Here is a 72,089-nt window from a genome sequence, read left to right as displayed (position 1 = left end):
TCACTGGAAGCGAAAATGCCCTGAATATTTGGTGGATAAGAAGGATGGCAAAGTGAACAAGGGTATATTTCATATACATCTTATTGATGTGTACCTTACTAGTGTTTATAGTAGCTCCTGAGTATTTGATACTTGTTCGGTTGCTAATATTAGTAACTCGAAACAGGAGTTGCAGAATAAACAAAGACTAGTTGAGGGTGTAGTGACAATGTGTGTTAGAAGTGGTTCCAAGAGACATATGATCATCATTGTACACTCCCTATATTTTCGAGATTAGTGTTGAACCTAAATAAATGTTATTTGGCGTTTGCGTTGAGCATGAATATGATTTGATCATGTTTATTGCAATACGGTTATTCATTTAAAATCAGAGAATAATTGTTGTTCTGTTTACATGAATAAAACCTTTGATGGTCATACACCCAACAAAAATAGTTTGTTGTATCTCGATCGTAGTGATATACATATTCATAATATTGATGCCAAAAAGATGCAAAGTTGATAATGATAGTGCAACTTATTTGTGGCACTGCCGTTTGGGTCATATCGGTGTAAAGCGCATGAAGAAACTCCATAAAGATGGATTTTTTGAATCATTTGATTATCAATCATTTGATGCTTGCGAACCGTGCCTTATGGGCAAGATGACTAAAACTCCGTTCTTCGGAACAATGGAACGAGCTAGTGACTTATTGGAAATAATACATACCGATGTGTGCGGTCCAATGAGTATTGATGCTCGTGGCGGGTATCGTTATTTTCTGACCTTCACAAGATGATTTGAGCAGATATGAGTATATCTACTTAATGAAACATAAGTTTAAAACATTTGAAAAGTTCAAAGAATTTCAGAGTGAAGTGGAGAATCATTGTAACAAGAAAATAAAGTTTCTATGATCTGATCGTGGAGGAGAATATTTGAGTTACGAGTTTGGCCTTCATATAAAACAATGTGGAATAGTTTCACAAACTCATGCCACCTGGAACACCACAACTTAATGGTGTGTCCGAACGTCATAACCGTACTTTATTGGATATAGTGCAATCTATGATGTCTCTTATCGATTTACCACTATCATTATGGGGTTGTGCATTAGAGACAGCTGCATTCACTTTAAAAAGGGCACTATCAAAAATCCGTTGAGACGACGCCTTATTAACTGTGGTTTGGCAAGAAACCAAAGTTGTCGTTTCTTAAAATTTGGGACTGCGATGCTTATGTGAAAAAGTTTCAACCTGATAAGCTCGAACCCAAATCGGAGAAGTGCGTCTTCATAGAATACCCAAAGGAAATTGTTGGGTACACCTTCTATCACAGATCCGAAGGCAAAATATTCGTTGCTAAGATGGATCCTTTCTAGAGAAGGAGTTTCTCTCGAAAGAAGTGAGTGGGAGGAAAGTAGAGCTTGATAAGGTAATTGTACCTTCTCCCGAATTGGGAAAGTAGTTCATCACAGAAATGAGTTCCAGTGATTCCTACACCAGTTAGTGAGGAAGCTAATGATGATGATCATGAAACTTCAGATTAAGTTACTACAGAACCTCGTAGGTCTTCCAGAGTAAGATCCGCACCAGAGTGGTACGGTAATCCTATTCTGGAGGTCATGTTACTAGACCATGATGAACCTACGAACTATGAGGAAGCGATGATGAGCCCAGATTCCGAGAAATGGTTTGAGGCCATGAAATCTGAGATGGGATCCATGCATGAGAACAAAGTGTGGACTTTGGTGGACTTGCACGATGATCGCCAAGCCATAGAAAATAAATAGATCTTCAAGAGGAAGACAGACGCTGATAGTAGTGTTACTATCTACAAAGCTCGACTTGTCGCAAAAGGTTTTTTGACAAGTTCAAGGTGTTGAATACGATGAGATTTTCTCACTCGTATCGATGCTTAAGTCTGTCCGAATCATGTTAGCAATTGCCACATTTTATGAAATATGGCAAATGGATGTCAAAACTGCATTCCTTAATGAATTTTTTAAAGAAGAGTTGTATATGATGCAACCAGAAGGTTTTTGTCAATCCTAAAGGTGCTAACAAAATGTGCAAGCTCCAGCGATCCATCAATGGACTGGTGCAAGCATCTCGAAGTTGGAATATATGCTTTGATGAGTTGATCAAAGCATATGGTTTTATACAGACTTTTGGAAAGGCCTGTATTTACAAGAAAGTGAGTGGGAGCACTACAGCCTTTCTGATAAGTATATGTGAATGACATATTATTGATCGGAAATGATGTAGAATTTTTCTAGAAAGCATAAAGGAGTGTTTAAAAGGAGTTTTTTAAAGAAAGACCTCGGTGAAGCTGCTTACACATTGAGCATCAAGATCTATAGAGATAGATTAAGACACTTGATAAGTTTTTTCAATGAGTACATACCTTGATAAGATTTTGAAGTAGTTCAAAATGGAACAGTCAAAGAAGAAGTTCTTGCCTGTGTTGCAAGGTGTGATATTGAGTAAGACTCAAATCCCGACCACGGCAGAAAATAGAAAGAGAATGAAAAGTCATTCCCTATGCCTCAGTCATAGGTTCTATAAAGTATGCTATGCTGTGTACCAGACCTATTGTATACCTTGCTCTGAGTTTGGCAAAGGAATAAAATTTTGATCTACTAGTAGATCATTGGACAGCGGTGAAGAATATCCTTAGTGAGGACTAAGGAGATGTTTCTCGAACATGGAGGTGATAAAAGAGTTCGTCGTAAAAGTTACGTCGATACAAGTTTTGGCACTGATCCAGATGACTCTAAGTCTTAACTGAATACATATTGAAAGTGGGAGCAATTAGCTAGATTAGCTCCGTGCAGAGCATTGTAGACATAGAATATTTGCAAAATACATACGGCTCTGAATGTGACAGACCCGTTGACTAAACTTCTCTCACGAGCAAAACATGATCATACCTTAGTACTCTTTTGGGTGTTAATCACATAGTAATGTGAACTAGATTATTGACTCTAGTAAACCCTTTGGGTGTTGATCACATGATGATGTGAACTATGGGTATTAATCACATACAGATGTGAATATTGGTGTTGAATCACATGCTGATGTGAACTAGATTATTGACTCTAGTGCAAGTGGGAGACTGAAGGAAATATGCCCTAGAGGCAATAATAAAGCTATTATTTATTTCCTTATTTCATGATAAATGTTTATTATTCATGCTAGAATTATATTAACCGGAAACATGATACATGTGTGAATACATAAACAAACTGAGTGTCACTAGTATGCCTCTACTTGACTAGCTCGTTAATCAAAGATGGTTAAGTTTCCTAACCATAGACATGAGTTATTATTTGATTAACGGGATCACATCATTAGGAAAATGATGTGATTGACTTGACCCATTCCGTTAGCTTAGCACTTGATCGTTTAGTATGTTGCTACTGCTTTCTTCATGACTTATACATGTTCCTATGACTATGAGATTATGCAACTCCCGTTTACCAGAGGAACACTTTGTGTGCTACCAAACATCACAACGTAACTGGGTGATTATAAAGGAGCTCTACAGGTGTCTCTGAAGGTACATGTTGGGTTGGCGTATTTCGAGATTAGGATTTGTCACTCCGATTGTCGGAGAGGTATCCCTGGGCCCTCTCGGTAATACACATCACTATAAGCCTTGCAAGCAATGTGACTAATGAGTTAGTTGCGGGATGATGTATTACATAACGAGTAAAGAGACCTGCCGGTAACGAGATTGAACTAGGTATTGAGATACCGACAATCGAATCTCGGGCAAGTAACATACCGATGACAAAGGGAACAACGTATGTTGTTATGCGGTTTGACCGATAAAGATATTTAGAGAATATGTGGGAGCCAATATGAGCATCCAGGTTCCGCTATTGGTTATGGACCGGAAACGTGTTTCGGTCATGTCTACATTGTTCTCGAACCCGTAGGGTCCGCACGCTTAAGGTTTCGATGACAGTTATATTATGAGTTTATGAGTTTTGATGTACCGAAGGAGTTCGGAGTCCTGGATAAGATCGGGGACATAACGAGGAGTCTCAAAATGGTCGAGACGTAAAGATCGATATATTGGATGACTATATTCGGACTTTGGAAAGGTTCCGAGTGTTTCGGGTATTTTTCGGAGTACCAAAGAGTTACGGAAATTCGCCGGGGAGTATATGGGCCTTGTTGGGCCATACGGGAATAGAGGAGAGAGGCCGAAAGGAAGGAGGCGCGCAGCCCCCCTCTGGTCCGAATTGGACAAGGGGTGCAACCCTTTTTTCCTTCCTCCTCTCCCCCTCTTTCCTTCTCTCCTACTCCAACAAGGGAAGGAGGAGTCCTACTCCCGGTGGGAGTAGGACTCCCCCCTTGGCGCGCCTCCTCCTGGCCGGCCGCCCCTCCCCCTTGATCCTTTATATACGGGGGCAGGGGTGTCACATCCCTAATTCTGGTCTGACCTATGCTAGCTTCCATGGGTGCATCATGTTTAAATTCAAATGAAACTTGAATTGTGGAATTTTCAAAAGCCTTAGAAAAACCTCTAAAAATAACCAACATTTAAATCTCATCAAATGAGTCCAAGAAAATGTTCCTGTTATTCTGTGAAAATATTGGCATGAGGAAAAATTCAAACCAATATTTTTGGAGTCATAGAAATAATTTATTTTGGGTTTTTGATTTAAATCAATTATATATTTGGGTTGGAATTATTTCTGCTATATAAGAAATAATGTTCAAATATTTTGTAAGTTTGCATGTGACTTTGGACTAGCTCTCTGAGCTCACATAAAAATTTACAGAAAGTTTTAAAATGGTTTAGTTTCCAAACTAAACCAAAACAAAATAACAGAAATAGAAAAGGAACAAAAGAGAGAGAGAAGAAAGTTACCTAGCGCTTACCTGCAGCACAACCGGCCCAGCACTGTAGCTGACCGGCCCAGCCCACCACCGCCTCCTCCCTGTCGCCTTCCTCCTCGCGCCAGTAGGCAGAGGCGTGTCGCCTGCGCGTGCACCCGCGGCCACCTTCTGCTTCCACCTCCTCCTGCCTCCCTGCTCGCTTCCTCGACCACCTGGAGACGCCCCGCAGCCCCCCTGGCCCCTCTCACTCTCTCCCATGATCCTTCCCTCCTCTGGCTCTCTCCCTCGCACCACCCGAGCGCAGTCGTCGCCGCCGATTAGAACCACCGCGGCCACACGCCCTCCCTCGCCTCGCCGACGTGTCCATGGTCTCCGCCTCGACGCCCTCGTCCTCCCCGTCGACTCACTCGACGCCGGACGCCTCAAAACACCGTCACCGGCCTCTTCTTCATCGTCGGCCGCCGCGGATCCCCTTCGTCGACTCGTCACCATCCGGCCTTCCCCGAGCTCACCGTCCACCCCACGACGATCACCGTGAGCTTCGGCCTATCCTCCCCCTCTCCGTTCGCTCTGCCGCGCACCGTAGCGACCACACCACACTCACCCGGACGCGCCGCCGCCCGCACTCATCGCCGGTGATGCTCCGGTGACCATTTGGTCCCGGGCATGCACCCAACGCGCTCCCCGCATCGCGTAGAGCCTCCGTGGCACCTCGCCTCGCCCGTTTGCGCACCGCAGCCCCATCCCCACTTGCACCCGAGCTTCGGCCGCCGCCGAGCTCGTCGCCGGCACCACTCCGGCCACTCCCCGGCCGCGCCACCACCACAGTTGTATGCGAACGAGTGTCCGCATCCCGTAGCTGTGCTTCGCGCGCCAAACGGCGCCCTGTGGGCAAATCTCGCAGCACGCCGCCGCGTCTGGCCTCGCCGGCGGCTAAACGCCGGCAGGCTTTGACCCATTGACCGGCGGGTTTGACCCCACTGACCTAGTTGACTAGGTGGGGCCCTCTGCTAATTGACCTAGTTTAGGATTAATTAGAATTAGTTAGTCCAATTAGCTACTGACAAGTGGGTCCCACAGGTCAGGTTTGACCTGGCCGACCCAGTTGACCTGCTGACGTCACACCTATGTCATGCTGATGCAGTAACTTATTTTCTGGATTTAATCTTATATAGGAAATTCCAGAAAATGATTCAAACTTCTAAAAATCATAGAAATTCAACCGTAACTCCAAATTAAATAATTTATATATGAAAAATTATCAGAAAAATCCAATCTATCCATCTGTACCATTTTCATGCATGTTAGAACAACTTATGACTACTGTTAGGACAATTCAATTAAATGGCATGTAATAAATCACATATGGAGTTTGAATTTGAATCTTTGATTCAAACCAACTTTATTTAACTTGTTGCTAGTTGCATTAGCTCAAACTACAACATATTGCCATGTCATGATCATGCATCATATTGTGCATTGCATTGATTGTGTTCTTCCTTGTTTGCCGGTGTTTGTCCCCTCTCGATAGACGTGGTTCGACGATGAGTTCGATGACACCGATGAAGAGCTATATTATCTTCAGAAGTGCCAGGCAAGCAAAAACCCCTTGTTCATTCCGATAAAATCCCACTCTCTCGCTCCTGCTCTCTTTTACTGCATTAGGACAACAACGATTCATCTGTTACTTGCTGCGGTAGCTGAACCCCTTTATCCTTTGCATGACCTGTCATTGCCACAGTAAAAGATGAAACCCACTAGCATGAGTAGGAGTTGTTTGAGCCCTGTTGTGCCTACTCATTCATGCTTGTTTGTCATGCCTGCTACTGCTTAGAGTTGAGTCAGGTCTGATTCATCGGGGATGAATCAGAGGTGTGTGAACATGTCCTACTGTTGAGAGCTAAGTGTGTGAACACGATTTGGTAAAGGTAGCGGTGAGAGGCCATGTAGGAGTACATGGTGGGTTGTCTCATTGCAGCCGTCCTCAGGAACTGAGTTCTGTGTTTGTGATCCATGACCAGTTACTACCACGCATTGGAATGCTTAAGTGCCCCTCTCGACTTATTAATCAACTTGATCTCTGTCCAGGAGTTGCAACTAGTTTCTGGTGTTTGTAGGTAGTGTTAGTAGTCTACCAAGTGGCACCCGGTACAGGTGGGCTTGGGACAGACTAGGCACAGTGGCCCGGTGTACCAAGTGGCACCCGGATGGTGGGCTTGGGAACCCTGCACACATCGTTTGGGGCCGTGAGCGACACCCCGGCCGGATCTCCTTGCGGATGGAACCCGAATAGGCGATAAACCTGGACGAGAGACTTGTGTGGTTAGTCAGGTCGTGGCCGACACCCTCGCTGGGCTTCTGCTTGAAGGTTGCCGAGTACATGTCGTGTAAACGGCGGTAAGTGGTGAGAGCGTGTGTGAAGAAGTACACCCCTGCAGGGTTAATATGATCTATTCGAATAGCCGTGTCCGCGGTAAAGGACTTCTGGGTTGCCTGTACAGTTCATAGACAAGTGAAAGTGGATACTCTAAAATACGCAAGATAAGCGTGAGTGCTATGGATGGCGTTCTCGTAGGGAGACGGGAGCGGATCCATGGTGGTGTATTGATATGGTGAATATGTGGACTCGTGTGCGCCACCTCAAAAGAGTTACTTGCAGTCGTAGTTCAGGATAGCCACCGAGACAAAGCTGGCTTGCTGCAGTTAAACCCCACCATCCCCTTGTTGATAATGATGCATATGTAGTTAGATCTGATGTAAGTCTTGCTGGGTACATTAGTACTCACGTTGCTTAATTTATGTTTTTGCAGAGAGACTTCAGTCTCGCTAGTAGTACCCCGTGGACTTCGACGTTTAGCTTGTTACCTTAGCTACGATCTTGAGCCCTCGACAGGATCTGGTAGATAGTAAGGCTTCTCAGCCTTTTTCATTTGTAGATGTCTGTACTCAGACATGTTAAGCTTCCGCTTGTGCTTTGACTTGTATGCTCTGAGTGTTGGGTCATGAGACCCATGTTTGTAATATCTCGCTCCTCGGAGCCTATTGAATAAAATACTTGAGTTGTAGAGTCATGTTGTGATGCCATGTTGTATTTGCACATATCGAGCATATTGTGTGTATGTTGTTGAAATGCTTGGTATGTGTGGGATCTGGCTATCTAGTTGTTTATCCTTAGTAGCCTCTCTTACCGGGAAATGTCTCCTAGTGTTTCCACTGAGCCATGGTAGCTTGCTACTGCTCCGGAACACTTAGGCTGGCCGGCATGTGTCCTTCTTCGTTCCTGTGTCTGTCCCCTCGGGGAAATGTCACGCGATGAATACCGGAGTCCTGTTAGCCCGCTACAGCCCGGTTCACCGGAGTCCTGCTAGCCCAGTGCTACAGCCTGGATTCACTCGCTGATGACCGACACGTTTGTTGCTGGGTCATGGATGCCTGTCCCTGTAAGTTAGTGCCACTTTGGGTTCACGACTAGCCATGTCAGCCCGGATTCTTTGTAATATGGATGCTCGCGCACTATCATATACGTGAGCCAAAAGGCGCAAACGGTCCTGGGCCAGGTAAGGTGGCACCCGTGGGAATACCGTGCGTGAGGCCCAAAGTGATATGATGTGTTACATGCTAGATCGGTGTGACTTAGGATCGGGGTCCTGACAGCTTTGGTATCAGAGCTTGACTTCATGTAGGATTATCAAGCCAAACTGGTCAAAGTTGAGTCTAGAATTTCTTTAGTTATATGTAGGGGAATTGATTGTGGGATGGAACGTAAGGCTCTTTTTACTCCTTTACCTTATGCCCTTCTGATCTGAGTCATCTTATTTTTTCCTACGGGGTTAAGGAACTAGGCTTTCTTTTCTCTCTATCAGGATCACGTGTTACTAATCTGTAGACTTATAGATTGTTGGACTCAAGCCTCGGTTAAGTTCCTACTACTTCGGTATGTTAGCTGTTGATCTCGAAACCTTGATATTGTGCTTCTGAGTGGCTATGCCACTATTTTTGTAGCATGTCTCCAATCTTTTTGAGCATTTACAACCGTTATGCTGTCCGAGTCATCCCAGGTTTCTAAACAATCTGATGCACTTGCAAAATCCTTTCCCTCTGGTTTCTATGTTCTTCTATGCCAGGTTAATCACACAAATTGTTGAGTTGAGGTACTTTATTGCCTTGACATATATGTTGGAGTTTTTATTATGACCCTAGGTGTCTTAGGGGATCATCTAGTAGTCTAGCCATGTTATGTGGTCCCAGTGTGATGATTCTGGTCTTTATTCTCGAAAGCATCCCGTGATGCCACTTAGTAGTAGGTATTCTACTACTGGGTTTCTGAACCCGAGATTTCCCTACTTACTTCATGTTGTTAGTGTTGCTCGTACCTTTAGGATATTAGTAACCTTTGCGATAGTCCTCGAGGTACGTGGTATATCGTTCTTCCAATACCATGAACCAATATGGCAGCAGTCTTTCTGAGCCAAAAGATCAAAATAAGAGTGCTCTTGATGAGTTCTCCATTCTATATTGTGAATCTGCCAGTTCTACCTTTCTGCATGGGTTATCCGGAAGAAATGTTGAGCTTTGCTCGACATACTAATCTATGCATCCACAACTCAGAAAGATATATGTTCCTTTGAGTTGCCCTCTTTAGTTGTCCTCTGACCTTCGTCTATCAATTGATAGTCAAGAGTATACGTGAATTCGCTCATCGATGTCTATTACTCCTGTGGTCCGTCAAGCCATTCTATTCCGGAATGACTAGGAGAGACAAACTCCAGTACCTCATCCACATCCAGGATTGGGTCAAAGTAGTTGTGCTCCGCAGAATAAATACTAATCCATCTTTTGCTCTGCTCCACCTTGCAGTATTACCATCTTTATATCAAGAATATCATGGGAATTGCACACCATCCTATGAACTCTTGATACAGTGATACTCTCTCCATCATTATTCATTTCTCGGTTCCCGTGTTGTCGCAACCGGAATGTCGACAAGTGAATCATGATGTGTGAAATCAATACTCCTAGCAACCTTGTTGCTTGGTAATTAAAGGACAATAATTTCATTCTTAGCGTGTTGGTTCTTGAATCATCATTCTAATACCGATCGTGCTACCTAGTCCTTATTTTCGGTGCACCCTTCGATCAATGAGTTAGGATTGTGCCAATCCCTCGTTCTTTTGATCATATCGTCTTGCCCTGTAAAGCAAGATTGTTCTCGAGTTTAGTGACATATCGGTGGTTCGTGATTTTCCGTATATCTTCTCGGAAGTATTAATAGGTTGTCACCTGACCGCTATGTTGAGTTCGTGATCAAGTTAGTTTATTCCTGTAAACCACACTTTCTCCAAGAATCCGTGTTGGATACCCCTAAGCTAGTTGGTTAAGCTAAACGACAACTTGGAGAGTTGGAAGATAAAAGCTTACCTAACTTAGTTCGTTTCAAAGGGATATCCTGGTGTTGGTGTGTTAGTTGAAGAAAGATGATATCTTTATTGGTTGATCCTCGTGATCAATTGTTGGATCTATTATCTTACCCAAACCTTTGATTTGAGTATGGGCTATCGTCAAATCAAATCAGAACCAACGATATTCGTAATGTTGTCTTACTCGTGGTTGTTCCTCGAGCATACATCATTATATCTTTCGGGTCTGACCAATGCTATCACCTTATTCACATAATTATGGAATTCCATTTATATGGTCATCCCGATGACTTGTTGTTGAGCCCATCGACAACATCCTTATCTTTTCCATGATTCATGTTGAACATCTAAGCTAGTGTTGGAAGCTTTATAAGCATTATCTTCATGTTCCGTTCATGAAGCATAAGCTTGGATGAAAGGAGTGACTTTCTGGAATTCACGTGCACCTGATGTAAGTTGCCGTCGTGGATCCGAGAAAGATTGTTTTTTCTTTTATGGAATCGTCCCAAGTTGGTCATGCACATGTGTGAAGTACTCTGTGGTTTGTAGGTTGGCCGTCTCCATTTTATATGGGTTTCCTAGCACACCAAGCCACTGGCTGATTTGTTCAAGGACAAGAAGTTCCTTCATAAGAGCTAATCCGGACTTATGTAAGGACTCCTATATCCTCGTTGATGGTTCCCAACCAGAACTCGGTAGTGTTTTATTGTAAGACTACCATGTGATCATGTCTGTCGGGGACAGCGTGTTCACATGTGTGTAGCAGAACCAGCTCATGTTTTGGAGCTTGCTATTGTAGCTCATTTCCCGAGAATCTCGCAACGTCATCTCATCGAATTGTGTTGCAAACTCTCATTTTCTTCCTAGACTCGATGAGTCTGGAATATCCTGACACCAACCAGATCTGAATCTCAGGCGGATATGATGGTTGGAACATTTCCCAAGAACTATAATATTGATCCCTCGATAACTGGTAAAGTGGATGTTGTGGCCAGCACACCCAGCCAGAAGACCTATTATTGTAGTATCTTGATTGAAGAAGTTGGCCACCTCCCCATAAGGATTTCGTAGGATTTAATCCAGTAATTGTTTCCTTATGGATTTTTGCGTTCCCGAAGTCCGACCTTTACTTGATGTTCTAGATATCAAACCATATGAATGGGATACACTAGCACATCAAGGAGAGCAGTAGAAGCGGAGCGCTAAATGTTCCTCGGTCGATCATCCAAACTTCGTCCCCTTGGCCTCGCTAAGGTGAAATCTGAGAAGGTGTTGTCTTCCTTTGCGTCTGCATCGTCCATTGCTATTCATCATGGTAGTATGTTGTGTTGCCAGGATCTTTGACACTGATATTGGTAAAACCTTGATGAATATGGAGATGCTCAAGTTCTTGAGAGCACGCACAAGCGCTAGGTGTTATCATCGGCACTAACTGGGCTTGCTCTCAGTTCCTCGGTTATGCTATATCTTCTCAAATAGTGGACTCACTCTCTACTGTTGAGCTTCTTCCTAGTTACTAAAATAATTCCTTGTGTTGTTTTCAACAAGGTAATCCATCATCCCTTCTAATTCGGGTATGCCATTCTACCGAACCCCTCCAAACGATCGCTCGAGAATTGCCTTAGGCTGGTATAAAGAGTTTCAATGATCTCTGAATCAAAGGTAATTCTTTTTGCCACTTAAGGGGATATTTCTACAAGTCACCTTCCCTAAGGTGCCCCGTTATGGTATCATGGCAACTCAACTCCTCGCTACGTTGACAACCGTTCACCACCCTCTTAGGTGTGGAATTGTTGTCTACCTAGTGACCCTCATCATCCGTTCCACTCCATCCCTCTAGATGTATGCTTCGTGTCTCAGCTTGGGAGATGTTGCTATGTCTCGTCCCATGAGTTGATCCTGAGTTGTTCGGTCTTCAAGAAGATCGATCCTTCTAGAGTTTTCTTTTCCTCTTCTTGTCATGATTAGCTGGAGTTCTCAGAGGAAGACGTCGAGACAATGATGGTGATCAAATCAACGTTTTTAGAAGTGCAACCTGGATCGTGAAGATTTCGTTAGTTGCGTTTTCCCCTTCATCTTACCCCACGCCTGAATCTCGGGACGAGATTCTTGTTTAGTAGAGGTGAGTTGTCACATCCCTAATTCTGGTCTGACCTATGCTAGCTCCATGGGTGCATCATGTTTAAATTCAAATGAAACTTGAATTGAGGAATTTTCAAAAGCCTCAGAAAAACCTCTAAAAATAACCAACATTTAAATCTCATCAAATGAATCCAAGAAAATGTTCCTGTTATTCTGTGAAAATATTGGCATGAGGAAAAATTCAAACCAATATTTTTGGAGTCACAGAAATAATTTATTTTGCGTCTTTGATTTAAATCAATTATATATTTGGGTTGGAATTATTTCTGCTATATAAGAAATAATGTTCAAATATTTTGTAAGTTTGCATGTGACCTTGGACTAGCTCTCTCGGCTCACATAAAAATTTACAGAAAGTTTTAAAATGGTTTAGTTTCCAAACTAAACCAAAACAAAATAACAGAAATAGAAAAGGAACAAAAGAGAGAGAGAAGAAAGTTACCTAGCGCTTACCTGCAGCACAACCGGCCCAACACTGTAGCTGACCGGCCCAGCCCACCACCGCCTCCTCCCTGTCGCCTTCCTCCTCGCGCCAGTAGGCAGAGGCATGTCGCCTGCGCGCGCACCCGCGGCTACCTCCTGCTTCCACCTCCTCCTGCATCCCTGCTCGCTTCCTCGACCACCTGGAGACACCCCGCAGCCCCCCCTGGCCCCTCTCACTCTCTCCCGTGCTCCTTCCCTCCTCTGGCTCTCTCCCTCGCACCACCCGAGCGCAGCCGTCGCCGCCGATTAGAACCACCGTGGCCACAGGCTCTCCCTCGCCTCGCCGACGTGTCCATGGTCTCCGCCTCGACGCCCTCGTCCTCCCCGTCGACTCACTCGATGTCGGACGCCTCCAAACACCGTCACCGGCCTCTTCTTCATTGTCGGCCGCCGCGGATCCCCTTCGTCGACTCGTCACCATCCGGCCGTCCCCGAGCTCGCCGTCCACCCCACGACGATCACCGTGAGCTTCTGCCTATCCTCCCCCTCTCCGTTCTCTCTGCCGCGCACCGTAGCGACCACACCGCACTCACCCGGACGCGCCGCCGCCCGCACTCGTCGCCAGTGATGCTCCGGTGACCATTTGGTCCCGGGCATGCGCCCAACGCGCTCCCCGCATCGCATAGAGCATCCGTGGCACCTCGCCAAGCTCGTTTGCGCACCGCAGCCCCATCCCCACTTGCACCCGAGCTTCGGCCGCCGCCGAGCTCGTCGCTGGCACCACTCCGGCCACTCCCCGGCCGCGCCACCACCATAGTTGGATGCGGACAAGCGTCCGCATCCCGTAGCTGTGCTTCGCGCGCCAAACGGCGCCCTCTGGGCAAATCCCGCAGCACGCCGCCGCGTCTGGCCTCGCTGGCAGGCTTTGACCCATTGACCGGCGGGTTTGACCCCACTGACCTAGTTGACTAGGTGGGGCCCTCTGCTAATTGACCTAGTTTAGGATTAATCAGAATTAGTTAGTCTAATTAGCTACTGATAAGTGGGTCCCACCGGTCAGGTTTGACCTGGCCGACCCACTTGACCTGCTGACGTCACACCTATGTCATGCTGACGTAGTAACTTATTTTCTGGATTTATTCTTATATAGGAAATTCCAGAAAATGATTCAAACTTCTAAAAATCATAGAAATTCAACCGTAACTCCAAATTAAATAACTTATATATGAAAAATTATCAGAAAAATCCAATCTATCCATCTATACCATTTTCATGCATGTTAGAACAACTTATGACTACTGTTAGGACAATTCAATTAAATGGCATGTAATAAATCACATATGGAGTTTGAATTTGAATCTTTGATTCAAACCAACTTTATTTAACTTGTTGCTAGTTGCATTAGCTCAAACTACAGCATATTGCCATGTCATGATCATGCATCATATTGTGCATTGCATTGATTGTGTTCTTCCTTGTTTGCCGGTGTTTGTCCCCTCTCGATAGACGTGGGTTCGACGATGAGTTCGATGACACCGATGAAGAGCTATATTATCTTCAGAAGTGCCAGGCAAGCAAAACCCCCTTGTTCATTCCGATAAAATCCCACTCTCTCGCTCCTGCTCTCTTTTACTGCATTAGGACAACAACGATTCATCTGTTACTTGCTGCGGTAGCTGAACCCCTTTATCCTTTGCATGACCTGTCATTGCCACAGTAAATAGATGAAACCCACTAGCATGAGTAGGAGTTGTTTGAGCCCTGTTGTGCCTACTCATTCATGCTTGTTTGTCATGCCTGCTACTGCTTAGAGTTGAGTCAGGTCTGATTCAGCGGGGATGAATCAGAGGTGTGTGAACATGTCCTACTATTGAGAGCTAAGTGTGTGAACCGATTTGGTAAAGGTAGCGGTGAGAGGCCATGTAGGAGTACATGGTGGGTTGTCTCATTGCAGCTATCCTCAGGAACTGAGTTCTGTGTTTGTGATCCATGACCAGTTACTACCACGCATTGGAATGCTTAAGTGCCCCTCTCGACTTATTAATCAACTTGATCTCTGTCCAGGAGTTGCAACTAGTTTCTGGTGTTTGTAGGTAGTGTTAGTAGTCTACCAAGTGGCACCCGGTACAGGTGGGCTTGGGACAGACTAGGCGTAGTGGCCGGTGTACCAAGTGGCACCCGGATGGTGGACTTGGGAACCCTGCACACATCGTTTGGGGCCGTGAGCGACACCCCGGCCGGATCTCCTTGCGGATGGAACCCGAATAGGCGATAAACCTGGACGAGAGACTTGTGTGGTTAGTCAGGTCGTGGCCGACACCCTCGCTGGGCTTCCGCTTGAAGGTTGTCGAGTACATGTCGTGTAAACGGCGGTAAGTGGTGAGAGCATGTGTGAAGAAGTACACCCCTGCAGGGTTAATATGATCTATTCGAATAGCCGTGTCCGCGGTAAAGGACTTCTGGGTTGCACGTACAGTTCATAGATAATTTGAAGTGGATACTCTAAAATACGCAAGATAAGCATGAGTGCTATGGATGGCGTTCTCGTATGGAGACGGGAGCGGATCCATAGTGGTGTATTGATATGGTGAATATGTGGACTCGTGTGCGCCACCTCAAAAGAGTTACTTGCAGTCGTAGTTCAGGATAGCCACCGAGACAAAGCTGGCTTGCTGCAGTTAAACCCCACCATCCCCTTGTTGATAATGATGCATATGTAGTTAGATCTGATGTAAGTCTTGCTGGGTACATTTGTACTCACGTTGCTTAATTTATGTTTTTGCAGAGAGACTTCAGTCTCGCTAGTAGTACCGCGTGGACTTCGACGTTTAGCTTGTTACCTCAGCTACGATCTTGAGCCCTCGACAGGATCTGGTAGATAGTCAGGCTTCTCATCCTTTTTCATTTGTAGATGTCTGTACTCAGACATGTTAAGCTTCCGCTTGTGCTTTGACTTGTATGCTCTGAGTGTTGGGTCATGAGACCCATGTTTGTAATATCTCGCTCCTCGAAGCCTATTGAATAAAATACTTGAGTTGTAGAGTCATGTTGTGATGCCATGTTGTATTTGCACATATCGAGCATATTGTCTGTATGTTGTTGAAATGCTTGGTATGTGTGGGATCTGGCTATCTAGTTGTTTATCCTTAGTAGCCTCTCTTACCGGGAAATGTCTCCTAGTGTTTCCACTGAGCCATGGTAGCTTGCTACTGCTCCAGAACACTTAGGCTGGCCGGCATGTGTCCTTCTTCGTTCCTGTGTCTGTCCCCTCGGGGAAATGTCACGCGATGAATTCCGGAGTCCTGTTAGCCCGCTACAGCCCGGTTCATCGGAGCCCTGCTAGCCCAGTGCTACAGCCTGGATTCACTCGCTGATGACCGACACGCTCGTTGTTGGGTCATGTATGCCTGTCCCTGTAAGTTAGTGCCACTTTGGGTTCACGACTAGCCATGTCAGCCCGGGTTCTTTGTCATATGGATGCTAGCGCACTATCATATACGTGAGCCAAAAGGCGCAAACGGTCCCGGGCCAGGTAAGGTGGCACCCGTGGGAATACCGTGCGTGAGGCCGCAAAGTGATATGATGTGTTACATGCTACATCGATGTGACTTAGGATCGGGGTCCTGACAAGGGGGGCACCTCTAGGCACAACAACAATTGATCTCTTGATTTCTTAGCCGTGTGCGGTGCCCCCCTCCACCATTGTCCTCCTCGATAATATTGTAGCGGTGCTTAGGCGAAGCCCTGCAACGGTAGAACATCAAGATCGTCACCACGCTGTCGTGCTGACGGAACTCTTCCCCGACATTCTGCTGGATGGGAGTACGGGGATCGTCATCGAGCTGAACGTGTGCTAAAACTCGGAGGTGCCGTAGTTTCGGTGCTTGATCGGTCGGGCCATGAAGACGTACGACTACATCAACCGCGTTGTTCTAACGCTTCCGCTTTCGGTCTACAAGGGTATGTAGACAACACTCTCCCCTCTCGTTGCTATGCATCACCATGATCTTGCGTGTGCGTAGGAAACTTTTTTGAAATTACTACGTTCCCCAACAGTTTGCAGCTCTTTCCTTGATTTCATCGAAGATAGGCTTCACAATCGATCTAGAACTGTGATGCGAGTTCCAGAGGTTCGCTACCTCCAAGCAGTCCACCTCCATTACCACATGCGAGAAGCCCCTCAGCTGGGCAAATATCACTCCCTCTCGCGGGGCTAGGGTTTCGGCAATGAACGGGTCAGATACACCCGGGAGTGGCTTGCTCCATGCACCAGATAAAGAGAGATGTGAGCGAGCAACTCCTCCCGCGCCTCCCACCTGAAGCTGTGTGTTGAGGGCGCCGTCTGTGTTGATTTTAATCCATCCAGGTTGTGGTGGGTTCCAGTTCTGAGTGCTCGCGTTGCTTCGCTGTGTTGGAGGATGATCGAGTATGGCGAGGTCATCTCGTGTCCATTTTATTGCCTGGGCTCGATCGTAGCCTTCCTCGTCATGCGTCCAGCGGTTCCACAAGGTCCAAATCGAGTGCATGATTGTAATTATCTTGCACATGTCTGAGTCTGAGAATCTAGTGTCAAGCACCAAATCTCGCGCCCATGTATCATGGTGTAGCCGTGGAAGCTTTAGACCAATGACTTGCTTAGCTGCATTCCAAAAAGGTTGTGCATGTGTGCAATGTATGAGTGCGTGCATGAGGTCTTCATCCATTGCCTTACACAGATCGCATCGAGAGTTGGTGCGGATATGACGATATTGCATGTTGGCGTAATCAGGAAGTATCCCTCTGAGAACTCGCCACATGAATACCTGAACTCTTGGGGTCACGTTGAGTTTCCATAGAGTAGTCCACAACTGTTTTTGTGAAGATGAGGTTCCCAGTACCGTCCCTTCCTCTAGAGCTCGACGTTCATTCTGAGTCACAAGAGCACGATAGGCTGATTTTGCAGTGTACTCTCCGGATCTTCAAAGGCCCACGCCAGGAAGTATTCTCCACCATTGCGTCGAATAGGAATGTTGAGAATGGCCTCCGCATCAGGTGCAAGGAAATTCCAAAGTATTGTTTCAATATCCCAGGTTCCTGTACTGTCATTAATTAGTTCAGAGACCCACTCAAGCGGGTCATTCTCCCTATCCTCCCCATGGGTTTGAGGGTGGAAGTGGTGGGGATCCAAGAATCATTCCATATGGAGATTGAAACTCCATTGCCAACTCGTTTGATCAGTCCCATTTGCAACGCATTTCTCCCCGCAATGATTGCTTTCCAGGTTGCTGACGAGGTGGATGGAGCATTGGCCTGCATAAAATCACAGTCCGGGAAATATTTCCCTTTGAGGACTCGAGAGCAAAGGGAGTTGGGGTGAGTCATGAGTCGCCAGCCGTGCTTCCCGAGGAGCGCCAGATTAAACTTTTCAAACTCTCTCAACCCCATGCCCCCTTGAACTTTTGGTGTTGACAAATTCTCCCATGACAGCCAGTGCAGGACTGCCTATCAATAGAGCTGCTCCACCAATACTTTGCCATTGAGGAATTGAGTTGTTTGCAAAAAAAAATTGTCAATAAGAAACATGACATACTGAAGGTAGGAATGGCTTGAATAACTGACTTCAGTAATACCTCTCGTCCCGCACATGCAAGGAAGCGCTCTGACCAGCCCTGCATGCTGGCGCGGCTTCTTTCTCCAATATGGTCGAAGGAGCCGCTGGTTATGCGTCCTACTGTAGTTGGTAGACCATGAAAGCTTCAGAAAGAATTCCTAGTTCTTGTTTTACTATTTCACGAACTGGCTGATGTGCATTCGGGCTGAAATAGATTGAGCTTTTGGCTTTGTTCACAGCTTGTCCGGAGCACTGAGCATAGATCCTGAGGACCTCATTCAACCTTCACGCACTATCAAGGTTAGCGCCGAGAAAGATGAGACTGCCGTCCGCGAACAGTAGGTGGTCAACCCATGGTGAGCGTACGCTCACGCGAATCCCACGGTCGATATGAGGGCCACCAAAATTGTTCATCAACAAAGTGAAACCTTCTGCGCAAATAGGGAATAGGAAGGGGGACACGGGACACCCCTGATGCAATCCTTTTGTCGGCTGGAAGAAGGGTAGAAGTGTTCCATTAACTTTGACAGGGAAGCAGACTAAGGAGACACATTTCATAACTAGTCTGACAAACTTGTCACAGAAGCCAAGATTGGTCATCATAGCTTCAAGATAGTGCCACTCCACCCTATCAAAAGCTTTGAGCATATCCAACTTGACAGCACAAGAAGAATTCTTGCCTTTCTTTTTCTTCTTCATTGCATGGATGCTTTCGTATGCCACCAGAACGTTGTCAGTAATGAGACATCCCGGGACGAAGGGACTTTGTTCATCGCCTATAACCTCATCCATCATACCTCTCATGCGGTTGGTGTTAGCTTTTGCAACAATTTTGTATAGTACTGGACAGAGAGCTATAGGGCGGAACTATGTAATTCTCTGAGGGTTACGCACCTTGGGGATAAGAGTTATGGCTGTGTCATTTAGTCCCTCGGGTAGTTCACCTCCGTTCAGGAATTCCAGGATGGCCATTGTTATGTCGTCGCCAAGAATGTCCCAATGCCTTTGGAAGAACCCGACAGTGAAGCCGTCTACACCCGGCGCCTTGGATGGGGCCATCTGGAACAAAGTTGTCCGTACCTCGTCGGCAATGTATTCCTTTTCCAAATTTTCATTCATTGCTGCCGATACACGTGGTGTGACAAACTGAAGTAGTTTCGACATGTCGCTGTAACCCTGGGAGGTGTACAGATTCATGTAAAATAAAATTGATCTCCTTGGCCACCTCATCATGATCAGAACACATGTGGGATGTGAATTGAGATAGATTACCAAAGAAAGAGATTAATTACTATACAGAATTGATTGTTCTACCAAACATGGATCGGAAGAAAAACTGGTCGAGGGGTAAGGGATAGCGAACGGAAAAGGATGGACGAAGAGTGGGGCGTAAGAGGGGATACGGAACCTTACGGTTCTTTTCTCTACTCCTAATGAAGCAGTTGGTAGTCTTCTCCGGTCAATTTTCGTCCGTTTTTTTCGTAGGCTTTTTTTCGTCGTTTTTTTCGTCTGGTTTTCTTTCGTATCTCAGGCCGCACGTAAGAAAACAGTCAACCAGGCTCATCAGATCTCGATCTGCTTCATCTCTCAAACGACGCCCCAGCCCCGAGAGGAGCCGCCGCCGCCGCCGGGGAACGAGAGGAGTCGCCGCCTCCAGGTCACTGCTGCCCTCGCACTCGCATCCATACCTTCGCCGCCGCCCTCGCGCTCGCGGATCCCTGAAATGCCGCCAATCCGAGACGAGTCGCCGCCTTCATTGCGGACCTGGGCTAGGGTTCCATACGCCGCCGCCGGTGTCTCGCCCCCTCACCATGTACGCATCTCTCCTTTCCATCCCCATCTGAGACCGAAACCTACTCACGCCTCTCCTTGTTCGCCCACGCCGTTGCAGTCCCAACCACGAACGCCGACGCCGGCTGTAGCCGTCACGCCGCCAGCCATCCATGCCTCGCAGCCGTTGCAGCCGGTGCTTCCCCACTGAACGTGTGCCGAGGAGAAACACCGCCATGGAGGGTTTCAAGCAGAAATTGTGGTGTCTCTTCCCCAAGTCGCCGGCCTCCCCTTCCTTCCATAGGTCGCCGCCAGCCTCGCCTAAGTGTGCCGGCCTCGCCGAGGTCGCTGACCTCCTCGCCCACAGACCTGCTACATCAATCATCATCCGGACCAGGCAACGAACTCGGCTTCTACTCTGAACATGAGCTCACTCATAATCCATCACAAGGTAAGCTTTGGCAGTATGGGTTGATGTATGGATTCTACATTTGTACTACCGTCATGGAGGGTATCCGTTTTGAGATTGATGATTGGTGAATTGAACTACTTTCATGGACTGCTGTATTGTAACTTTGTAATTGAACTACTGTCATGCCCTGCTAAATTGGTGTATGGACTTGTTTAAATGAAATTGTTGATGAAATTAGATAGCATTGGGACCCAACCAGAGAAGCTTGTAAATACATCTTTGAGTGTAAATTTGTAACCAACAATAGAAGCTTGTTTCCTGACCAATTCATGCTGTCATAGACTTAACTTGAATTGTTGATTTGCTGGCTTCTGCTATATAATATCAATTGTCATGTATATATTAATTTGATGCCTGATTATATGTTTATTTTTATTTTTTTTATTAATTTATGATGAAACGCTAAATGGGGCTTAGCACGCTATAGCGTTTCAAACCTTTTGGCCGAGCCGCCACTAAGAGGCTTAGCGCTCTATTTACAACTTTGGGTGTCTGTACCGTTGTTCTACCGCTGACAACTACCTTGTTCAATTCTTGTGCGCTCATGAGGTGACTGGAGGTGGAGGACCCAATCACCGCTGATGGTGGGGGCAGTCAGCACGAGTCTCCAATCACCGCTGGTGCATGGGCCTCCCACAGTGACATTGAAGCTCTAGACGACGATGTGTGTTTGCTCTTTGTTCCCTTGAGTCAATCACCATGACTTTACAGATGATCTTTCTTCTTTTCAACAGGGGAAGATAACCACATGGGAACAAGGAGGAGGTGCCCTGTGGTTGTTGTGGGTCTGGAGGCAGATACTGATAAGCAAGGTGAGTTTTCCAGTTAATACTGCAAGATTTCCATGGAGGTCAAGGAGTTTCCATTGGGACATCAGGACATGCTCCTCCATCTCCTCCACTGGACGACATCCAACATCACCAGGTAGATTACTGTTTTTGCAAATTCCGGTTCTTGATGTTTAAAACTGGATGATCTGCACCCAACCCCTCTATTGTTCTATTTCTGCTTAAATCTGATTTGGTTGTTCAGTTCATGCACTTATGGACTGAAGAAAAAAATGGAAATGAAGAAGAAAAGAATAACAATATTATCATATGCAAGCTTTGCTTTTAACCTTGGTTCCTAACCAATATTTGCTTCATAATTCTGCCGGAGAGATTCACACTGTCATTCATATGATGAATATAGTTCATAACCAGTATTCTCTTTTATCTAATTATATGTACAGAAAGGAGTAATCTGAAGTGAATTCATGCTATGTTAACAGTCTAACAAACATCTTGGAGGTGTGAATGCTTTCTTGGATCTGACAAGTAATCAATAATTGATGGTATACTGGGATTTTTCTCATACTTCTAGCATTTCCTCGTTGACAATAAAGCAAGTACTATCACAACAAAGGTTGTTACCTCCAGGTATTTTTTTTCAAACTATAATCCTTCCAGCTTTAGGGACTGCTCAATTGGATCTGCACAATCCAACAAAATAAATGTGCATAGTGTCTGCGACACTTTCTTCCGATCATCACGAAGGTAGTTGTAGGAGTAAAAAAGTATGTCATACTGTTTTTTCAGTTCAAGCCAAAAGGCTAGGATAGGTAATACTTGTTTTTACAGTACTTGTGCAAAAAGTATGTCATACTGTTTGTTCTAGATGATTTTGATGAATTGTACAACCTTATTTTCAGTTGTATACCCCAAGAAATGGTCTGCTTTCATGGGGCTTATTGAATCCAGGAAAGAACTGTGAGTAGTAGCGAACGAGACATGAAAAGTTTCAGAGAACTACGAAAACTCTGATCAGTTTAGTCGGGATCTTGTGACACTGTTCCAGGACTCTATTGACTAAGGTAATGATATATATGTGTGATTTATCCTGTTAAAACTTTTAGTGTTCACTTAGGGGTGAGTGCAACCAGTAACTGAATTTAGACTACGAACTAGACTTGAATCAAGGTTTTTGGGGTTGAACATAGGGGCACAGCGCGCTCTCCCATCTAACCAGTGAAGCGTAATGAAGGAAAAGCTACAATATACAAATCGTCACCGTCATTCAGTTTGTCCAAAACTGAGAAAAGCTCTTTAAAAAAACTGGGAAAAGCTCACGTGATGGAATGAGATGAGATTTCAACATCATGATTGCGTTTTATAATTTGAATCCTAAGTAGATGGTCCAGTCAGCCCGTGTTTGACAATATGAAGGGACAAACTTGTTGATCCATTATCTGGCCAGGAAAATACAATAATTCAGAGGGCTTAAATATGGATAATAGATCTGACCTAATCTAGGAAGGTGAGTGACTCAATTGCACATGTGCAAAATGGAAGTTTAAACTTCCTTGAATCTCTTGTAGGGTTTGGGGGAGATTGTCAGCGAGCCACTGATGAAAGTCCTTCTGTGATGACAATGATAGAGAAGATTTGAAAGACCTCGGTTGGCGTGGGGCAACTTGTGTACTCCTGGATGGGGGCGCCGTCCGGTGGCAGTGGGGTGTGGCAGTTGCCGCAGCTGGGCACAACCGGGAGTCCACCTATCCAGAACACCCAACTATTTCATCCGGTGAACTGCGAAGAGCTTCTGTGTGCATCTCCGTTATGTTTAACTACGACAGGCTTATGTTATCTTATCGCGAACTCATTTTTCAGTTTGTGCCCAACGTGACTGCATGTAAATATGTAATACAACAATTTTGTTCTTCCTTTTTGTTGTTCGATTGACTCAGTATACCATCTCAAATGTCATTCCCTTTATAGCTAGCACATCATCTCCAAAGAATTTATTTAAGTTGAAATCCAGTAATTATATGTTGATCACATAAGCAGGCTGATGGTATCTTGGTCGAATTTTTTTATTCCTTCTCTATGGAACTAAAACTGTTCTTTCCTGAATATATTGGATCGCAAAGAACTAAATCTATGTACATTGTCTTTGGGCATATTCTGAATTTGCAGACTTAGCACAAACCTGAAAGCATATATGCAGCTCCTAGATGTTGCAGGCTAGAGGAAGGGCAGTCACTCATGCGATACCATGTATCTGGTAGTGGTTTCGTTCCCCAGACGCTATGCATTTATTGTCTGGTTTGTACGTATTTGTTAGCTCTATGTTAACCTTCTTTTAGGCACTTCCCATGATTTTCTTTGTAGGAAATCCAAGAAATATATATAGGTGTATTTTCCCGTAAAGATGCTAAATTTTGTTGGTCTTATTTATGGGATAGCGAAACCATTTTTGTGTGCACTTAATTGTCAGGTTGGACGCGCCAGGTGTGGGAGTTTTGAGCTGATTAACACCAATACTGTTTCTACCACATCTACTATTATTGCTTCTATATTTCCTTATTGCATGTCTTTGTTTCCAGTAGGCCACGCCACCCTTTTCTACTAAGTTGTATACACCCAATATGTTGGTGTTGTGGCCTGTATGTAGACGAAATATTTTAGGTCTGTATGAATAATTTCTCTGTCATTTCATACAGTATCATGTTGACGCTATGAGCATCGATTGGCATATAAGATGAAGGCTTCACTTTGTTTTCGGGTTTGTTTCCTGTGTTTACTGCCATCTTCACATTCCCTTGAGATACTTTAGCTGTCGCTACTATTTTCATTTATGTAAAAAGTAAAATACATTTTCTTTGAAACTTGATTAGTTCAACTTCTAGACTATCTACCTTTTTGGGGACACTGCAGGACATGGTTGATTATCATGTCAGTGAATTCTGGTGAGAATGAACCAAGTGAGCTTTTGTAGCTGGTCTATTCAAAATGGATGAAGGGACAAGTTAGTGTACATATAAGTTTGCACTCTGTCTTCCTGCTCATTCGTGCAATGTGTTCATGGGAGACTTATTTTAGGAAAACATAAAAATAATCTTTCAAGTGCCAGGCTTCAATAAATCTGAAATTTCTATCGCTTGATTTGCAGTGTTTATTTTACGGTTACCACTGGGAAATGCTTCCTTTTAATCATTTTTATCTAGTACACACCATTGTAAGTGTATTATTATAAGAAATCAATTTCATTCTGCAAGAATATTCACTCATGATAGTTTTGAGTTTCGGTAAAGCAGAATGTGTACATTCATTTTAAATTGTCCAATGGATAATAGATTGTTCCGCGTAAAAGAAAATGATTCTTGCAAAAAATTATGCTCGATTAGGATGTAACGATGAGTGATGCTACTCGGGATGATGCTCAATTAGGTAGAGGAGACATCAATGGTGGGGTAGCCGTAGGCATAGCTAATAGGTGGAGTAGGAGAAAATGTACATATGATGGTGATGTGAGCACATACATGTTGGGATCTACGGTAGGGTGCGTTGACTGCAAATTTAAATTATGGATAATAGATCTGACCTAATCTAGGAAGGTGAGTGACTCAATTGCACATGTGCAAAATGGAAGTTTAAACTTCCTTGAATCTCTTGTAGGGTTTGCGGGAGATTGTCAGCGAGCCACTGATGAAAGTCCTTTTGTGATGACAATGATAGAGAAGATTTGAAAGACCTCGGTTGGCGTGGGGCAACTTGTGTACTCCTGGATGGGGGCGCCGTCCGGTGGCAGTGGGGTGTGGCAGTTGCCGCAGCTGGGCACAACCGGGAGTCCACCTATCCAGAACACCCAACTATTTCATCCGGTGAACTGCGAAGAGCTTCTTTGTGCATCTCTGTTATGTTTAACTACGACAGGCTTATGTTATCTTATCGCGAACTCATTTTTCAGTTTGTGCCCAACGTGACTGCATGTAAATATGTAATACAGCAATTTTGTTCTTCCTTTTTGTTGTTCGATTGACTCAGTATACCATCTCAAATGTCATTCCCTTTATAGCTAGCACATCATCTCCAAAGAATTTGTTTAAGTTGAAATCCAGTAATTGTATGTTGATCGCATAAGCAGGCTGATGGTATCTTGGTCGAATTTTTTTATTCCTTCTCTATGGAACTAAAACTGTTCTTTCCTGAATATATTGGATCGCAAAGAACTAAATCTATGTACATTGTCTTTGGGCATATTCTGAATTTGCAGACTTAGCACAAACCTGAAAGCATATATGCAGCTCCTAGATGTTGCAGGCTAGAGGAAGGGCAGTCACTCATGCGATACCATGTATCTGGTAGTGGTTTCGTTCCCCAGACGCTATGCATTTATTGTCTGGTTTGTACGTATTTGTTAGCTCTATGTTAACCTTCTTTTAGGTACTTCCCATGATTTTCTTTGTGGGAAATCCCAGAAATATATATAGGTGTATTTTCCCGTAAAGATGCTAAATTTTGTTGGTCTTATTTATGGGATAGCGAAACCATTTTTGTGTGCACTTAATTGTCAGGTTGGATGCGCCAGGTGTGGGAGTTTTGAGCTGATTAACACCAATACTGCTTCTACCACATCTACTATTATTGCTTCTATATTTCCTTATTGCATGTCTTTGTTTCCAGTAGGCCACGCCACCCTTTTCTACTAAGTTGTATACACCCAATATGTTGGTGTTGTGGCCTGTATGTAGACGAAATATTTTAGGTCTGTACGAATAATTTCTCTGTCATTTCATACAGTATCATGTTGACGCTATGAGCATCGATTGGCATATAAGATGAAGGCTTCACTTTGTTTTCGGGTTTGTTTCCTGTGTTTACTGCCATCTTCACATTCCCTTGAGATACTTTAGCTGTCGCTACTCTTTTCATTTATGTAAAAAGTAAAATACATTTTCTTTGAAACTTGATTAGTTCAACTTCTAGACTATCTACCTTTTTGGGGACACTGCAGGACATGGTTGATTATCATGTCAGTGAATTCTGGCGAGAATGAACCAAGTGAGCTTTTGTAGCTGGTCTATTCAAAATGGATGAAGGGACAAGTTAGTGTACATATAAGTTTGCACTCTGTCTTCCTGCTCATTCGTGCAATGTGTTCATGGGAGACTTATTTTAGGAAAACATAAAAATAATCTTTCAAGTGCCAGGCTTCAATAAATCTGAAATTTCTATCGCTTGATTTGCAGTGTTTATTTTACGGTTACCACTGGGAAATGCTTCCTTTTAATCATTTTTATCTAGTACACACCATTGTAAGTGTATTATTATAAGAAATCAAGTTCATTCTGGAAGAATATTCACTCATGATAGTTTTGAGTTTCGGTAAAGCAGAATGTGTACATTCATTTTAAATTGTCCAATGGATAATAGATTGTTCCGCGTAAAAGAAAATGATTCTTGCAAAAAATTATACTCGATTAGGATGTAACGATGAGTGATGCTACTCGGGATGATGCTCAATTAGGTAGAGGAGACATCAATGGTGGGGTAGCCGTAGGCATAGCTAATAGGTGGAGTAGGAGAAAATGTACATATGATGGTGATGTGAGCACATACATGTTGGGATTTACGGTAGGGTGCGTCGACTGCATATTTAAATTATGGATAATAGATCTGACCTAATCTAGGAAGGTGAATGACTCAATTGCACATGTGCAAAATGGAAGTTTAAACTTCCTTGAATCTCTTGTAGGGTTTGGGGGAGATTGTCAGCAAGCCACTGATGAAAGTCCTTTTGTGATGACAATGATAGAGAAGATTTGAAAGACCTCGGTTGGCGTGGGGCAACTTGTGTACTCCTGGATGGGGGCGCCGTCCGGTGGCAGTGGGGTGTGGCAGTTGCCTCAGCTGGGCACAACCGGGAGTCCACCTATCCAGAACACCAAACTATTTCATCCGGTGAACTGCGAAGAGCTTCTTTGTGCATCTCCGTTATGTTTAACTACGACAGGCTTATGTTATCTTATCGCGAACTCATTTTTCAGTTTGTGCCCAACGTGACTGCATGTAAATATGTAATACAGCAATTTTGTTCTTCCTTTTTGTTGTTCGATTGACTCAGTATACCATCTCAAATGTCATTCCCTTTATAGCTAGCACATCATCTCCGAAGAATTTATTTAAGTTGAAATCCAGTAATTATATGTTGATCGCATAAGCAGGCTGATGGTATCTTGGTCGAATTTTTTTATTCCTTCTCTATGGAACTAAAACTGTTCTTTCCTGAATATATTGGATCGCAAAGAACTAAATCTATGTACATTGTCTTTGGGCATATTCTGAATTTGCAGACTTAGCACAAACCTGAAAGCATATATGCAGCTCCTAGATGTTGCAGGCTAGAGGAAGGGCAGTCACTCATGCGATACCATGTATCTGGTAGTGGTTTCGTTCCCCAGACGCTATGCATTTATTGTCTGGTTTGTACGTATTTGTTAGCTCTATGTTAACCTTCTTTTAGGTACTTCCCATGATTTTCTTTGTAGGAAATCCCAGAAATATATATAGGTGTATTTTCCCGTAAAGATGCTAAATTTTGTTGGTCTTATTTATGGGATAGCGAAACCATTTTTGTGTGCACTTAATTGTCAGGTTGGACGCGCCAGGTGTGGGAGTTTTGAGCCGATTAACACCAATACTGCTTCTACCACATCTACTATTATTGCTTCTATATTTCCTTATTGCATGTCTTTGTTTCCAGTAGGCCACGCCACCCTTTTCTACTAAGTTGTATACACCCAATATGTTGGTGTTGTGGCCTGTATGTAGACGAAATATTTTAGGTCTGTACGAATAATTTCTCTGTCATTTCATACAGTATCATGTTGACGCTATGAGCATCGATTGGCATATAAGATGAAGGCTTCACTTTGTTTTCGGGTTTGTTTCCTGTGTTTACTGCCATCTTCACATTCCCTTGAGATACTTTAGCTGTCGCTACTCTTTTCATTTATGTAAAAAGTAAAATACATTTTCTTTGAAACTTGATTAGTTCAACTTCTAGACTATCTACCTTTTTGGGGACACTGCAGGACATGGTTGATTATCATGTCAGTGAATTCTGGCGAGAATGAACCAAGTGAGCTTTTGTAGCTGGTCTATTCAAAATGGATGAAAGGACAAGTTAGTGTACATATAAGTTTGCACTCTCTCTTCCTGCTCATTCGTGCAATGTGTTCATGGGAGACTTATTTTAGGAAAACATAAAAATAATCTTTCAAGTGCCAGGCTTCAATAAATCTGAAATTTCTATCGCTTGATTTGCAGTGTTTATTTTACGGTTACCACTGGGAAATGGTTCCTTTTAATCATTTTTATCTAGTACACACCATTGTAAGTATATTATTATAAGAAATCAAGTTCATTCTGGAAGAATATTCACTCATGATAGTTTTGAGTTTCGGTAAAGCAGAATGTATACGTTCATTTTAAATTGTCCAATGGATAATAGATTGTTCCGCGTAAAAGAAAATGATTCTTACAAAAAATTATGCTCGATTAGGATGTAACGATGAGTGATGCTACTCGGGATGATGCTCAATTAGGTAGAGGAGACATCAATGGTGGGGTAGCCGTAGGCATAGCTAATAGGTGGAGTAGGAGAAAATGTACATATGATGGTGATGTGAGCACATACATGTTGGGATCTACGGTAGGGTGCGTCGACTGCAAATTTAAATTTTCCTACGCGCAGAACAACCAAGAACATGCTACGGGAGATGGATCACAGTTCGTTACCACTATTCGCGCAGTGCCGTGCAGCGGAAGAAGAGTTGGGGCAGCGCGTCCGCGTGGATAGTCTCCTCCTCGTCCGATCTTCCTCGAACAGCCGGTCGTCCGATCCACGTACAAGTTCGCCGGAGCGGTGCAAGTGCACCGCCTCTAACGGTATCCGCGCGTGCAGGAGGAACACCGTGCGGCGGATTGCTAGGTCCGATCACACAGTCGGCGGCGAGTGGAGGTGGCTATTCGCAACACATGCAAACCCTAGTTGCAGCGCCGAAGCGATCAACCGCATGAGTGTGCCGCACCTCCACTTTATATAGGCGTCCGTCGCGGGCTCAACAATTGGGCCTCGCACGGACCCTAAAGCCCACATGTCTACTCGGCCACAATCCGAATACAACTCGGATCACATCCGACCAGTGTCCTCGGATCTGACCTCGTATGTTCCTTCCCTTAAGCGCGCGACCCCTTAGGTTCAAGTCAGCTTGGTCGCAGTTCGGATCACCTCCGATCTGCACGGTTGGTAGCGGCCTCTAGCAAGGCATGCCAACCACCAAGCACACTATGAAGCTGGTTAGGCGAACCTGTACAACATGTCACACTTCTCTTCCCTTTGCCACACGATATATGTTGTCGGGTTCAAGGCGAGATTGTCATCCTTGTGCTAGCCTGACCTCTTTCTCGTTCCAGTGATACCGACCACAATCCGGATTATCTCATAATCCCTGTCGCATGGCCATGCTTATCCTGGTCGGATCACACGAGGGGCCCAGAGTATATCTCTCCTGATAGGAGGGGCAAATCCCATCTTGCTCGACCATGTCTCGCAACATGGGACTGGACAAACCCGAAACCTACCTTTGTAACTACCCAGTCACGGAGTAGCGTTTGGTCGGCCCAAAGCAAGTTTGTCACCATCCCGAGTACATGCGTCAGCTCAGGTCTTAGGACATAGAACGTATGTTGTACTAGAGACTCACAGATGACATATCGTTGCGTTTCATATTTGGGTCTGTCCGACTCGGACCTTATCTCGACTCGGATCCGACTACGTCGAATCCGACCAGACCTTTCCAAGTTCATATTATCCGGTTAGCATCCAATGCTCCATGGCTAGTGAGACCAAGCCATCGACCGTGTCATATGCTAGTCTAGTCGGCTGCGCGTCCACACAACCCTTTCGACTAGGGACCCTTTAGGACAGTCATCATACAATGCATAGTCCCACAAACAAGTCACGTACTTGCTGATACACATCATTGATAATGTTCAAGGACTATCTTTATTCATAAACACATAGGAAATATCATTATACATAATTGCCTCTAGGGCATATCTCCAACAATACACAGGAGTGAAGCTAGTGAAGATACAACAAGCTTGCAGAGAGAAGAGGAATGGAAGAGGATTTGAAGGAGAGGAGATGGGGGCCAAGGTATAATTTTAGAGGATTAGGAAAAGGGTGTGCACATGATGGCGAAATAATCTGGAGTAAGCAAATGATAGAACAATGGCGTAGCCGAATGTGACGAGGGGGCGGGGGAAACCGGTCAAGATGGCGTCCGAGGTGATAGGAACCATGGAGAAATTGTGTCGGAGTAGTAAAAGTTACTCACATGACAATGTGATGACATGGTGGCTTCAGAGAATCTGATGAGCAAAAGAACATGGAGAAAGATTATATCTTGTATTCTTAATAACATGTGTGACATAGATAAAGAGAGTTAAATGAAACATATTGTGATTGATGATTACATTGGTTTGTTATTCTGTAGCAACATATTTATATGAACTATTTTACCAATGAGAATGCTAGAGCAGGGTCCTGTGAAGGAAGACTACTAATAGAATATTAAATTATTTTTCAATAGGTGGAGAAATTTGATCTGCCTAATTTCGGGGGAGGGGGGGCATCATGGGTGGCGCACGCCTCCTCCCCCTTGATGGTGGTGGTGAATTGGCACTAACATTGTGACGTGACCAGGGCGGAGCATGGGGCGCTTGACGGGGGACTCGTTGGCGGTCCGTGGAGAAGTACAGTGTTTGAAGAGAGGGTGTCATGACGAAGATGAGGCGGGCATCATCCTATTTTAAAGGAGAGGGCTCCAGTGAGAAATGTCGAGTGAGAAGGGGAGGTTTTGGTAGGAAAACATAAAGGCCCTTTGTGAGGTGGAGTTTTTTGTGTTGGGACCATGTGTTAGAGATAAGAATAGTTTGGATAACCATATTTCTCCCCAACTTATGGGCTGGATTTGGGGGGAGCTTGGACTATTGAGACCATTGAATTTTGGGGAGCCTGCTATCTTCCGTTTGACGTCAGCATAACATACGAGGGAGAAATGACCAAAATTGAGACACTTATTTTAGGACGTATTTTAGGACGGAGGAGTATATACAAAAATTGACCAAATCCTAAGTGCGTATTTCCATAGGAGTAGTACAGCTTAAGTAGTAATTTTTCTATAAAAAATTTGTACTCGCAAATAAGCGCGTAGCGTAGCATACTATCGATCGAGCCGTCAATCCATTTTCTACAAGTGATCGCCGATCAGGTAGGTATTTTCCTTCTCAACCCTAACCTCAGGCCGCCGCCGATACACGATGTGGCGTGGCGATCGCTCCTCGGTCAGCCTCGACACCTCCTTCTCTCCCGTCGCCGCCCTTTCCACCACGGTGCGAGCCAGGTGACAGCCGCTCTCGGCAGAGATGACCTGATCGGCTAACGAGGATACACCTCCAACTCCAACTCCAATGGGGATCTGCTCGCCGAGGCCAACCGGCAGTATTGAGCGGCGACGGCGAAGCAGCGTCTATACGTGGTTCTGGACGACCACAGCGATGGACACGGCATCCACAAGCTGGACCTTGCCAACGACGACGATCTTGACGGCGGCACGGGGCGCCTACCGGAGCCTCCGGTCCTCCGCGTGGCGCTTCCCACCGTCCGCGACAATGGGAAGTTTGGACAGTCCCTCGAATGTTCATGTCTCCAACAGTAAAATATGAGTTATTTACAAAAAATGTTATAACATTGGAAATTTCTTTTGAATATGGTTTCTGAAATGAACTTATATGTTCAAAATTTGACCGAAAATACGAGGCTGCTTTACAAACCTGGATGGAGAGAGAAAGATCGAGTTCTTGTTTCCATAATCATTTAGAGTGAAACTAGACTCTATAAACCAATTTTTGAACTACGTGATCAGTAAAGCAAAATCTTCTATGCGAAATAACATGCTCCTCATATGGATTGAGGATTTTTTTTTGTGTGTGCATATGGATTGAGTCTGATCAAGATTTCAAAAATTTCTGGATTTTTACTGTTACCAAAAAAAATATGTATTTCTAACAAAACATTTTTGTCAGTTTTAGCAAAAACACAGATGGGTTTCAAACCTTTGTGTGAGGATCTCCCTTACAGATCAGTGGATCTGGGGATTTCATGGGGATTCGAGCTAAGGAATTTGAATTTCGGATGAGGGTTCCTCCCAACCACCCACACCTCTATCCGTTACAAACGAGCCGCGGCCGCAGCCGTCCAAATCCTAGCCAACCTCGACAAGTAACCCAGATTGGTTTATATACTATTACACCCGCTTAGCGGGCCTAGTTTGGGCTAGCAAGCCACTGGGGTGGCCTCTTGGCCCGTGTTGACTTGGGCCTCTGGTTCATGACGCGCTTTGGATCGCTGTTGTCGGCAACCGTTGGATCAGCTACAGGACTTGGCGCACCTTCTTCAGGAACAACGGCTACAGGGATGGTAACACCCCCCCCCCCCTCCGTTGAGAAACGGCTTGCCCCCAAGCCGTAGCACAAGGAAATTGTTGACGCAGGGAGTCCAAGTCTTTCCAGGTTGCTTGATCTGCCGAAGAACCACTCCACTGGATCAAGCCTTGAGTGATCATGTGTTTGCCCTGTTGCCGCACCCGTTGCTGGAGCACGCGAAGTGGTACCTAAAGAGAAACGAAAGACGATGACAGTTTGCGAAGAATAGTGCAATTGGGCAGCACTACCTTTTTGAGCTAAGAAACATGAAAAACTGGATGGATTCTGCTGTCCTCAGGTAATTACAACTTGTAAGCCACTTCCCCAATCTTGTCAAGGATGGTGTAGGGGCCGAAGTATTTGAATGCCAACTTGTGGTTTGCTCTGTGAACAACAGAAGATTGCACATACGATTGCAAATTCAAGAAGACTTGCTCCCCAATGTCAAAAGATCTCTCAGTTCTGTTTTTTGTCAGCCAAATGCTCCATTCTCTGTTGAGCTCGGAGCAGGTGTTGTTTAACATAAGCCACCAAAACTTCCCTATCTTGCAACCACTGAAGAATGTCCACAGGAGCAACAGTATCACTGGCAGCAATCCCAAAATATCTAGGGGAATGACCATACAATACCTCAAAAGGAGACTTGCCAACAGCTGAATGCCAATTTGTATTATACCAAAACTCACACAGGGACAACCATTTGCTCCATTTAGAAGGATGAGAACTGATAAAACTTCTGAGATAGCATTCAATTTGCTGGTTGACTCTCTCAGTCTGCCCATCAGTTGCAGGGTGATATGCAGTACTCATGTTGAGCCGAGTCCCAATTCTGTGAACAAGGGCTTGCCAGAAGTTGCTAGTAAATACATGATCTCTATCAGATACTATGTATTCTGGCATCCCATGCAATTTGTATACGTTGTCCAAGAACACCTCAGCAACTTTCTGTGCAAAAAAGGGATGTTTGAGGGCCATGAAATGGCCATATTTTGTAAACTTGTCAATAAACACATAAATACAATCAAACTGATAGGAAGGAGGTAATCCAGTAATAAAATCCGTGGTCACAGTTTCCCAGCCCTTGCTTGGAACTGGTAAAGGAGAAAGCAACCCTGGATATTTAACTCTTTCAGGTTTAGCTTGCTAACAAACTAAACAAGATTGCACCCTGTCCTTAATGAACTTCTTCATGCCTGTCCATCTGAATAGGGAATGGATTCGATGATAGGTGACAGGGAAACCAGAGTGTCCTCCTAGAGGGCTATCATGGAAGGTAGAGAAGATTTTATCCTATAGTTCCAAACTATTACCAACCCAAATGCAGCCCTTGTATTTCAGTAGACCTTGCACTAACTGATACTGGGAATTAGCAGATGGTTTGACAGCAAGCTTTTGTAATAATTCTCTAGCTTTGTCATCCAGAGAATAACTGGCCACAATTTCTTCCAACCACACAGGTTGTGATTTAGATATATGGAAAATCTGGGAGTGGAATGGTCTTCTAGAAAGTGCATCAGCAGCAGAGTTTTCCACCCCTTTTTTGTAGGCTATAGTGTAATTCAAACCCATAAGCTTGGTGAGAGCTTTCTGTTGCCATGCAATGTGTAACTTTTGGTCTTGCAAATGCACCAAACTCTTCTAATCAGTTCTAATGGTGAATTGCTGGAACTATAGGTATGGTCTCCACTGATCCACAGCTATCAAAATAGCTAGATACTCTTTTTCATAAACTGAGAGGGCCCTATTCTTGGGCCCCAAGGCCTTGCTGACATAAGCCAGAGGGTGTCCTTTTTGCATGAGTACAACACCAATACCTGAATCACAAGCATCAGTTTCGATGACAAAAGGTTTCTCAAATTGTGCTAAAGCTAAAACTGGCGCTTCGACCAGTGCTTCTTTTAGAGTTGTGAATGCAGTTTCAGTCAATGTAGTCCAGACAAATGGCACTCCCTTCTTAAGCAGCTTAGTGAGAGGTTTACTGCTCACACCATAATGCTTTATGAACTTCCTGTAATATCCACTCAGTCCAAGAAACCCTCTCACTTCCTTGACATTGGTTGGAGTAGGCCACTGTTCCACTGTCAGAATTTTGCTAGAATTAGTAGAAACTCCCGCAGAACTGATGGTATGGCCCAAGTACCCAATTTCTTGTTGAGCAAAAGCACATTTGGACATTTTTACCTTCCACTGATCAGCTCTGAGCAGGGCCAACACTTCCCTAACATGCTTCAAATGCTCCTGATATGTCTTGCTAAAAATCAATATGTCATCAAAGAAAACCAAGGTATTTTTCTTGTTAACTGGTGCAAGTGTGGTGTTCATTGCTCCTTGGAAAGTGCCTGGAGCTTCACTAAGACGTTCACTAAGACCAAAGGCCACTACCAAAAATTCATAGTGGCCTAGGTGGGTTTGAAATGCAGTTTTATACTCCTCCCCAGCAGCTAACCTGATTTGATGGTAGCCTGCTCTAAGGTATAACTTAGTGAACCAAGCAGCTCCAGAAAGTTCATCTAAAAGTTCATCAATCACTGGTGCTGGAAATTTCCCTTTAACAGTGATAGCATTTAACATCATGTAATCAACCACAAGTCTCCATTCTCCTCCTCTTTTCTTTACTAGCAACACAGGGGATGAAAAGGGGCTCTTACTGGGTCTGATGACACCTGACTTCAGTAACTCTGCAATTTTCTTTTCAAGCTTGTCCTTTAATTGAGGAACTATTTTGTATGGTCTCACAGCAACTGGTCTGGCCCCTGGAAAGAGAGGAATTTTGTGGTCACAGCTTCTCCTGGGAGGTAACTGAGTAGGAGCTTCAAAAACATCAGCAAATTCATCCAAGAGGGATTGAATCTGGAGGAATTTTATTCTGCTCATCCATTTGGACTGCAGATATTGCTATACAGGTGTAGGTGCAGTCATCAGCTCCAAACCCATGCAAAGTAACTGTTTGTCCAGCTTTAGTGAATGAGAGCCATTTTTTCACCCAATCAATGTAGATGGGGCTATGTTGAGCAAGCCAATCCATCCCTAAAATCCCATCATAAGTATGCAAGGGCAACAGCTTGAAATCAAAAGTAAATGTGGTTCCATTGCATTGCTAGAGACATTCCTCAATATGTTGCTGGCATTGTATTGTTGAACCTCCAGCTATTGTGACAGTGAGAGTTTTGATAGTACCGACCCCTTCTAAGAATTTGTACTGTGCATCCAAGAAGGAATGAGTGATGCCGGAGTCGACAAGAAACTGGAGTTTGTGCCCTTGTAATTCAATCTCCAGTTGCAGTACAGGAGCTCCTGGTTCCTTTCCCATTGCAGCAACAGATAACTTGATAGAATAGACTGAAGACTGGGCTTGCTGTTCACTGTCAGAGTCTGAACCTTCAACTGACTGAGCTTGTAACCGGTCAATCATGTCTTGGACGAAATGCAATTGGGCAGTGGGTTTGCACACAAGCCCTTGGATTTCCTGTAATTTTGCAATGCTGTCAATTTATCCTCTTTGGTTGTAATGCTGACAGACTCTGCTCTCTTCTCGTCAGATTTATGTGGCTTGGAATTTGTGATACTTGTGGAAGGTGCTGATCTTCTAGTAACTAGAAAACTGGTTGGATTGAACACTTCCCCCAGTTCCTCATGGAGCAAGGCTAACTCATAAGCTGCATCGAGATCTTTGGGTTTCTGCAGGGCCACAACCATTCGAACTCCTGGTTTTAACCCGTCCAAAAATCGAGTGATATAATGCAAGGAATTGGGCGCTTCTTCATATGCTGTCAGCTGATCATACAATTCAGCAAATCGTTCAACATAGTCTTCAGCTGTAGTGGTCTGAGCAATCCAGAATAGCCTTCTGAGCAGAGTTTGATGCTGGTTTCGACCAAAGCGGTTCTGCAGAGCTTCACGGAATTCAGTCCAGCTAGAGTTGGGCATACACCTCTGTATCGACTCAAGCCAACGCGCTGCGGCCCCCTTGAACTGAGCGGTTGCCAAGGAAAGCCAGCGGCTAGCAAGCGTGCCCCATAGTTTGAACTGATCTTCACAGCGATTTTGCCATAGTCGCGGATTTGTTCCATCAAATTTGGGGAGTTCCAGATGCAGGGAAAATGAATTGTGCTCAGCAGTATCAACTGACGGATAATCCCGAGGAGAAAAATTTCTAGGGTAGTAATCAGAATCGCACTCACCTCTGAGCGGAGGAGGGACATAATGTTATGTGCCTTCCCCCGGTGTTCATTGTCGAAGCCAAGGGCGCCGGTCGTGGCGGTGCCACGACCCAGCCCAACGTTGCGCGAAGACATGGCGACGTCGAACTTGGGGTCGTGCTCCTGAGCCTCCGTCTTGTACAGGTCGAATCTGATCTGCTCGAGGTCGATGGCGAGCTCTTCCCGGATGTCGTCGGCCCTTGCCGACATCAGGCTGTCGAGCGTCGTATTGTTCCTCTCCATCATCTTGCTCATCGATTTGAGAAGCAACTCACCATGCGTTCGAAGCTTGTCGTCGAGGTCGTTGGCGAATTCATGGAGAAGGAGTTCGTAGACGGAGCGGCCCTCATCGCTCAGCTCTTCCATCGCTTGACGTCGCCGCCGGTCGCCGAGACGCGTCGGGTAGCGGTGAGGGGGCAGCTCCAGGACGAAGGCTCTGATTACCAGATGTGAGGATCTCCCTTACAGATGAGTGGATCTGGGGATTTCATGGGGATTCGAGCTAAAGAATTTGAATTTGGATGAGGGTTCCTCCCAACCACCCACACCTCTATCCGTCACAAACGAGCCGCGGCCGCAACCGTCCAAATCCTAGCCAACCTCGACAAGTAACCCGGATTGGTTTATATACTATTACACCCGCTTAGCGGGCCCAGTTTGGGCTAGCAAGCCACTGAGGTGGCCTCTTGGCCCATGTTGACTTGGGCCTCTGGTCCATGACGCGCTCTGGATCGCTGTTGCCGGCAACCGCTGGATCAGCTACAGGACTTGGCGCACCTTCTTCAGGAACTGCGGCTACAGGGTTGCTGACACTTTGTACGAGGTTTCGTTGGATTTTAGTCAAATCTAGTGGGTCTTTATTAAGTAGGAATTTCATCATCTTACACAATTGCAAAACCAAAATTAGAGAAATATACTTATTTTGATGGTGTCCAAAATATCTCCAGAGCCAGAATTAAGAACCATGAGACTACTTAGTTACTATCGATCTCGCCGTCAATCCATTTTCTAAGTGCGTATTCATCTAACATGGTACTCTCTCCGTCCCATAACGTACGTTCCAAACATTTTCTATAATATAAAATAAAAAATGTACTCACAAAGACGCGTAGCATACTATCGATCTCGCCGTCAATCCATTTTCTACTAGTGGTAGCTGGTCAGGTAGGTCTTTTCTTTCCCAACCCTAAACTCCGGCCGCCGCCGATACACGATGTGGGCGTGGCGATCGTTCCTCGGTCAGCCTCGGCACCTCTTTCTCTCCCCGCTCCGCCCTTTCCGCCATGGTGCGAGCCAGCTGACCGCCGCTCTCGGCCGGGACGACCTGATCGGCTCACGAGGATACGCCTCCAATTCCAGCTCCAATGGCGATCCGCACGCCGAGGCAAACCACCAGCATCGGGCGGCGGCGGCGGCGGCGGCGAAGCGGCATCTATACGTGGTGCTGGACGACCACAGGGACGGGCACGGCATCCACAAGCTGGAGCTCGCCGCCGCCGACGATCTGGACGGCGGCACGGGGCGCCTACCAGAGCCACCGGTCCTCCGCGTGGCGCTTCCCACTGTCCGCGACGATGCGCAGTTCGCCGCGGTTGGCAGCAGCATTGTCGCCATATCTACCAGCATCACCACAGACGTGGAATGGCAAGAGGTCGTCGGCGGCGGCGTCCTAATTTACGACACCAAGACAGCGGCGCAGGTCGTCTCGCCTAACCTCCCGAAAAGCCTCCTGGACGCCTTCGGCTACCGGGCAGCCATTACAGTCGGCGACAGGCTCTACTTGCTCGAGTCATGTGGGTTTGAGAGATACTACAAGTACGTCGGCCACGGCAAAACCATTTTTGCATCAGGCTTGCACTGCCTGACCGCCCATGCAGCCGGAGGAGACGAGGACAAGCTCTGGAATTGGCAGCCGGTGTCCGCTTCGTCGCAGTGGCGTTGGAGTTGCACTGAGAATCTTCTGATGCTCCCCTTCGACGCCGATAACATCTTGGCGCATGCGGTGCGCACCCCGCTAGGAGCGGCCCTGCACGACCATGAGATCTTGGTGTCCGCTTGGCGCTGGGACCGGGACATGAACCAGGCCACTCCCAAGACCTTCTCTTTCACCACGACAAATCACAAGTGGACGTGCCTTGGCGACTGGCGGATGCCCGTAGTCGGCCACGCCCACTAGGACCATGGTCTTGACGCGTGGGTCGGTCTCGACGCCGTCGATGATGGCTACCTCTGCGCCGGCAATGTCTTGAGTGCTCCCTCAGAGTGGAAGGACGGCAGGGACAAGCTGTTCTGTCTCGACGAGGACGCCGCAGCTGGCTGGAGCCACGTCGATACCAAGCTCGTGCCCGTGCCATCTCCCCAAGGCGGTGACAGCGAGTACTGTCTCATGGAGCGCCTGAGGCCCAAGGGGAATGGCGACCGATACAAGTGCTTGGCTGATGGCGAAAACTCTCTTCTCCGGCTGACCTCCTTTTGTGTGGAGCGTGGCGACGAAGGTGAGCCCGTGGTCACGGCTCGCCGGCGCGCTCGCTCTTACAACGTATCTAGGTATAATGAACATTTTGAAGCTCAAGCATTTTGGATGTAGTTAATTCTAAGTAAGTCTGCTTCCAAATTTACTTTCATGAATTCAGAGGTTGTTGCTAATAGAATTTACTGTGACGAATTTCAACTTTGGCAATCCTCATTTTTAAGTTCCTAATTTTATTCTCGACGTTGTATGAATTTGGCAATCCTGGGTGGGCATTAGTCATCTCTGTCTCCAGCAACTTTTGGGATTTTAACCCAAAAAAACAAATTTCAGAGGCCTCTCATATTGATGAATTTAGAAAATTCAGACGAAATAAGCAAATAAAATTTGAAGTTTTAGATGAAATTCAATAGGCTTGAGATAAAGTTTGATTGAATATATTTTTTTCCAGGGTGATACAAGGTAAAGATAAGTTACACAAGAATTCAAGGGCAATTTTTTGGCTTTTTTATACAGGGAGTCATAGGTGGGCATAGTTCGCTCCCAGGCTGGTCCAAAAATTTCAGTACGTCAGAACTTTATGGCCGCGACAAGGTTATCTCAAAGGGGGCAAATCCTATTTGTCGCTTATCGCGTTAAATAGTGGACCAACCGCACAAATTTAGCCAAGGGAGCGACTAACTAGGCAGGCCCATTTAGCAAGTTAGTGGGAAGACTGCAACTATCTTTTACCTTTGTTTGTTTTCTTTTTCTCTTTCCTTTCCTTTCCTTTTTTTTTATTTTCTTATCTTGGTTTTTTAAAGGTATGCAAACTTTGGCAAATGTTCATTTATTAATTCAAGAACTTTATCAAATGCATGATTTTTTTAATTCGAGAACATTTTCAATATTTGAGAACATCTTTCAAATTTAGGGATTTATTTAAAAAATTGAGAACATTTTTGTATTCAGCAACAATTTTTAATTAAAAAATACAGGAATCATTTTTTTAGAAAATTGGTTGAAAAAACTAAAGTTAAAAAATAAGCAGAAGGAAATTCACTAGAGAAGTGCTCAATGTCATATTGGGTCCGTCCACCATAAAATTCTTTGTGTGTTAAATCACTATTTGTGAAGAGAGCATCAAATAGGTGCCCCATGAGCCATACATGTCTCATGTCTGCCTCCACTAAGGATGAAAACTCTCGCCGTTCATGGTCGATGTTGTCTCTTATTTTGGATTACCTCTTTCAAGATTAATATTGGGGCTCTCACCATAGACTCCTTCGGTGATGGTAGTATGGAGAGATGACTAACACATTTTGGTAATAAGTGGACCGTCGGGTGAACAAGTCTAAGAAAAAAAATTGATGTCTAGTTGACAACAATTCAGTACAAAACAGTGTGCATTCTTATTGGGCACTCTAAACATATGAGTGTTTTTTTAACGGGCGAAATTGAATGTCGCTATGTTTAGAATGAAGAGTAATATTCTTTTACGGGGTAACTCCTGTAGCTGCAGTTACTTGAGATGAGGAACCTTTGGATGGAGCGAGTTATTGCGACAATGCAGGGCAATCCATAATGACGAATTTCACCCCCCCCCCCCCTCATCCATGTTGAGTCAACGAGGATCGGGAGAATCTTGAGTTGTATTTCCAATGTAGCACTTTCCCAAACAAGGTTGAACAAGTCTGGCGTGAGGACAAAGGGGGTGCCTCATATTCTCCACCACCGACAGACGGAGCGCACCATGGGTCGACATGTTCGTCTTGTGGGGTGGGGAGGTCTCATTTTGACCACTTGTGACCTCAATAACAAGTCCAATGACACAGAGTTCATCCTATAAACTGCCTTCACCAACAATGACAACCCAAACCCCGTGTCGCCTCCTTTATCCCCCATCACACACAGGCCCCTTACTGCACCTACAAGCTCGCTGCCACCTCCGCAGCATGTCATCGAGCCGCCCCAAGGAGGTCCTCGGCATGGCCATATTAGTCACTATTGAAACCTCGACACCTCAGCCAATGCCTTCCTCCCGGGTCTCACTACCGCATGTGCTTTTCTCGTCAGGCGATCTAACCTCATCTTGCTCTCCCTCGATGAGGTCCCATCCTGGACTTGCGTTCACGTTCCTTGGGCTAACCTTCCGCTTCTCCCTACCTCCACACATCCTTCGACTACCTCATCATGCTTCAACGTTATGTGATTGTGAGTTGCTTGAACCTACCTCCTGCGGCCAAGAAGGAGGTGATCCTCTTCCAAGCACGATTCCTCCTAGGATGCGCCACTAAGTGGTTGCTCACCATAGTCCTGCAGTCGCTCCCGCTAGTCGCTAGGCCGATCTCCCTGGTCTCGGAACTGAACGACACAAGCCCAGTAAAAAATCCAGCCACGCAAAAGACAGACCAAAACAGGTGGTGCACAAAATTAGGGACACAAAAGACAGCCCCACCGCCAATGGTATATCTTGCTTAGCACCTACTCCCCTTAGTGTTGGGTTTTCTTTTCCTGAATTTTTCTTTATCGGTTTTTCTCCTAAGTGTTATCTTTATTGGTTTTCATCGGTTTTCTTTTGCTTTATTTTTCTATTATTTCTATATTTTTTTCTTTTTCAAATAAATATTGACTTTTTTTTTAAATGTATACATGTTGAACATTTTCTAGATGCATGTTGAACATTTCCCAGATGCACATGTTAAACATTTTTCAAATACATGTTGAACATTTTCTAAATACATATCAAACTTTTTTAAATACACATTGCATCTTTTTAAAATACACTATGAACATTTTACAAAACAGACGTTGAACATTTTCGATCAATGGCATGACCATTTTGTAAATATTGAACATTTTTTAAGTGTTACAATTTTTTTAAAATTCATATTTTTTTTGAATGATACTATTTTTTCCAGAACTATGTGAACAATTTTTATATTATATTTAAATGTCACAAACATACTCTTTTAAACATGTGAGCATTTTTTAAATGACCATTTAAAAAATTACATTACATGAATATTTTTTCAGTGAGTGGTCAACTTTTAAATGTCACAAATATATAGGATATTTTGAAATATAAAAGACAAAAAATGAACTAAACAAAGGAACTGGTTCCTTCTAGACCGCCTCACTATGGGGTCCCTTGAGGTGAGGCGAACTACTGTCTCACAGCAAGCGAACTATAGACTCCCCGGACCCGAAAGTAAATAATCACATACATGATGAGAATTTACTATCGGATGCCTGAGCCCTATGCACTCTCTTTCAAGAATTCTGGGCAAGAGGGGAAGTGGTCGGAGGATTAAAACATTTCAGAAGGATGCTTGCTAAATGCTTACCAGAATGTCTTAGGAAGGTTCTTTCAGCTAAAGGAACTTGGTAACGTTGCTACCAGAAGGAAGTTGTGTAGCTCAGGGTTGGAGGCTTGGAGCTGGAACCATGGGTAGGTTCGTTGAACATAGGCTGGAGGAGGTAGAGGACATCAACATTGCACCTTTGTGGAGTCCACTCAAGCTGAACATAGGTGATCATATATTTAGTGCACTCACATTTTCAATGTTGTGGATCATGTCTTACTCTTATTTCTTACCTGTTGGTGATAATACCAAAGCTATTAAAGTAGTGTAATCGATCATCGGTGCCGTATTCTTTTGCTCATCTTACTTTGACATCACCACATCACAGATGATCATCTCTAGTGATTAACATGCATCTAAACAAACTGAATCAATCAGTTGTTGCTTCTAAACAAAAAGTGAGCAAAAACCAAAATCATTTCCCTAAAAATGAAAGGATAAAAAAATTCTTAAACATAGATTCCTCACGGGAACTAATGAAACTCAATATATGTGATAGCACTAGTAGAAAAACACATAATAGTCCCGATTCGTAAGGGCCTTTAGTCCCGGTTCATGAGCCGGGACTAATGGGTCGTTACTAATACCTCCACCCATTAGTCCCGGTTCAAACACGAACAGGGACCAATGTGCCTCCACGTGGCCCTGTGCGCCGAGCCCAGTCAGGGGGCCTTTGGTCCCGGTTGGTGGCACCAACCGGGACCAAAAGTCCATGTTTTTTTTAGAAAAGTGGCTGCTTTAGGGGTTTTGAGGGTTATTTTTAGGCTGTTATTAGCTAGCTAATAGAGAGAAGTATCCTCTCTTATATCTTCGTCCTTAGTTTACCAAGGCTGGTGCTATATACGTTCATTTCATCCGCTGATATAATAACTCATGCATGCTCGCATCATACATCATCATATATAATAACAAGTCCTACTAATCATGCATCATCATACAACTTCTACTCGTTATTAATAATAAGTCATACGATCATCATCCTCATAGTCATCGAATCCAACCCTACATAATTGTTCTTAATTAGCACATGATCATCAGTATCAGGTAGGACATGACCTAAACATCCTTAAGGTAAAATAGCATAAAACAATATAGACCCCGACTCTCCATTATGAAGAATGGCGATCATCCTGTCTCCAATTCTTGCCCTCCGCTGATTGTTGCTTCCAAGAAGCTCCTTACGACTGTCCATACATTTTTTCCATTCTTTGATTGTCATGTCTCCATTTCTTTTAGAAACCCGGTATGGACAGTTCAGATTCGTAGGAAGACCTGGTTGTATGTTCAAAACATGAAGGCTACCGTGTGTATACATCAGATGAGGCACACAATCATTCGGGATTATCTGTTGAAAAACATAGTAATAACTTCGTAGTTAGCAATGATGTACTAGTTTTAGAAGTGTGCAAAAAGATGCACGGATGTCGTAATAGTAAAAAATCTTACCAGGGTATCTCCATGGTAGTTATCGTAGTTCAACACGTGCACTAGTGGCATGTATTGACCATAATGTTGAGGAGTTTGATTGTAGATATTGTAATTCTCAAGATCAGTACAAAATAAGACCAGATGATTTTTCTCCTGATAAGTTAATTCGGAGCCTTCGGTGTAGTAGATTCTGTCTACCATCTTCCGCACATTCTTTGAAGAATGAAAATAAGCTGTCAATGGAAATAAGTTGTCAACTATTTTGAAATAAACAATATAAATTACTTAATAACTATGTTAAGCTTACATGGGGGAAGAATTGAAGGTGTATCCACAAGGACGAGAATCGAAGGTCTCTCTTGCGCGATTGTAGGATCACCAAGATCCATGGTGACAAGCATACCCTCATCAAAACCATACATCTTGCAAAGTGCTTCCCAATTTTTGCAACCAAAATGGGTTACACTCTGAGCATTGTACAGCTTTACTTGAAAATCCACACCATGATGGGTACTTAGGATATTTTTTTTGGTTTCCATACTTTCATGGTCTTCAAAACCAATCCTCTCCAAGACATAGCGTCTTGCAAAGTATGGGATAAGCTAGTCGAATTAGAAAAGATGAAAAATACACGTTAAAATAGTTGAAGTCGTGCTTAATTACGAAAAAAACTATTGTCGTCGTTGCGTACCGTATGAACATCGAAGGTCTTCTCGAGCTTAATGCTGAAGCGCCGATCTTCGTCCAGCTCAATGAACCTGTCGCACATACCTCGGTCGTCGTGGCACCAGTTGCACTCCCCCGGGCGGTTTTCATCGTCCGAGTACGACATTTCCGTCCTAAGTTCATAATTCAAATATTAAATATATGTACTAAAAAACCTAAATTAGATCATTATTATTAATGACGGGTTGACTATCGGTGATGGTATGTAGCTCCTCCTTTCATTCTCGAGTGCATTATTACAACAAATTGTCTAGCACACGGGAATGAAGGAGAAGCTACCCCCACGACGGCGTGGATGATGGAGGGGGCTCCTAGATTTATGCATGGAGTGCTCTTCAGTTTTAGCATTCAAAGTAGGAGTACTTTTCCAATATGAGCATTCAATAAGCAAAACCAAATCGTAAAATAAAGTAGTATTCAAATTATCATGCATTCAATTATAACCAAAAGTACATCATCTCTTGTGTCCGTACATCGTCGAATACTCCTCGAATACTATCATACATATAGCATCGCTAATTAATACATCTAGAACCGTAGCACCCGACGGGTATCGTCGCGGGCGGTGGACACCCAAAGATAAGGAACGATCACAGGATCATAGCTCCAGTGAGATCCCTGAAGAACCTGCCAGGTATTGTCGAACCTGCCCTCCAACGCAACCATGTAGCGATGGACATGCTCGTCCTCCTCGCTGACACGGTGACGTACCACCTCCGCGGTGTCCGGAAGCCTCGGCACCGTCACTGGCCCACGCGACCGGCACCAAACAAGGATCGGGTCAACAACGGGCTGCCCCCTCACCAACCTACGTCCCCCAAAAGGTAACACCTCCCAATACCAGCCCGGCGGAGCCCAGTCCCGAACATGGCCCTGATCAAGCAGGCATCCACCGCCGAGTCGACGACGACGAGGATGCGGGATAGGCATCGCCGACGTCGATGCGGGAACTACGTACTTCTATATATAGTTAAATAAAGTAGTTTTATTAATTAAATCAACTATCTAGTTCAACTACTAAGCACTTACTATAAATAAATAAAGTACCACTTACTATAAATAAATAAAGTAGCACTTACTACAAACTACTTCTATATATAGTGAAATAAAGTAGTTTTATTAATTAAATCAACTATCTAGTTCAACTATACTAAGCACTTACTATAAATAAATAAAGTAGTACTTACTAATTAAAAACAAAGTAGCACTTACTATATAGTACTTACGAAAAAGAAACTAGTATTTTTCTAACTAACTAATATTTTTCTGACTAATCTAAATAAAATAGTAATTATATTTTTCTAACTAGCTAGTTCAATTATAGTACTTACTAACACAATCTAAATATGAACAAATTAATTACACCAAAAAAATCTATTAATAGAAAAAAAATCTAACACAATATGAACAAATTAATTACACCAAAAAAATCTATTAACAGAAAAAATCTAACACAATATGAACAAATTAATTAAAAAAAATCTATTGACAGAAAAAAAATCTAACACAATATGAACAAATTAATTACACAATCTAAATTAACATATTATGAACTACATATCTAAATTACTACACATCTAATCTAACAAAAAAATCTATAAACTACAAAAAAATCTGACAAAAATCATACAAAGTTGCTCACGGCGAGGTCGACGGCGACGGCGAGGTGCGGCAGGGCGGGGCGGGGCGGCGACGGCGTCGGGGCGGCGAGGTCTGGGCGGCAGGGCGGGGCGGAGCGGCGACGGCGAGGTGCGGCAGGGCGGGGCGGGGCGGCGACGGCGTCGGGGCGGGGCGGCGACGGCGTCGGGTCGGGGCGGGGCGGCGACGGCGAGGTGACGGCAGGCGACGGCGCGCGGTGTCGGGAGATCGAGAGGAGGAGGAGAGATCGAAGTGGGGATGCGGTTCTGAAATTTTCCTTATATAGCAAAGGCTTTGGTCCCGGTTGGTGGCTCCAACCGGCACTAATGCGCCTTTTAGTCCCGGTTGGTAGCACCAACCAGGACCAAAGGTCTCTTTTCAGCAGCCCAAAGGGCAGGAAACAGAGGGCTTTGGTCCCAGTTGGTGGCCCAAACCGGGACTAAAGGGTGGGCATTGGTCCCGGTTGGGGCCGCCAACCGGGACCAATGGTCTTGTGCTGGCACGGTGCGGTACGAAAGTTTAGTCCCACCTCGCTAGCTGAGAGGGGCGCGCAGTGGTTTATAAGCCCCACTGCCGCACCCCTCTCGAGCTCCTCTCCACTACAGACTTACGGGCCTACTTACTATTGCTTTGCTTTATTTATTAGTTTTCTGTTAGTGCCATTAGTTTTCAAATTTGAATACACTTTTTTTGTTTTCTTTTTGCTTTATTTATTTTATTTTGTTTCTACTTACAACAAAATACTTATTGTTGCTATTTTATTTTTTTTCCAGATTTTTTGTTTTGTTTTCTGCATTATTTATTTTCTTTTGTTTTCTGCATTAAAGCATTTCAAATGAACTCTGAAAAAGTTGAAAGTTGAAAGTTGGCATGGTATCACGTGGGCCGAACCAGAAGACATTAAAGCATTATGTGCCGGGACTAAAGAGGGGCATTGGTCCCGGTTGTTGCCACCAACCGGTAACAATGGACCCGTCGAGCGAGAGGCACTGGCAGCTGTTTTTTTAGTCCCACCTCGCCAAGTGAGAGGCACTCGCAGCTGTTTATAAGTCCTGAGTGCAGAGACGATGAAGAAGTGGCTCAGTGCTCACCTGCACGTTGGTTCGCTTCAAGCCTTGAGGAATAGGGTAGACTGCACGGAGCTATGTGCAGTGCAATTTACACTATTCCGAAAGGTTTGAAGCGAATTAACTAGCATTGCGCCTCTTTTTTATTTTTAATGACTTATTACCACACAGAAAAAAATAGAAAAAAATAAATATAGCAGAAAAGAAAAAAACTATATAAAAAACTACTCAGAAATAAATAGAAGAAAAAATAGTTGTGATTAACTTTACTAAAATCTTTTTTATTTTTAATGACTTATTACAACTCAGAAATAAATAGAAAAAAATAAATATAGCAGAAAAGAAAAAAAAACTATATAAAAGACTACTCAGAAATAAATAGAAGAAAAAATAGTTGTGATTAACTTTACTAAAAAAAATGAGCGTAGATGCGCTTATAGAGAATATTAAACCTAAATTCATAATAAATTTCTACTAACTTCAAAGAAATTCAGTATGAATTTAGGTCAAATTTCCTGTATAAGGGCATCTATTTTCATTTTGAGAGGAGCTCAACAAGGCAGAGAGGGAGGGGCTTATAAACCGGTGTGAGCCCCCTTCGGTTGGCGAGGTGGGACTAAACTCACCATTTAGTCCCGGTTAGTGGTATGAACCGGGACTAATGGGCTTCCTTTGGTCCCGGTTCAGGCCACCAACCGGGACCAATAGTGGTGGGGACCATTGGTCCCGGTTCGTCCCGCCAACCGGGACCAAAAGATCCAGACGAACCGGGACCAATGGACCACGTGGCCCGGCCGGCCCCCGGGGCTCACGAACCGGGTCCAATGCCCCCATTGGTCCCGGTTCTCGATTGAACCGGGACTAATGGGCTGACCCGGCCTGGACCATTGCCCCCTTTTCTACTAGTGTAGGAGGTCGCGTAAACAAACGTGTCACTCATAGTTGTACTAGAAATTCGAACGACCTAAAATGGGGATATGGACGAAGAGGTACAAGTTCCCAACGACAAGTATTGTGGTACAGAGGGAGTAGCTCTAAGACCAAAAAGGAAAATCCAGAGTGTCAATGATATGTATTATTTGTAGTTGTAGGGATGTTAGAAATAAATACTTTAGCACTTATGTGAAAAATATGCTGCGGGATAAAATGTTGGATTTTTTTAGCTTAAAAGAGGCAATGGAATTTGAAGTTGCCAGTGCCTTTTGAAGAACATTGATCAATTTTCTTGGAATTGACTGTGTTCCAATGGAAAATGTAGTGGTACTCTAGGTGGTGACAAATCTGATAGGATTGATATGACTACAGTGTCGGTGATGGTATGACCTGGACAGTGACCAACGTTCTCTGCGTATGAAACACGGGAGAGGCTTGGGAAAAAGAGAGAGGAATTCAACATCCTAAACATCTGTCAAAACCGCCCAAAAATTGACATGTCAGTTCAAACCTACAACAAGATTATTTATATGGCTTTAAATGTGTTAGTGAAAATTTACCAAAACTAGAAGAACGCCCGTGCGTTGCAACGGGGCCACATTAATTTTAAGAGCTCAATATTAATCATGTTAATATTACATTTAATATTCTCATACATATCAAGTGACATTGGTGACCTTTCTAACCATCAAATCCTCACACACACACACACTCTCTCTCCCTCCCTCTTCCTCGCTCTCTCTCCCCCTCCCCCTCTCCCTCTCTTTCTAACACACACACACATATCCATCTTATTGGGTACGGGACCATAATCCATCTATTTCACACACACAGACGCTAGTGCATAACAATATGGATTATGTGTATTATATTTGCCACCATAACCGAGGGAGTTAATTTCATGTAAATCGGCCAGCCACAGCTCCATGACAAACAATACATCTAAATTCTCAGTGTTATTTTTATGTAATATGCATTATCTTTATACTATTTCTTGAATGTGTTCAAGCTATTACTTGAACTTGCTACCACCAAATGATATCTAAATTCTCTCTCTCTCTCTCTCTCTCTCTCTCTCTCTCTCTCACTCTCTCTCTCTCTCTCTCACACACACACACACACACACACACTCTCCGATATTATGGGACCAAAAACTTTTACCAATTACCATATTATTACTTTTGTTGTCCACAAAATGCGGCAAGGTAATTCTGAGGAAACAAAATGCAGTTGATGTAGAAGATGATGAAAGTATAAGCCTGCTGACAGCAACATCAAATGAAACTTCAAGAACACCACTCGCACAGGGATTAAAATCTATAACCATACAAACTCAACTTCAACATGACTCTCCAGCATCAGTATAATCACTGGTTATCCTCCCCAGCCTACTTTGAGGTTGCTCGAACCTGCATAACCATTTGACAAAAAACAGCTTATTTTCTTACTAATCCCTAGATGAGCTGTAGACATAAACAAACTCAGTATAGTAAGCAATTAGATGCAGAGCCTTTTTAACAGTAGGCCAGGTGTTGAAAGGCAATGATGAATATTATCTTGTGCAGACTCCATCGCACGAGGCTTCAAGAACGTTGTGGTCAACCACTTTTTTGCCGTGGAAGGCAGTAGCTTCCCCGCCGGAGGCAGGAGGCCAGCACTTCCTCGTCGGATCTCGTAGGAACGGATATCGGTGGAGTGCTTCTTTGCTGGATCTCACATGGAAGGGCATCCTCCTCGTCGGAGCAGGGGAGGACGCCCTTGCATCAGCCTCGTCGGCGGGAGCGACGTGATAAACATCGCACGTCTCTCCAAAATTAACGACGAAGCGAACGAGACGGCGCTGAGCGCAAGGGGGTGATCATAAAAGTTGGCAACTATGAGGTGATTGAGTCTCCCTCGTTATCAACTTCATACATGTTATCAACACGCTCTACCGAGAGCGAACGAAAGACGAAGACATTCCGGCGGACCCCAATTCCGGCCACCACGCACACCCATGTGCTGGAGCGATTGAATAGGAGGAAGGTAACCAGCATGTGGAAGGGACGACACATGGAATTCCTCCCGAAGATTGCCGATCATGGCCTGATTGCTGGAAAAGTCGACTTCCACACCGCTCACTGCAAAAACATCAATTAGGAGAAAGCAAAATCATTGTCTTCTGTGATTAACCTCAATGATTTAATAATTAATTTGATTGTTTTCACGTGTATGCTATGCACTCACGCGAGTCACTTCCATCCGAGCGTGAGAAGAATTCATCTATTCCATTTCCACTTCAGAAGCAAGACGACACCGTCTTCAGCTGAGAGAAACATACAGAAGGGAATTAGGGATGAATTTTTAGCTGGGAGTCATGCACAGGAGTATCAAGCGGCGCATACAACCATGCATATACCAAAGTGTTGATCTAATTGGTATAATAATCAGGTGCTTCTTTCCTATTTTAATACCTTTGGCTCTCGTCATTGAGGCGCACGCAGCAGCACAGATGCATCCACATTGGTGCGCCCTAGCTCACCGAGCAACACCCGCAGCCGCGTTCCCCTCGGTTCCGGCAACATGTGCACCCGCGCCACAAGCCCACCATCGCCAACGTCCGTGCTTGCCTTGGCCCTCTGTGCGCGACGACGGCTCCTAGCGGGCTATGGAAGCGACGGCGAACAACCGCTTACAACGCGGCAACCAACGGAAACGGCTGCGGCTCCGTACAGCTTGTCTCCAGCGCATCCGCGCATGTTCGCGGCTACGCATCTTGCCGCCGGGCGATTACATCCTCTCAAATCCGACCAAGGGATCTACGCCGCGACCGCCATCTACCACGGCGGGGATGTCGTCATCGACGTCGTCCTGGTGCATGGTCTTGTCGAGCATCCGGGTGTATGCGTCGTTGACGTTGCAGAGGCCTGGATCGAAGAGGATCTGATCTGAGGCCTCTCATTCAGTCATCCTCCTTCCCGATCAATGTGCATCTCTATGAGGAGAATGGGAGCTAGGAAAGGAAAGAGAACGTGAGAGAGGAAACCAGCGAAAAATAATTGGCGGACTATTCACCAACTGCTCTATTAGGAGTAGAGATTGAGTCTAGGAGAATATGGTTCCATTGGGATGGATCTGTTTCTTTTTAGGGAAGGATGGATTTTTAAATAAACCTTATACGCAGAGTAAAAAGAAAAGGGAGGGGCATGAGCTTAGAAGATGGGCTGGAGGAAAATAAAGCCCAATAAACAATGCACAACACCACTGCCTCCTTTCCTAAAAAAACAAAAAAAAAACACCACTGCCTCCGGACTCCCGTCTCCGATTCTCCTCCTCGCCGGACGCTTTCGTCGCCCGCCTCGCCCACCCAGCGCTCCTGCCCGCCCCACTGCCACAGGTACAGGATCCCAGCAGTGCCTCCCTCCGTCGAGCAGCCGTTCCCACCAGTAGCACCTCCCTCACTGTAGTAGCCGCTCCCGCCCAGCAAGGCCGCCGCCCGGAGCTACGCCGGCGACCATTCCATAGACAGGTAGCCACCACTCCTTCGTCCTTCGTCCTCCCTCCTTCCTCCCTCTTCCCTCACCCCCTCCCTCCTTCCTCTTGCATCCTCTGTTTGTTCAAAAAAAATCCTGATTTTTGAACTGGATGAGTACATGCTGTAGATTTGGTAATGTGAGAATGTAATGATGATTATTTATTGATGAGTACTTGCTGCATGCTTTTTCCAGTGCATCTTCAAGTTTACATGGGAAAATATTTTGCTTGATAGGTGTTTGTGATAATGCTTGTAAGGGCAAATGTTTACAAATTGTAGTTTTTTTTTTCATATGAGAAAATGTTTTGGTTAAAAATATTTAGCAGTGACATGCAATGATTGACGATATATGAAAAGGAAAAGATTAAGTTGTTTTATCTGCACCGTTGTGACCTGAAATCAAAGCTTAGCAGTAACATGCAATTTGAGAGAGCAGGAGCTTTGTCTTGGTTTATACTGGCCGAAAATGGTTAACACATTAGTACTGGTGGTATTGTTGGCATGATAAATGTCCCAAATCTTGTTTATGACTGGAAATATAGTGGTACTGTTACACTGTGTTGTTGATTTTAACCGTCAGAGCTAAAATATTACCGTTTAAAATGATTGTTTCTCCTTTTGCATGTTAGCTGATTGATCTTCAGGTTCCACCTTTCGCGTTATGCCATGATAAAGTACAGCTAACTAATGATTTGATTTGATGCTCCATATTCATTTTACACTTACTGAAAGTCTAATTCTACCCCTTTGCAACTTGGAGTTGGAACATGGCATCAACATTGTCAACTGGAGGGGCTTGGAGCTGCTTTGGCACCCCCTGGAGAGCAAACAAGAAGGTAATCTGCTGTTCCTAGCTTCTATAAACATATTTTTTTGTGAATTAAAAAGTAGTAAAATGTATCCCTGTATCGGCGCTTTTCCTAAATCCTGAATTTACGTATCCGTATCGGCCTGATACTGATAACTGCATTTTAGTCTGCCACTGATCAGCGGCGATGGCGATCCGACACTACTGGTCGATGGCTGCCGCTGCTGTCGGGTTCCGCCTCATTCTGGTGCTCTTTGGCGGAGACTTCCACCTTGCCTCCCGCCCAGAGGTCTCCACCCCCCTCACGTCCCTTTGCCGCCGTAAGCACACCTCCTTGCTCTCAGTGCTCCCCCTCCAAACCCCAGCCCTTTTCTGATGTTGCCGTAATTGGACATCTTGTTTGCCTCCTGTCTATGTTGCAGTTGCAGAAGGATACTGGCTGAAGCAGGCGTCCATGTCACCCTATTCCGGTACGTTACGCACCTCCCTCGTTGCTCGCTTAGCCCAAAGAAGGGTTCGACCCAATGCTTTATTTCTGTCTTAGTGAATCCCGATTCAACATTAAATTTTTAGCACTTCACATTTGCATTAGAACAACCAAAATTTTGAGGCCAGGATAGTCGTGTGGGTGGTGGTATTATTACGTACTACAGAGCAATTTTTTTAAATGCTTGACTGGGTTTCTACTGAATACTGATAGGCGCTATTTCATGTTAACTTCTGTAATGACCTACTGATAACTCCTGATGGATGAAATATGATATGACTCCTACTTAGCATCAGAGGCCTAGATGCTTCTTGCGATTACATTACAAAGCTCAGCAATTAACCATGATACTTTTGCTCTTTGTAATGTTGATGTGTTAACAGTTTGAACTTGTAAGGGATGCTCCAGCCTGTTAAATGATCTGTTTTTCAGGTTCGATGTATCATGGTTCCCCTTTGCTTCTATCGGTTCTTGGTCCGCTAACCAGTAAAAGGTGATTGGTCCTTCGTTTTGATGCTTCTTTGATCATTTCTTTGACGTCACCACTGTTGCTATATCTCTTCATTTGATCACATCGCCATATGAAATGTTAGCATTCTAACACTCCATGATGTCACAGGTCAGGTGGACACCATTCTCATATACTCCCTCTGTACCATAATATTTGTCTTTCTAGCAGCTTAATTTGAACTGCTAGAAAGACAAATATTATGGTACAGAGGGAGTATATTGCAGGTAAATAAGTTGCTATGTGTATTTATTTTCATTGAAACCAGTATATGTTTGTCTTAGATTGATAACTTGTTCAAGTACACCTGATTTTCATAGAAGAAAAATCAGTTCTCCTAGGCTTTACCTTTTATGTTCTTTATCTTGCCCTTTATGGTATCATTCGAACCCAAAAAAATGTAACCATGAATATTCCCACAACTTTCGCATTTTGTTGGCAGTCATGTAATTACACTCATGAATGCACCACGCAGCTTGGTTTTTGTGGCTGTAGATTTTATAGCTGCTATGCTCATACGATCAACTGGGCGTACACTCCAAATGGCACGTAACAGAAGCTTGAAGTCTCTTGACCTCACCAAATCAGTGAACAATTCTGGTGAGTCATACTATTTAATGTTATACTTGAGATGTGCTTTATTGAATCTTGAGCTACTAGTAGGCTGTACGTGCAAAAGCACATATCTGAGGTACATTAAATTAAAGGCACAAAACTATTTTCTGCAAAAAAAGGGGCAAAGCTATAGGCACCACTCTCTACTTATTTTGCCAAGTACCAATGACCACAATGCTTTCGAATTTTTTATACTTGTGACGTACAAGCTCCAAAAGAGAAATTTTAGAGATGTTCTATTTGTAAACTACTCCCTCCGTTCCCAAATATAAGCATTTCTAGAGATTCCAACAAGTGACTATATACGGAGGAAACTGAGTGAATCTACACTCTAAAATATGTCTACATACATCCGTATGTTGTAGTCCATTTGAAATGTCTAAAAAAGACTTATATTTAGGAACGGAGGGAGTAGTTTTTATCATTCTAAGCTTTATATTTTTAAAGAAGGAAACCCACCTCTTGTGACTTCTCCTTTATAAGGAATAAAAAGTGTTATGGATCTGCCTCGTGGAATTTAGTGTGTATAATCCTCTGCTTGCCTGATAGTGTGAATTTGTTGTTGGTAAGCGAAAAATATACAACCTTGCCTGGAAAGGTGTGAATGGAACATCACTCTCTTTGAGTCAGATGCTTTGTGCTTGTGATGCTTACTAATTGTTTATACTGCTGATTATCATTTTTTGTTGGTACTTGCAGTGAACATAAGTGCAGGAGATATTGCTTCTCTAATATATCTGTGGAACCCTTGGACAATAATCACCTGTGTGGGTTCATGTACTTCAGCAATTGAGAATTTAATGGTCGTGATAATGTTACATGGAGCCTGTTCATGTAGGTGGAACTCGCTGTGTTTCCCTCCAGCCTTCTTTCTCTTTATCCTGCAATTCTCATTCTACCTGTATGTGCCACAAGCATTTTGTTTTCAATGTTCAGTGGTATGTACATGCCATTTATCTTCACTACTGATGTCTATTTTTCAGGTTGCTCGGGTTCTGGTTAGTATTTTGAACATTGAGTATGTGCCGGACGTGGTTAAGTGGGCTTATCGAGGCAGGATTTATGATCTGGTTATTGAGTTTGAGGATGAGAGTCTTTTGGTTGCGCCGGCTCATGAGTCTAACGTGGATATGCACGAGGGTGATGGCAGCGCGGCAGCACGGGAGCCGCCATTCAAGGACTCTGGACGACGGTTGTCCAAGGCGCCGGGGTCCGAGACCGCGACGACCGGGGATGGAGCAGCCCCACCCTCCTCGGTGCCTTCGACGACTCTGAGATTTGGGTCTTTCGAGCCCTCTTCTGCACCTCCGAGGCTGTGGAGTGATCGGGTCGAGTCCGAGGAGGCTTTTGAGCTCGAGTTGCCTGCTTTGGGGTTTGAGGGTGCTGTGGATACCATTCCTGGGGATCTTGGGGTTTCATCGATCTCGATCTAGGGGGAGGAGGAGGTGAGTCGGCAGGTGGCCACTCCCTCTCGTGCTCAGCACAGGGTACCTCCTCAGGAGGTGACGCAGCTTGTCGTGCCTGGCTTGTCGGGTGGAGCCCTGGGGCAGGCGGCCTCGGGTTGCTCTCCTACTGCTGAGGAAGGGGATTCGAGGCAGGTGGCTCCCGTGTCCTTTTCTTTGTTGGGAGGGGGTCTGGGGCAGGGGGCCTCAGATACCTTCTCTCCCATCGCGTCTACCTTTCGGTTGGTGGCGGCTCTGCCTTCAGGAGAGGGCTCGGGGCAGGTGGCCTCGGAGCCTTCTCCTCTTACGGCGCCTGTGGGGGTGGCTTCTCCGGTGCTGGGTGGGGAGCGAGGGCAGGCGGCCCTTGTACTGCTTCCACCACCCTCCCTGCCGGCCCCGTCCTGCGGGCCGCGCCAGGAGTCTGAGATCTTGCTGAGTGCCTGTCCACTCTCTGACGAGGCTGTGGGTGAGCACGTGCAGATGGATCGGCCAGCTGGTTGGGGTGAGGCAGGAGGTCGGACCCCGACCGCGATCTCTCGGGAGGAGGTCATTGCGTTTGGAGGGATTCAGGATCCGATGTCTGAGGGGCGCCGGGTGAGTGGCCGTCTCCAGGCTCAACCGGATGTGGACGACATTCAGCAGTGGTGCGCCATGAGGGCGGACAAGCTTCGTGATGTGGAGGTCACTACTGGTATGTCGGTCAATACTTCTAATTCCATTCTGCATTTTTCAAATGATGAGATTGTTGAAAATGCAAATCAATTAGGAGTTTCACTGGGTAGTAATGACACTGAAATCTCTAATTCTGTTAATGATCTTCTGGATCTAGAGGCTGAGCGAGCCTTAGAGATGATTCGTAATATTGCGGCTGTTAAACCCATGAGTGATTCTGAGGTTGATGCGCTCGGGGTCAGGGTGCTCGACAATTTTTGTGCGGATCTTATGCAACCTATTACTGAGGCGGATGTAGAGGATGATTCTACCGAGATAGTTTTGGCTAGCCCCTCTGAGACTGGTTGTGAGGACCAGCTGCAGCGTCAAACTGTCCCCAAGCGCAAGTGGAAACGGAAGGTGTACCCGGTGTCCGCAGTCCGTAGGAGTGCTAGGATTCGTACGGCAAAAAAATTCCATGATGAACTATAAAAGAAATCTTTTGGAATAGCAGAGGTCTAAAGGACTTGGCTAAAAGAAGGTTTCTTGCTGAGGCGTCTGTCGAGCATCGTTTAGATTTTATTGCTCTATCGGAGACGGGTAGAGATAACTTTGCGCCTCAATTTCTAAATACTTTGTCGGGGGGTATAGATTTTAATTGGCATTGCTTGCCGCCGAGAGGGAGATCGGGTGGAATCTTACTCGGCGTTAGGTGCGAAGCGCTTGAGGTTTGCAGTGTGGTTATGGGTGACTTTGCAGTCAAGTTTTGGGTGCGGTCGAAGGAAGATGGGTTTAATTGGGCTCTGGTTGCAGTATATGGTGCTGCGCAGCCCGAGCTCAAGCCCGAGTTCTTGGCTGATCTCGTTCGGATTTGTGGTTCCGAGCAGTTGCCTATCCTGGTGGGGGGTGATTTCAATATAATTAGAAGGCGTGAGGATAAGAACAATGATAAATTTGATGGCAGATGGTCGTTCATGTTCAATACTATCATTGAAAGTTTGGACCTGAGAGAAATTGAGCTCTCGGGTAGAAAATTCACCTGGGCTAACGCGCTGCCAAATCCGACGTATGAGAAGTTGGATCGAGTGTTGGCCAGTGTCGATTGGGAACAGAAGTTCCCTCTAGTAACAGTCCAGGCCTTGTCCCGTGGTATTTCTGACCACACGCCATTATTGGTGGACTCTGGTGAGCCCACCCACCCGGGGAACAAAAATGTGTTCTCCTTTGAGTTGGCTTGGTTTGAACGAGAAGGCTTTCTTGATCTCGTGGCCAGAGAGTGGGCTAAGGATTCAGGAGGGAAAACTGCGCTTCAGCGCTGGCAGAATAAGATTAGGCATTTGAGGAGTTTCCTGCGTGGGTGGGCTAAGCATCTTAGCGGGATTTATAAGGTCGAAAAGGAAAGGCTCCTTTCCCTTATTCAGTCCCTGGACGTAAAAGCAGAAACCACGATGCTGCCGGCCGCGGAGCTTCATGCCAAGCTTGATGCGGAATTGAGGCTGAAAGAACTTCTTAGGGAAGAAGAGTTGAAGTGGGCGTTGCGGGCCAAGGTCCGGCGAGTAGTCCAGGGGGACGCGAACACTCAATTCTTTCACATGATCGCTAATGGTAAGCATCGAAAGAAGAGGATCTTTCAGCTTGAGCAAGATGAGGGTACAATTGTAGGACAGGAAAACCTAAAATTGTACATTACCGAGTACTATAAGCAGCTGTTTGGCCCTCCAGAAGAGAACCGTGTGTCGCTGGTTGAGTCCATGGTTGAGGATGTTCCTCAACTCACTGCGGTGGAGAATGATATTCTTGCGGCCCCTTTCTCCAAGAAAGAGGTGTTGGAGGCCATTTCGCAAATGAAAAATAACAAGGCACCGGGCCCCGATGGATTTCCAGCGGAGTTTTATAAGAAATGCCGGCATATCATTAAAGGGGATTTGTTGCCTTTGTTCAATGATCTGTTTGCTGGACAGCTTCATCTTTTTCAGCTCAATTTTGGAACGATCACCCTTCTTCCTAAGAAAACAGAGGCTGTGAGAATTGAGCAATTCAGGCCAATCTGTCTTCTTAATGTTAGTTTCAAAATTTTCACCAAGGTCGGGACCAATAGGCTCACACAGATCGCGCATGCTGTTGTGCAGCCTACCCAAACTGCTTTCATGCCGGACGGGAATATCCTTGAGGGGGTAGTGGTCCTTCATGAAACGCTCCATGAAATCCACACGAAAAAGCTGGATGGGGTTGTTTTCAAAGTGGATTTCGAAAAAGCGTACGACAAAGTGAAATGGCCATTCCTTCAATAGGCCTTGCGTATGAAGGGTTTTGATGAGGCTTGGCGACTCCAGGTAGAATCCTTTACGCAAAAAGGGAGTGTTGGAATTAAAGTAAATGATGATATAGGGCATTATTTCCAGACACACAAAGGCCTGAGGCAAGGAGATCCAGTGTCCCCTATTTTGTTCAACATTGTGGTTGACATGTTGGCAATTCTCATAGGTAGGGCAAAGGAGGCCGGTCAGGTGGGTGGCTTGGTGCCCAACCTAGTTGATGGGGGTGTGTCCATTCTGCAGTACGCTGATGATACAATCATCTTTATGGAGCATGACCTGACAAAAGCGAGAAATATGAAGCTGCTGTTATGCTTATTTGAACAATTGACCGGGTTAAAGATTAACTTTCACAAAAGCGAGTTGTTCTGCTTTGGTAGAGCCAAGGAGGAACAAGAGGCTTATAGGCAATTGTTTGGATGTGAATTAGGGTCTTTACCTTTTACTTACCTAGGTATACCCATTCACCATCGTAAGCTGATGAACAGAGAGTGGAAATGCATCGAAGATCGGTTTGAAAAGAAACTTAGTTGCTGGAAGGGCAAACTTATGTCATATGGAGGCCGGTTAATTCTTATTAATTCGGTGCTCACGAGTATGCCGATGTTCCTACTATCTTTCTTTGAGGTTCCAGTGGGGGTTAGGAAAAGGCTGGACTTCTACCGATCAAGATTTTTTTGGCAGAGTGATGAACTTAAGAGAAAGTATAGACTCGCCAAGTGGGATGTTATTTGTCGACCAAAGGACCAAGGGGGTTTGGGTATCGAGAATCTTGAGGTCAAGAACAGATGCCTGCTTAGTAAGTGGTTGTATAAGCTTTCAGTTCAGACTGACGCAACTTGGGCGCAGATTCTCCGCAACAAGTATCTGCATTCAAAAACTTTGGCACAGGTGACAGTGAGACCAACTGATTCGCCGTTTTGGAAGGGGCTTATGAGAGTTAAGGCAGCCTTCTTTAATAGAACAAAGTTTATTGTCGGTGATGGCAATGATACACAGTTCTGGGAGGATACTTGGCTGGGCGATACACCATTGACGCTATAGTACCCAACCCTGTATCGTATTGTCCAGCGACGTGATGCACTAGTTGCAACAATTATGCAGTCCATTCCCCTTAATATTCAGTTTCGGAGGGTGCTTGTTGGTGATAGATGGGAAGCTTGGCTTCATCTGGTGCGTAGACTGATGGAAGTCCAGCTAGCTCATCAGCCCGATCAGTTGTGTTGGAAACTTACTAGGTCTGGACAATTTACCCCTACTACAAAAAGGGCTATAAATGGAATGGCCACTAATGGCGCACCTGTGATGTGGTGCGCCATTACTATATTCTAATGGCGCACCATGTCTCGGTGCGCCATTAGTAATATATTACTAATGGCGCACCTGGTGTGTGGTGCGCCATTAGTAGTTTTGAAAAAAAACATAAAAAAATTTGTTACTAATGGTGCACCGTTGCATAGTGCATCATTACTAATTGACATAGTAATGGCGCACCACATCCGTCGTGCGCCATTAGTAGTTTTGAAAAAAAAGTAAAAAAAATAAAAAAAAATTGTTACTAATGGCGCACCATGTCTCGGTGCGCCATTACTAGTTTTAACTAGTAATGGCGCACTTTCCACTGGTGCGCCATTACTAAGTTTTTTTCAAAAAAAATCAAAAAAAATATCTATTTTTTTTATTTTTTTTTCAAAACTAGTAATGGCGCACCGTGGGTGTGGTGCGCCATTACTAGTTAAACTAGTAATGGCGCACCACACCCACGGTACGCCATTACTAACTTGCCCCAACACCGAATGCACCCCCCCTGTGGATCGCCTTTTTAGTTTTAAAAGAAATAAAGGAAAATGATGGAAATGTCAAAAAAATAAAAGATAATATGTTTCCCATGTGATATGTGCTCTAGTTTTTGGGAAAATTTACAAATATGAATTTTGACTTTATTTGCAAAATCTTTCTGGAAATTTGTAAAATGGGCATAACTTTTGCATACGAACTCGGATGAAAAAGTTTTTATATGAAAAATCATCTACTCGAAAAGTTACATCCAAATTTAATCGGGGGAACCCCGTTAAACATTTTCAAAATCCCCAAAAACCTAACAGAAAAAAAGTTACGGGGCTTTCAAGATCTAGCGGCAAAAAAATTCAAAAAATTTCAAACTTACTAGTGGCGCACCGTGGATGTGGTGCGCCACTAGTAACAGAAAAAAAATTGGTTTAGAATTTTTTTTTTTGAATTTTTTTTCAAAAAATGATACGTAATATGATCGGGAAGTTTGAAATATTTTTCAAAATTTCATCATAGTCATGAACATGAACAAAGTCCTAGACATCAACAAGGTATAACAGAATTGATATGCTAGATATATCAACAAGTGCCTGTGAAGTGAGCTATTGCTGGGGTTGGATAGAACTCTGAAGTTAAGCGTGTTTGGGCTGGAGTAGTGTGAGGATGGGTGACCTTTCGAGAAGTTTGACCACAGAGTGCGATTTGACCCGAGATTAAGCCATAGTGAACTGAGATTAAGAAAAAATTAAAAAAAATTCTGAAAAAAAATTAAAAAACAAATTTGAAAAAAATGTTACTAATGGCGCACTTCTATGTGGTGCGCCATTAGTATACCAGATACTAATGACGCACCGTGGGCTATACTAATGGCGCACTACATGGTGCGCCATTAGTATACCAGATACTAATGGCGCACCACTGGCGCACCAGTGGTGCGCCATTAGTAAAAAATACTAATGGCGTGCTAGTAATGGCGCACCGGTAGTGCGCCATTAGTAGGCAAAACCGGTGCATCATTACTAGGCCTTATTCTAGTAGTGTATTGTTAAGTCGATGTACATCGATGTTATTAACTCGACTGTCGTTCCTAGTTCCAAACATGTTTGGAAAGTAAAAGTTCCTTTGAAAATTAAAGTGTTTATGTGGTTTGTCCATAAACAGGTTATTTTAACAAAGGACAACTTGGTTAAGCGCAATTGGACAGGATCTACTAGGTGTAGTTTCTGTGATCAGGACGAGACCATTAAGCATCTCTTCTTTGACTGTCCGTTGGCGAGAATTCTGTGGCGCACCGTGCAAATTGCCTTTAACATTACTCCTCCGAGTTCTGTCGGGTCGTTATTTGGAACGTGGCTGGATGGGATAGAGTCTGATACAGCTAGACATATTCGTGTAGGAGTTTGTGCGTTGTTATGGGCAATTTGGAACTGCAGAAATGATTTGGCTTTTAACAGAATAACTACTATTCATTTTTTGCAGGTTGTATTCCGTGCTACGGCGCTGATCCGTATGTGGTCCTTACTCACTCCGACGGAGGCCAGGGAGCATTTGGTTACTGGATCTGTCCAGTGGGAGATGGTAGCGCGGGATATCTTCAACCGGTTTGGATGGCGGTCATGTAATAGGATAGGCAATTAGTTTTCCTATCTTTATTTTGCCAGCCGGTTGTGGCTTTATGGCATTTTCTTGTTTTGGCGTCGAGGCTCTATGTGAGCTCGCCTTTATTTTGTTTCAAGACTCTATAGCATTGTTGAACCTATTTTATTTATTTAAGTGGCCGTATGCATCATTCTGATGTAGAGGCCAGGGAGTCCCCCTTTTCGAAAAAAAAGGTTGCTCTTTTATTGGGTTATGGTCCAGATACCCCTCCAACTAAAGTATTTCTTCAAACAAGCTCAAGTGCCAATAAAATTGACATTTCAAATAATGGAAAAGGTACTAACCAAAAAGGATTTGGACAATTCTCACGCAAACCAATACTCCGCTTCATATTGTGGGTGTTTATCTGGTCATGTTATGTGCTGTTATTGAACAGCATTATCTTCTATATCTAAATAGGGACACCCCATTAGGTGATTTTCCTGCCTTCTCATGAAGCCACATCACTCGAATTGTTATAGCCGTTGATGCAATAGTTTGCAGCCGTCAGATCAAAAGTTCCCTGGCCGGATGTTGCCGTGCCTGATCATCTACCAGCAGCCGGCACCACCCTTGCTTGCCCACACCCAGCCGTCGCGGCTAACCCCTTCGTCATCGCCGTCGTCGTTCCCCGGCAAGCAACCTCTCCAGAGATGTGTCATCCAGCCGCTGCCGGCATGAATTCCGCCGCCACGGCTCACCCTCTCTCAGCACAACCACCACTATATTCCGCTGTCAGTCACTGCAGGTAACCTTACGCCACCACGCCCAACAGACCCCTTCCAGTAACCGCCGCCAGCCCCTTCCGTTGCTCGATAGGTGAGCATTAACTCCATCAAATTCATCCCGGCTGCCGCTTTTATGTCGCAATCCCTTCCACCTCAGGCTGGTTGTAATGGGGAGTATCATATACTAGTATCATGCATATGATACTAGTGTATGATACTACCTCCCTAATGCATAGTATTATATATTAGTATCATGTAGTACTTTATATATTGCCATGCATGACACAAAGTAGCATAACATTTAATATGATACGGTATCATGATATGATACGGTATCATGATATGATACGGTATCATGATATGATACTACACCCTCTCTTTCTTCATTTAATGCTATAACACCTCATCAAAATTGCCTAGTTGGCATGCATGATACTAGCTATGATACTACCATTATGACCAGCCTCAATGCCACAAATGCACATGAAACTGCCTAGCACCATTCAATCAGCCGAAACGGATGGATTCATGTCAAAACAAGAAATTGATGGATTTATTGCTCCCTCCTCATGAAGGGTAATCGACCCAGTGGCTCTCCCTTTTAAGCAGTGGAGTTGATCCCTTCCCGTTCCATCCACAAATTCGTGCTGGTCCAGAGTCGCCTCCCCTCGCCGGGTTCACATCGCAGGCTTCTCCTCGAGGCTTCCGCAGATTCCACCCCGATGCGCTATAGGTCAGGTTCTAAATCCTTGAACTGCATCATCTAATTTTCTTGCTTGGTTTTTCTATTTTTATCTTGCTAATTTCACATCTTGGTTGATGCAAAGTCTGATGAAACTTGGCTGTTGTACCGAAACATAACAAAACATTGCTCTTATTTTTTCATGTCTTGGCGATACAAAGCTTGATGCGATCTGGATGCTGTACCGAAACATAACAAAATTTAGCTATTAAATTTTCATGTCTTGGCGATGCAAAGTTTGATGCGATCTGGATGCTGTGCAGAAAAAATTTACTCATAATTTTTTCATGTTTTGACATACCACCACAATGTGTCGGTTAGTTGATTTTTCCTTATGTTTCTATCAAAATTGTCATTGGTTTCCTGCTATATCTATGAATTTTAAATTTTCCTGGTATATAACTTCTGCTATATAGATCACTAATCTGTTGGTTGAGCCCAAGTCGCATACCTGAGAACAATTAAAAGATGCAGTTCATTCAAGCTGCAGACTAGCAGCTCTTTTTCATGTCCAACAAACATTAGGAACTACATCCATAATTTGGGAGACAAAGATGAATCAATCTTCATATTGACATATCATCAGATATAACTACATACAACAAATATACATGTGAAGGTTCTGCTAGCCTAAAATAATGTATGTATATCTTGGAAATAATACACACTTGAAAGATCTATACACGTCCTTGCTTCAAGCCTTATCTCTAACAGTATGAATTATCCTTATGGTTTATAGTTTGTATGAGCTAGCAGCAAGAGTGCATTTTATTTATCCTCACTTGGTAAGCAACAAAATAGCTTACTAATACAACACACACTTTACCTTTTCAATGAAGGGTTGGCAGCCAGTACAAATGGAGAACTGAAGCAACAGGTACTCCTACTGAAATTAGTATGATATATATTTTCATTCCACTTATTATCCTGATTGACAACATACTCCTATCTTCTCAAGGACGCCACCTAATTTTGTAAAAGTTAATTGGCCATGTTCTACCGCCATTTTAACAAGAGAAGCTCGGAAGAAATACGTGGACGCAATTGCAAAGATGAAGGGCACAAAAGACTCGATGTTTATAACTTTCAAACAGGAGTCCAAGCCTCAACACATCGCTAACCAACTATCTGGTGACCATGCATTATCATCCATTGAATACATTGTTGAGTATGAAAAGAATGGGATACCATATATTCAGGTCATAGTAACTGAAGAAGGCACACCTACAAACGACATCAAATATATCAAGTAAGAATATAGTACATGCTACAAGCGGTTATAGTTTTATCATATGGTATATAGTTCATGCTAGAAACTGCTACTGCTTGGTACATATTTGTACCAAGAATAAATTTCAGTCATTTCCTATATAAGAAATCTATTATTTTATGGATTGAAATTATTTTCTCCTTTGAGATGTCGATGTTACTCCAAAAATCCATAGACAAATTTCCGCAGCAACGCGCGGGGCATCTTCTAGTTCTAAATAAAGTGGGTGGTCTTCAGGAGATGTTTGAGAAGTAAGATGTTCGACCATATAAATCTTTTGTAGCCAAAAATCATGTGAAAGAGTGTAATATTTTCTGTTACTGTAAGGCTTTCCCCATTCACGGTGAACTTTAAGGAGAAATGAATACAGCTCTTATTTATGATTTCAATTCAATTTTGGATATTTTCTTATTCTGATCAACATTATTGCCTATCCTATACATTTTCCCAACGTGTTAACTTTGTTATGGGGCCTCATTTAGTCAAAGTTATCTTTTCTTGCAATTGACTGGCTTTTATCTATTACCAAATGTCTATTATTGACTTGTGTGTGTTGCAATTGACTGGCTTTTATCTGTTGCCAAATGCCTAGTATTGACTTGTAGTCATTTGGTTTTGCAGGACATATGGTTTTATCCTTACAGTGAGGGATTTATGACCAAATATTGGTGTCTTATGGTAAGTGTTAAGAAAGTGTAATTGGAACCCAAGTATAATTTTGGATATTTGCTTATTCTGATCAGCATTATTGCCTATCCTATACATTTTCCCAACGTGTTAACTTTGGTATGGGGCCTCATTTAGTCAAAGTTATCTTTTCTTGCAATTGACTGGCTTTTATCTATTACCAAATGTCTATTATTGACTTGTGTGTGTTGCAATTGACTGGCTTTTATCTGTTGCCGAATGCCTAGTATTGACTTGTAGTCATTTGGTTTTGCAGGACATATGGTTTTATCCTTACAGTGAGGGATTTATGACCAAATATTGGTGTGTTATGGTAAGTCTTAAGAAAGTGTAATTGGAACCCAAGTATAATTTGAGTAATCTAATTCAGTTGAGAATGAATGCAGGTATTTCTTTGCCGAAGTGTTCGACTTCTTCAGAAGCTTCTTTCTTATAGTCTTCAATATGAACATCATTTTTATGGCCTTGCCATTGGCTATCTGTTTGAAGCATCGACCCTGCTTCCTTGCCTTTGTTTACACAGCAATTGTCGCAATGCTGAAATCTTATCCCTCGGTGAGTATATTTTACATGGTATTTTTGATGAATTTAATCCCTTGGCTGCATAAGGAAGGTTGATGTTTAGTTTAGTTTTGTGTTTTGCTCTCTTGTTTTTATTCCTAAACTCATTCATGCTTATCTTGAAGGCTGGAGATTCAGCTCTATATGTAGGACTTGTAGGCCTATTCTCTCTCTCTCTCTCTCTCTCTCTCTCTCTCTCTCTCTCTCTCTCTCTCTCACCCTCGCCCTCCCCCTCTCCCTCTCCCTCTCTCTCCCTCCCTCTCTCCACACGCGCGCGCACGCACACACACACACATAAGGGTACTGGTAATTAATGCAAATTTCTACTTCGCGACTGGTTTGGCTTACACCTGCCTTCAGCTAACTATCCATCCCTTTGTGAGCACAATCAATATTGAATGTTCCTTAAAATGCTGACTGATTGTTCCCTGAGGTAACAAACATCTCAGCTAAAAATAGTCGTGTTTCTCAACTTGCTTAGAGTGCTGACTGATTGTAGCATGTACAGTTTCTCTTACTTGACCTTTTGACATCTTTATCATACTACTTCCTCCATTCATAATTAGTTGACGCTCAAACGGAGGGAGTATAATTTAATGTTTTTCTTTTTTTTCTTTTTTTTTCTTTTTTGCAGACTGTGTTGGTGGTAGAGACTGTAAGTTCAATGATAAAGCATGATAGGAAACTAAGGCTACTTATAAAAGCTTAACATGATTCCTTCCTCAGAAGTTGAGCTTGTCAGAAGATTCTTTTCTTGCTGGTTTCCTATATGTGATGGTGATGCAACCAGTTGATTGTTGTGTGATTTTGGCCTTCGTAGATGTAGTGGATGATGAATGTTGCATATCATCATGCTGTATTGTACCTCCCATAGCTGTACAGATTGCTTAACCAAGATTAGATAAAGAATCTAGCTAGGTTTCTCCCTGGAAACAAACTATAGTTTGTCGGTACCGAATTTACTGCCTTGTCTGATCTGTATGAAATCCATCCCTTGTGGGAAATCGTATAATATGTGCCTTTTCAAACTGCATCGAGCAGTTTCTTTTTTTGGATGGGTTGCACCGTGTGAACTAAACTACTCCTACATATATACAGATTGAAATGAGTGAACAAACACTATAACATGTTGCGATTCAGAAAAGAAGTTACTCCCGTCTATCCATATTAATTGACGCTGATTTAGTAAAAAAAATGTAGTAGAACGGCGTCAGTTATATTGTACTAGAACAACATCAGTTACTATGGAGTACTAGATGAGCGTCAATTAATATGAATGGAAGGGAGTAGAACATTTTATGATTCGGAGCAAGGAAGTACTCCCTCATCTAAAATGTCTTGTATTAATTGACTGAGGGGGCACTAGTAGAAAAAGGGTCAAATGTGAGACACATTAGTCCCGGTTTGTAACAGAACCGGCACTAATGTGTCCATTAGTGCCGGTTCCAATGGCTAGGCGGGAGGAGCTCTTTAGTACTGGTTCGTGGCGAACCTTTTAGCACCGGTTCGTGCCACGAACCGGTACTAAAGAAAGTGGTGGCAGGATGTTGTCAGAGTGGGGCGCTTCCAGCACCTTTAGTACCGGTTCGTGGCACAAACCGGTACTAAAGGTCGTCCTATATAAACCCTTCGTCCACCCGCACTCTGTTCTTCCCCCTTTCCCCTCTCCCTCTCCTCTGTTCTTCCCTTCTTCCTCTCGAGTTCATCACAAAATTTGCCCCAAATTTGTCAAGATTTGCAGGCCCCCATCCATTCAAATGATCACCAAGGTTAGCAACTTTGTCCTTTCATCTCTCATTGCTAGATTAGCTCTTGCATTGGTTTATATAGTGATTAATTGTGGGTTTTAGTAATTTAGGAGGAATTATATGTGGTAGTATTTGATTTATATGCAATTTGAGGTCAAAATAACACTTAGTTTGCATATGTAGGTGTGGTTTACTTAGTGCCTTCTAAATCTCCGACGTAACCACCGTCGATCGCCCGCACCGTCCCGTCGCCGGCACCACCTTGTGGTGAGCCTCTTGTTCATGAAATTTTATATAAAAATTGATGTTTGTGTGATTTGGATATATAGTTACTCGTATAATAATTATCTTACCCGTACGTTGTTTGTTATACATAGTGCCATGGTTTTGATATCCGTCCCCATCGGCCCTCGTCCTTGTTATGATTCGGATGTGGTATATTCTCTTTTAAAACTATTTGTTGCATTTCATGTTTATGACAAATTATGCCCATCAAGTTGACATAGATATTTTTATCTAGGAGGTATGTGAACCGGAAATTCCAACCGACCCTATTGTCGAGAGGTTAAATTTAGTTGAAAGAGAAAACGAGTACTTGAAAGAAAAATTGAAAAGAATTGAGGGGGAGAAGATGGAATTGGAGTTGAATGTTGCCGATGTCGTCGATGATCACAAGATCAAGATGGAGAAAATGTGCTTGAAGATTAGAAAGATTAGAAAATATGCCATCGATAGTGAGGCTTGGTATCATTACGCTGTTGGATCAATTGTTATCTTAGTTGCGATCTTGATCGCATTTGTTGTTGCATTTAAAAGCCGTTGATGATCTAGGTCGGGCCATTGCCGATGCAAAGAGAAACTGCGCAAGTGATTTGGAGAAGAAGAAGTTGCAGCGCATGTTAGAGGATCACAAAAAATTGTTGTACCCAAATTGCGTAGGTGACAAGAAAAAGCTAGGCACCACACTGGAATTGCTGCAATGGAAGGCAAAGAATGGTGTATCTGACAAGGGATTTGGAAAGTTGCTGGTAATGATAAAGGATATGCTTCCAAAGGACAACGAATTGCCCGAGAGTACGTACGAAGCAAAGAAGGCTGTCTGCCCTCTAGGGTTAGAGGTGTAGAAGATACATGCATGCCCTAATGATTGCATCCTCTACCGTGGTGAGTACGAGGATTTGAACGCTTGCCCGGTATGTGGTGCATTGCGCTATAAGATCAGCCGCGATGAGCATGGTGATGTCGAGGGCGAGCGCCCCAGGAAGAAGATTCCTGCCAAGGTGATGTGGTATTCTCCTAAAATACCACGATTGAAACGTTTGTTCCAAAACAAAGAGCATGCCAAGGCGATGCGATGGCACAGAGAAGACCGTAAGAAAGACGGAAAGTTGAGAGTACCCGCTGACGGGTCGCAGTGGAGAAAAATCAAAAGAAAGTACGGGAAGGAGTTTGCAGACGACGCAAGGAGCGTATGGTTTGGTCTAAGCGCAGATGGAATTAATCCTTTTGGGGAGCGGAGCAGCAACCATAGCACCTGGCCTGTGACTCTATGTTTGTATAACCTTCCTCCTTGGTTGTGCATGAAGCGGAAGTTCATTATGATGCCAGTGCTCATCCAAGGCCCTAAGCAACCCAGCAACGACATTGATGTGTACCTAAGGCCATTAGTTGAAGAACTCTTACAGCTGTGGAATGGAACAGGTGTACGTGCGTGAGATGAGCACATGGGGGAAGAATTTGACCTAAAGGCGTTGCTGTTCGTGACCATCAATGATTGGCCTGCTCTCAGTAACCTTTCAGGACAGACAAACAAGGGATACCGCGGATGCACGCACTGTTTTGATGATACCGACAGTATATATTTGAATAGTTCTAAGAAGAATGTGTACCTGGGACATCGTCGATTTCTTCCGAGCAGGCATCCCGTAAGAAAGAAAGGCAAGCATTTCAAAGGTGAGGCGTATCACCGGACGAAGCCTCGCCACCGTACTGGTGCTGATGTACATGATATGGTCAAGGATTTGAAGGTGATATTTGAAAAGGGTCCTGGCGGACAACCTGTTCCGAAGGACGCTGACGGACGCGCACCCATGTGGAAGAAGAAATCTATATTTTGGGACCTGCCATATTGGTAAGACCTAGAGGTCCGCTCCGCAATCGACGTGATGCACGTGACGAAGAATCTTTGCGTGACCCTGCTTGGCTTCTTGGGCGTGTATGGGAAGACAAAGTATACACCTGAGGCACGGGAGGACCAGCAACGTATGCACGGAGAAGACGGCATACATCAGGGTCATGCAAGCTACGCTCTTACCAAAGAAGAGAAGGAAATCTTCTTTGAATGCCTGCTCAGTATTAAGGTACCTCCTGGCTTCTCGTCAAATATAAAGGGAATAATAAACATGGCAGAGAAAAAGTTCCAGAACCTAAAGTCTCATGACTGCCACGTGATTATGAGGCAACTGCTTCCGGTTGCATTGAGGGGGCTTCTACCGGAAAATGTTCGATTAGCCATTGTGAAGCTATGTGCATTTCTCAATGCAATCTCTCAGAAGGTAATCGATCCAGAAATCATACCAAGGTTACAGAATGATTTGGTGCAATGTCTTGTCAGTTTCGAGTTGGTGTTCCCACCATCCTTCTTCAACATCATGACGCACGTCCTAGTTCACCTATGCGAAGAGATTAACGTTTTGGGTCATGTATTTCAACACAATATGTTCCCCTTTGAGAGGTTCATGTGAGTCTTAAAGAAATATGTTCATAACCGTGCTAGGCCAGAAGGAAGCATCTCCAAGGGCCATCAAAATGAGGAGGTCATTGAGTTTTGTATTGACTTTATTCTTGACCTTAAGCCGATTGGTGTCCTGAATCGCGGCATAAGGGCAGACTGGATGGAAAAGGCACGCTAGGAGGGGAACAAATAATATGTATGGACGGACATTCTCTCACTGAAGCACACTACACAGTTCTACAGAATTCTGCCTTGGTGGCTCTGTATATGGATGAACACAAGAATTTGCTACGCTCCAAACACCCGGAGCGGTCTGATGACTAGACTACACGTGAACAAACCAGGAGTTTCGCCAGCTGGTTGCAGACACGTACCATGCATGACACCTCTATTGAAGATGACATGTACTTGCTGTCCCAGTTACCATCTTCGAATATAATGACTTTCAAAGGGTACAAGATAAATGGTAATACATTTTACACGATTGCCCAAGATAAGAAGAGCACCAACCAAAACAGTGGTGTCCGCTTTGATGCAGAAACCAAGACGGGAAAGGAAACATATTATGGTTATATACAGGACATATGGGAACTTGACTATCGACGTGGTTTAAAGGTCCCTTTGTTTTGGTGCAAATGGGTCAATATGACACGAGGCGGGGTAATGGAAGACCCGCAGTACGGAATGACAACAGTGGATCTTAACAATCTTGCGTATGCAGATGAACCATTCATCCTAGCCAATGATGTGGCACAGGTTTTCTATGTGAAGGACATGTCTACCAAGCTAAGAAAAAGAAAAGATAAGGAAGCGAATGCATCGTACGATGAGCCAAAGCGGCACATAGTTCTTTCTGGGAAGAGAAACATCGTGGGAGTGGATGACAAGACAGACAAGTTAGAAGATTATGAAAAGTTTGATGAAATTGCTCCATTCACAGTGAATATTGACCCGAGCATCCCGTTAAATGATGAAGATTTTCCATGGTTACGGCGCAAAGGGACACACGCGAAGAAAAAGTTTCACACCCAAAGATCTGGGATGTGATCGGCTTCACTATCATCACTTTCTTCTGTGTTTCACA

General features: G+C 44.2%; 1 pseudogene; it reads left to right on the top strand.

Annotated features, from left to right (window-relative positions):
• The first annotated feature begins 53,275 nt into the window (after positions 1-53,275).
• LOC123117737 (phosphatidylinositol glycan anchor biosynthesis class U protein-like) lies at positions 53,276-67,232 on the top strand (annotated as a pseudogene).
• Positions 67,233-72,089: the final 4,857 nt, after the last annotated feature.

Source organism: Triticum aestivum, chromosome 5B (genome assembly GCF_018294505.1).
Source record: "Triticum aestivum cultivar Chinese Spring chromosome 5B, IWGSC CS RefSeq v2.1, whole genome shotgun sequence".
In the NCBI taxonomy this organism is placed as follows: Eukaryota; Viridiplantae; Streptophyta; class Magnoliopsida; order Poales; family Poaceae; genus Triticum; species Triticum aestivum.
The sequence above is the reverse complement of the archived record's forward strand: the minus strand, read 5'-3'. Positions and strand labels throughout refer to the sequence as shown.